The sequence below is a fragment of the Telopea speciosissima genome, chromosome 9, assembly GCF_018873765.1.
Source record: "Telopea speciosissima isolate NSW1024214 ecotype Mountain lineage chromosome 9, Tspe_v1, whole genome shotgun sequence".
NCBI lineage: Eukaryota > Viridiplantae > Streptophyta > Magnoliopsida > Proteales > Proteaceae > Telopea > Telopea speciosissima.
In genome coordinates, this window is record NC_057924.1 from 30,604,200 (window position 1) to 30,676,288 (window position 72,089).

The 72,089-nt window shown below is 40.8% G+C and overlaps 2 protein-coding genes across 5 annotated transcripts; both read right to left on the bottom strand.

The window, feature by feature from the left end:
• Positions 1 to 7,590: 7,590 nt before the first annotated feature.
• Positions 7,591 to 42,060, bottom strand: LOC122640358 (CTD small phosphatase-like protein 2-A). 4 transcript variants are annotated; one of them, XM_043833521.1, is made up of 7 exons: positions 41,918 to 42,060; positions 21,937 to 22,110; positions 21,120 to 21,259; positions 15,984 to 16,113; positions 8,891 to 9,439; positions 8,347 to 8,684; positions 7,591 to 7,884 (listed from the first exon to the last, which is right to left on the bottom strand). In XM_043833521.1, exons 2-7 carry the CDS (start codon positions 22,103 to 22,105, stop codon positions 7,726 to 7,728), a joined length of 1,485 nt encoding a protein of 494 aa, XP_043689456.1. In that variant the 5' UTR covers positions 22,106 to 22,110; positions 41,918 to 42,060; the 3' UTR covers positions 7,591 to 7,725. The 4 variants fall into 4 exon arrangements, with proteins under 4 accessions (XP_043689456.1, XP_043689457.1, XP_043689454.1 ...); XM_043833522.1 differs by having other exon boundaries at positions 8,891 to 9,286; positions 15,984 to 16,116; XM_043833519.1 differs by having other exon boundaries at positions 15,984 to 16,116.
• A 2,145-nt stretch (positions 42,061 to 44,205) lies between these two features.
• LOC122640408 (chlorophyll a-b binding protein, chloroplastic-like) lies at positions 44,206 to 44,677 on the bottom strand. The gene has a single exon (XM_043833583.1). It carries the CDS (start codon positions 44,602 to 44,604, stop codon positions 44,212 to 44,214), a length of 393 nt encoding a protein of 130 aa, XP_043689518.1. The 5' UTR covers positions 44,605 to 44,677; the 3' UTR covers positions 44,206 to 44,211.
• Positions 44,678 to 72,089: the final 27,412 nt, after the last annotated feature.

Genomic DNA, 72,089 nt, shown 5'->3' on the forward strand with positions numbered 1-72,089 from the left:
AACTGTGCTTCCAAGGCGTGTGCTGACGGAGCACAGTAGCGGGGAGACCTTATCTCTTTATATTTCGTTATGGGGAATAACAGTTGAGAATAAATGTAATTAGCTTTAGTCTTGAATTTTGGGTTTGATACACTTTACATGTTTATAAGTTTATAGTATTTGACAAACATGGAAATGATGAGATAAGACGACACTTACTTATATGGTATCATTTCCTTAGCTTCCCTTCATCTTAACTTAGGTATTTATATGCTTCCGTTGATACTCTATCGACGATTATATCACCGGGTTGGTGAGCATGGTACTGCAAAGTGTAGATCTTTGGGATTGGTGTAGAATACCGGCCCTTGTTTCGGGAGTGGGGTGTGATAGTTGAACTGTTATCAGTCAAGACTTGTGGGACACGATTACCATTGCAATCCATGGTTATGTAAAGTGCCTTAGTGTGATTGACTCCCTCGGGAGAAAGATCCTTGTCGATGAACGTGATTGCTTTGACGGTGTGCAAAGCTCCTACTATGCTTGATTCAGTTCAATTAGCACGTGTACACTAGCCAAAGCATTGAGGACAACTTCCTTGTGAACCTGAGATCCTATTAATAAACCTCATATTGAGATATTGGCTTGGGTTTTCTTCAATTGTTTGAGAACCTCATTTTTTGGCTCAGTCTTCATAATATTCTGGTTCTTTTGCCTCACCAATTCTGCGGAATTTTGCACATTGAATTCAACTTTATTTTTTGTGTATTGATTGAACTTTAAGTTACTAAAAATCACGCTAGAAAGAAGATCTCCCCCCCCCCCCCCTCTCTTCCCGCAACAACTCCTACTTCACCATTGGTAAGAGGTCAAGAATGAATAAGTTCTGCAATTGCTTGCAAGTAAAAAGGTTGGCTTTAAAATCAGCTAAGGCGAGGAAAAGTGGGATAGTGGTTAAAATGGGCAATGAGAATTTACAATTTTATTCCTTACAATGGGTTTTGGATGTTACATTGTTTTTTCAAATTCTAAAATATTAAATAACACATTTATCCCTGAATTTAAATCGATCACAACTATAACTAAGGATATTTAAAGACTTCTACAAACTCATTTAGACAGACCCAGTAGTGATAACTTATATAAATACCTAATTAATTCACAACTGCATAACTCAATGATACACCCTGGAAAGTCACCAAACTAAAATTCAAATTGGTGTTAATTTTGGAATTTATATCTATTCCTCATACCATATAATTAAAGTCACTTTCTCTTAATTATGTGCTTCTTTTCTTTAATGCAACATTGTAGAAAAACTAGAACCTAAAACGATGCTGGAAACGAATAGAAATCATAAATAACAATCACACACAACGTAAAGATTTATGTGGTTTAACAAGATTACCTACATCCACACACAGAGATAAGACCTACTTCACTATCAGCACGTCCTCGTGCCTCTCTCAAATTGATTGTAGACAAAGAATCCTCACTACAAATTTATATAGACACCCTATACCAGGTAATGTACCAAAACACCCTATCCTCAAGGCCTTGGGTCGTATGGCCTCTTAAAAACCCTTTAGAATCTGTCTACTAATGCAAGCGATGGAGTACAAGACATTGTACTCCCAACAAACATGAGATATGGCCGAGAGTTGGAACTTTACCAGCTTTTCCACTGTTGGAATTCAGATGAAACCAATTCTACTGTCTAAACCTTTTGCATGAGCCGTATGCTGAGCCAAGTACAACTTTGAGTTAACGGATCATCACAATTAGATTTCGAAATCGAGAAAGGAGGTCAACCCAGTCAGTGAGGCCTGTTGAATCGTTATCCTCTCCTGTTACAGCATGGTGCTGTACTGCATCGTGCACCACTGCAGAGGCCATGTGGCATAGCGGGCCCCACATGGTGCACATGACCTCTGCAGCTGCCACACGATGCATTACGGCACCCTGCTGTAACACGATTGGATAAAAATTCAGGCCTGTTGGGTCCAATTTCATCAGCTGCTGAATTAGGCATCTCAATCTGTTTTTATGTGGGTGGAATATAATGCTAAGAGTTGGTAATATTTTCTGCCCAACTCATCAACTCGCTTGGATTTTTTCAGGGTTTTGAGTTGATGACTAATCCCAACCCGATTTATATTTGAGTTGGGGTTAGGTGATCATTTTGGTAACCCACATCAATCCACCATGCATGTGATCGATTTTTTTCTCTTCCAAAAAATTCAAGATAACTAAGCCTAATTCTGACCAAATGAGGTCAGCTATTTGGATTATATTTTGCTATTCAACTATATTCAAGAGTCATACTTGATCTTGTGCAATCCATCGCTTTTGGTGGGTGCTTAAACATATATATGGTCGAAAATACAAAAATCTATGATCCTTGAAAGGACCACCAGTTTAGGGTTTTAGGTATCAGACTCGGATTGGTTGTATCAGTTGATTCATATCAATATCAATATAGGCTAACATCGATATCGATACTTAGCCGATATTGGATCAATGAATAGTATGGACACTACACACAAAATGTATAATTGACAAAATACAGTATGTTATCAAGATCTTTGAGGGCAAAACTGTCCAATACAATAGTGATGCTGATGTGTATCGATTCGATACCGATATCGATACCTAAAACCATGCAGTAGTTCCCTCTATTATTGAGAAACAGGGTTGGCTAATCTAAACCTATAAAGTTTTTTTTTTGGTAAAAAGCCAGTCTATTCAAAAGAGCGAGAGACACTCCCATCTTCAAAGAGACAAGGATTGGATAAAGGCCAATTTGTCCTCATCGCTAAGGACAAGGCCCTCCTAGTGAGAGCATCAGCAATAGCATTTCTAACTCTTGGAATACACAAAACTACAAAACACAAAGCAATCCTGAACAATTGGGTGAATGAATACTGGGACAGGAGTTGATGTTGATTGCAAGGCCAAGATTACTTCTTGATTATCACTCTCAACAATCAAATTATCAATCCCCTCAGAAATTGCTTCTAGCATTCCTTGCTTAACTGCCAATGCCTCATTAATAAGTACATCACATATATTGCAAGACTTAGAGACTGTAGTGATACAACGACCTTGGGAATCCTTGATAATAAAACCCAAGCCTCCTCGCTTTTTCTCCAATTGAAACGAAACATCATAGTTCAACTTAAAGAAAGATTGGGGAGGAGGCTCCCATGAAGGCGAAGTCATCGAACTTTGTGATCTTAGTGAAGGGATAGACAAAGATGATGCTCCCAAAAACTCTCTCCAAGACTATTGTGCTGTTTCAATAACCTCCACAGGACCCCACCAATGCCAATCAAAGAGCAAGTCATTTCGAGCTATCCATAAGTATCAACAAATGAAAGCACACAGGGAAGATGAGTCATTATAGAATCTCTTGCCATGATGGAGAAAAGATTGCCAATCTAGAATCCATTGATGCATAGGGTAGTCATCAAGATAATGAACAATGAAAGAAAGACTACTACCAAACCAAATTGATCAAGCGAAGGGACAATGGAGAAAAATATGGTCACTTGTCTCTGCCACAGCCCCATACCGTTGACAAAGATTAGGAACAATGAAAAAAAGACTACAACCAAACCAAATTGATCGAGCAAAGGGACAATAGAGAAAAATATGGTCACTTGTCTTTGCCACAGCTCCATATCGTTGACCAAGATTAAGAACAATGAAAAAAAGACTACAACCAAACCAAACCAAACTGATCGAGCGAAGGGACAATGGAGAAATATATGGTCCCATCCTGTATGTCTATGAATCATAGCCTCAGAGGTTGCAATACCCCCTACACAAATTCTCCATAATAAATTCCTCACATTTGGGGTAGTAAAGCAATTCCAAATTCTGTCTCCACACGATGCCAAGAATGTCCCCTAGCCGTTGTTGGGCAGTTCGCCACCTCATATAGCCATTTATCACCCTACCGTTGGCATGAATTATAAGCAAACGTTAGCCTGATTCCATATAATAATTGTAGGGAGAGGGTTGGACATGCCATGAGAGCATGTCGAAAGGACATCAACATGGATGAGATTTTGATTTTCCATGGGGCTGGGAAAGAACACACTCCTATAGTCGTATGCACGCGACCAAAGGAACGTTCTTTTTCCCTTGTATTAATTTAGCTTTTCCAATGCATAGGCATAGGAAAAGTGTTCATTGCAGCTAGAAGAGTTGATAAGTTGTGCTAGCAGGAACCTTCGGATGGCCTATCAATGTTGTACGATAGAGTCAAGTGGCTGCCCATGTATTCTAAAGGTACTACCTTACCAATTGCTTTAGTTGACACCCTTGGATGGCTCATCTATCTTATACCAAAGAGTGAAAAGGCTGCCCATGTACTCTGAAGGTGGTAGTTGATAACTAGTAAGGACCTTGGCTAGTTGCAGCCAAATCTATGTTTTTAATTTACTTGCACAATTTTTCTGTGCAATCATAAGAAAATTTTGTATAAACGTGACAATACTGTATATGGAAACCAAAAGCAAAGTTTAAGCAGAAACGTGAACTGCAAAATATGAAGTGACCATGAAGACAACTATGTTCATGTATGTGTATGTATTATTTATAACCCTCTCTCTCTCTCTCTCTCTCTCTCCAAAAAAAAAAAAAACAGAAAAAACAGGCTGCTTCGCTCTCTCTCTCTCTCTCAACCCACCCAAGACTGCTAATGATTTTTCTTAAATCCTCACCCCAAAAAGAAAAAGAAAAAAAGGCTGCCTCTCTCTCTCTCTCTCTCTCTCTCTCTCTCTCAACCCACCCAAGACTGCTTATGATTTTTCTTAAATCCTCAGGTCAACCTAGCCAAGAAGTCTGTTTTGGCATTACCAAAAAATTATAAAGAACCAGAGGCTTCAAGGCTTTAAGTTTTAGCAAAAAATTCAGTAGAAGTTCTCTAGGCAGATTAATTCACAGATAAATCCTTTTATTTGAAATACAACGAGAACTGATTTTAGCCATTCTAACCACTGAATGGGCAAGGCTATTCTGCCTAGGTGTTTCTTGACTCGTCCAACTATTTCATGTCTTCTAATTGTTTCTTCAAGGGACAACAAAATGGCAGGCTATTTCAGCGAAAATTTCCCAGACGAGCAAAGGGATGTCAACCCTATATCCAAAGAATTTTAACCGTGACAAAGTTGTCATGTGGGTAGAAACAACTGATGCCATCATTACATGTATGATATATTTGATCCAAAATTAGATCAAATGGTGATTTGCTTAACCACATATTCTGTTTATGGATGGATTAAGAATTTTTTTTTTTGACGGGGGGGGGGGGGGGTACCATATTATGAGACCAATTGGCACCTACGTCAGGGGCAGCTATGCACCTAAAATGGAAAAACCCAAGATTATCTTATACAATTACAAAATCAAAGAGAGAAGCAATAGCTCAAACCACAAATTTACGCAAACTGGTCTGTTGATCAATGACTTAACAGATCTACTTCACATCATTTATCAGGTAATAAAGGAAAGCATTCAACCTACTACCTCAAGAGTATAAAATTGAACAAGTCAGATTACAGTTTAGATCTTTAGGTACGAAAAATAAGGGAAAAATATACAAATCAGTTATCCTAGTTTTCTTGTGGCTACCCACTAATAGTAAGAATCATACAGAGAAGAAACTTCCAAATAATCTTTCATCAAAAATATTCTTAGTTTCCATCAATAACATGGAGCACAAACATTTCTGTCAATGAAATCATACAACTCTATTGCTTTTCTGTTAATAGTTAAATATAATATATAAATAAACAGGATAATCTAATAAAGCATGATTGTCAGCAATACAATTCTACATGTCCATCACCTATGCCATGTGAAGGCCAGTCCAATGATCCCTGCCAAATCCAAATCACCTGCAGATCAGTCAAAATGGAAAACAGGGCCAGTTATGTGACTGTCAGTTCCAATCCAATGTTAGTGACATGCAATAACAAGTACCAATTATCACATGTTACACTCCAGAAACGAGAATCACCTAAACTGCAATCTGATTTTTGTTTTCTGTTGCCATAATCCAGTGCTTGTATAGCTTTGGCAACTAATCCCCAGACAAACTCCAAGTCGGTGCTTCTTATCTAGCTTCTGCACCATTTCATGGTACCTTTAGCAGAGGTTTATAAATCATTAATACCACAAGCATATGCCTCAGGTAAGCCCAATGGGGCCTATAAAGACCTCAACAGAGGTTAGCTTCCATGGAAACCTGTCTTTAATCTACCCACCATCACAGATCTCATAATTAAACTAAGAAGCTTGAACCTTGAAATCCATTTCATTCAGCTTTCATACAAAACAGTGGCAATCCTGAACAGAGATAGGGCAGCACTAATGTTAAGGAGGAAACATCAGGTTGATTCACTGCAATCTTCTGATGTAATTCCAACCATGCCCTTACTTGCATAAATCCCTTCAACATCCTAAATTTGACAAATTCAGCATCTTCAGAAAGAGCTCCCTAGCATTCCCATTACTAATCTGATAATCGACCATCATTTATTATTCATCGAATTGTGACAATCCTTTGATTCAATTAAATAAAAATTCATTGCCTCCCAACCACCCATCCAACCTTCACTCTATCCCACTGTTTTTGCAGGCTCTTCTCCCAAGGAGGAGACACTATCACAGACAATCAAAGATTTTCCCCTCCCCTCCCCCCCTGCCCCCCTAAAAAATTAAAATGCAAATATGCATTAGTACAGTGAAGGAGGAAGAAATAGTTATATTTTAAAATTAAATGTTTTTCTTTGTTTATGGGAGAAGCAATTTTATCATTTCTGACCTGGAGAATTGACAATAAAAAATACACCACTATTTTAACTACTATTTCAATGAAAACTATACATCTTCAACTTATGCTTCAATCATGCCTCAAGTCAATGAATCTTTTCAAACCCTACCAAGAAATGAGTTGGTCAAATCTAAAATTTCCAGAGAACAAAATATTTGAAATCTTCATGTTCTTTTCACCAAATAAGAACCAAAAATATGTTAATAAGACTCTGATATCCATAACAATTTTACTACAAAGTAACTGTCGTGTTACCACCAGTTTTTCTCACAGAAATTGTTTAACCTCTTTGAATTAAGAAAATCTTATCATGTTTCTTATCTGCAATCAAATCATAAAATACTTGGATGATGGACGTATAGTACAAGAAAGTGACTGAGTGAAAGATGAGCAACGTTTTCAATTCAAGAGAGAATTCTTCATTCAATATCCATTGTTGATAATGAATATAGTGCAGAATTACGATGATTCTCTTGCACCCAAGGAGGAAGAAGATAATGCAATTCCACAAAGTATAGAACCAACAATATCCAAACCAGAAATTTCATCACATCCATATTCCATAACAAACAGAAGCAAACCAGTTCATGACAGCTTTATTACACTGAAAAGTCATTCATATACAGACCTGTATGGAAATAACTGCACCTTTATCTTCGCAGTAAAAATTTAAAAGAAATTCTAGGCAACTAGATCTAGACACAAGACATGGATACAGAGAAGAAATAATGCAAATACCAGAGGTCAACTTAATAAGCTATATTTGATGTATAATTAATGATCTCAGATCTCAAAGAGGAGTGAGGATTTAATATATCGATGTATCCAACTGTTGCTTGAGGAGAGAAGAGGGATGCAGGATTGTTAAATTTAAGCTAACGGAGGAAGAGAACAGAGGTCTGCTATTCCGTATTACCGAATCTCTTTGCAATGATAGGACGGACATCATCAGCATCAACCAGCGTCTCTAAGAAGGGAAGTAAAGAAATTAGTGCACGGTCAGATGGGTCATCAAACCAACTTTTAATAGGGATCCCATTATTCACTTGCAACCGGAAAACCTGAAATCATAGAAGAGAAAAAAAGCTCCAATAGTCAGGATCTAACCTCATCAAAAGCATGGTTTTGTTAGGGAAATATACTGTGAGTCAAACTACTGGGCCAATATTTCAGTAATCAATATTACGTAGATGCAACAAAAAATGATGTTCAAATCCTAGAAGAAACAGTAGGGGTATAAGACCGCTAGCACATCTGACCCACTTGATATAAGACCACTAGTGCATCTGACCCACTCAAGTTTCACTTAAATTTATGAAACATGCAGCATTGCATATTGTTCATATTAAAGACCAGTTAGGATACAACCATAACAATGATGATTTATTTTTTTATGTTTCTAATATAACTGTTGCAAAAAAAATTTAAAATCTTATTGTAAATATCATTTCTCAATCTAGCACATTGTAAAGAATCATGACTGATGTGGATTTGTTTGTGCATGCTAAGAAGAAACATATTACCTGTGGTGAATTGTCAATTATGGCAATTTTTGCCAGTTCAACTTCTAAAACTGTCAAGTCTTTAGTATAGCTACCATCTGAAAAAATGCATGATTCACGGTAAGCTCGTCGAGAGATGAGCTTTCCTTCTGGATCCAGCAAATTCAGAAGCTGTTCAGCATAGTTACTTTGACTGGCTGTGAAGACAACAACTTCAAACATCTCTGCAACTGTCTCCAAGAATGTCCGGAGATAAGGCCTTTGTCGCACATATACAGTGTGCTCTTCCATGTTGAAGAAAACCTGAAAGGTGAAGTCTGCATCATCACACTGTTCCAAGGTCGAGTGGACGAGTGTTTCTGTACAGATGCAAACCAGTTTTAACAAAATTTAGAAACAATTCATGTTGCACTCGCACAAAGGAGCATGAAAAAAATTATTATTAAAATTGAGAATTAAATGACATAACAAACTTAAAGGTATGGAATTAATAATGAACAAGCATCAGAGAGAAAGTGATACATAGGACCACAAGGAGAAAGGTATTGTAAGCTAGTTTCCTTACCATCCAGATCAAGTACAAGGGTGACTGACTTCCTTTTCCTTGTTTCCTTTGGCAACAACATAGGCCTAAATGATGGAACTACATCAGATATGTCAGGAAAGTTTTTGATAAACAAATGTGGATCAAAACAGTCCCCTTCATCAGAGTCAGCAGAGTGAGAGTTAACATCAGGCTCCTGGCCAGAGGATTTCATCTGATGGATCGCCAGATACAAACATGAATCATCTGAATTCATCACCACCTCTTCACACAACTCTCCATCAGGTGCATTGCTTGGTCCGGCAGTTTCCTCAAGAAAAGGTAGTATCAAGTATCTCTCAGCTATATCAGATGTCATATCAGAATCAGTACAGTTGTAGCCAAGAAAGGAATTGGCCTCTGCAACATCATCAAATCCTACGTCCCCATAGAAAGATAAACCAGCAAGACTCATGTCAGACATAAAGAAATCCGATATATTGCATGTTTGATATCCACATGAGCTACTGCTACCATCATCACTTTCGTCAGCAATCAAATGTGGCATATCAGGTTCCCCATCACTCCCAACTGAAAAATTTTAAAATGGTAAGCATACCGGACGGTCTTCACAACAAAGGGACCATAATGAAACATCCAGAAAGCGATTACTTCTTAATGATATTCACATCGCTAATTGGGTTCCAAGTAAGGAGAAACTTATGGAGATCATCAAAGGGAAAGCTTATGCAGACAACTTTGACATTGCATGTAAAAGTATTTGTGGAGACCAGACCTTAAAGAGTAAAAGATTATCAAAAACAGGGCCAATAGGTAGGCACCATTTGAACATTAACTTAAGTCAATTTATAGTAAGAAGCAAGAAATAAACAATAATGTATAAGCTTTTCTTAAGAAAATTTACTATAGATCAAAGGGTCATCTAATGGATAAGTAATGAATCAAGAATTAATGACCAAGGAAATGCACATCAAGTGGACATCATTAAGGTGAAAAGGAAGCAATTTCATAAGCTTTATACAATTACCACCTACATCAGTTACCATGTCCTGACATCATACAAACTATAATTTCACTCCTTCAATCTGGTTACACTAAAATTTATTTACTTAGTAACTTATCAAAGAAAACTTATCTGTTTGTTTAATTATTTATTTTTGGAATTTGCCAAACAAACTCTTTTTACCAGTTTGAACAACATAAGATTAGGATATAAAGGTCTCAGGAACCAATTAAATAAATACAACTCCACTAAAATGACATTAGCAACTATCAAGAAGATGTGTCTCATCATTGTTTTAGTATAAACAAGTAAATAGTTATCAAATGCACACGTTGATGACAAGCTTGTTTCAAGCACTTGGTAACAAGTAGTAATTTTAGCAAGTCTCATTAATCTTTTCTATAAAGGTTATCAATTGATCATGATACCCATTTTTACTTATTAACTTTTTTATGTCCAATAAAACCTGTGACAGAATGAAATCCTAAGTCTGATCAGCAGTGAAGAACAAAGAAGAAGAAGGTGGAGAAGAGAAGAGAAGAAGAGAGAGACCGATTGAGAGGGTAAAACTCCCTCATGATTTCTGTACAAGACAAACCGTGAGGGGGCAATCTTATTTATAATATCAGAGTTAATGAATTACAAGTAAACTCCCCAAAATACCCTTAAGACAATGGAATATACTAGAAACACAAATAAGACTAAAACATCCCCAGAAACCCTGTAAACTCTAATTGACAACTCTTAACACTCCCCCTCAAGCTGGAGCGTAGACATCACTAAGATCCAGCTTGGAACAACCACTCAAGAACTGAGGTCGAAATAAAGCCTTCGTAAATATATCTCCAAGCTGAAACTGGGAATGAACAAAAGGAGTAATAATTAGCTTCTTCTGAACAGCATCTCAAACAAAATGCCAGTTAACTTCAATTTGCTTGGTCCGTTCATGAAAAACAGGGTTGTTGGCAATATAGATGGCAGCTTGGTTATCACAGTACATCTCCATGGGCTGATCACTAGAACAACCAAGCTCACGAGCAAAAGAACGAACCCAAGTCAATTCTGCAGCTATATGAGCCATAGCTCTGTACTCAGCCTCAGCATTGGAACGAGCAACATTGGTCTGTTTCTTGCTCTTCCAAGTAACCAAATTACCTCCAAAGAAAGTACAATAACCTGTAGTCGATCTTCTATCGCCATCAGCACCAGCCCAATCAGCATCAGAGAGCCCAACAATGTTGGTATGACCATGGCGACAATAAACCAGTCCCTTACCTGGAGCACCCTTGAGGTGTAGCGTAAAATGCGACAAGCAGCATCCCAATGTACTTGCTTAGGTGTCTGCATGAACTGACTAACAACACCCACAACAAAGGAAATATCGGGACGAGTAACTGTAAGGTAGATAAGTTTACCGACCAGGCGTCGATACTGTTGTGGGTCACTAAATTCCTTGTCATCAGAAGTACCAAACTTGACATGGGGATCCATAGGAGTATCAATAGGTTTGCAACTCAACATTCGTGTCTCATCAAGTAAATCAAGAACATACTTCCTCTAGGATAGGCTAAGACCTCGAGAACTGCGAACAACCTCAATACCAAGAAAGTTCCTGAGGCTATCCAAATCCTTGATCTGGAAGTTATCATGCAAATACGTCTTCACCTGTGCAATCCCAGAAGCATCATTACCAGTAACAATAATGTCATCGACATAGACTGCTAAGATGACCACGTTAGACCCCTGACATCTAACAAAGATAGAGTGATCAAAATAGCACTGAGAAAACCCACAACCATCCACAACACTGTTGAATTTATCAAACCACGCACGGAGAGACTGTTTCAGTCCATAAATGGCCTTAAGAAGGTGACAAACCTGGACACTATCCTCCCCCTGAGCAACATAACCAGGAGGTTGCTCCATGTACACCTCCTCCTGTAGATCACCATATAAGAAGGCATTCTTCACATCCATTTGAAAGAGAGGCCAATCAAGATTAACCGCTAAGGGAAGCAAAATACAAACAGAATTCAGTCTCGGAACAAGAGAGAAGGTCTCGAAGTAGTCGACCCCATAGGTCTGTGTAAACCCCTTGGCAACCAAACGAGCCTTGAGCCGCTCCACAATGCCATCTAGATTGTACTTAACCGTGTACACCCAACGATACTTAACAAGATCTTTAACAGGCGGTAGATCAACCAATGACCAAGTCTTACGAGAGACCAACGCATCCATCTCCACATCCATAGCATGTTTCCACCCAGGGTGGGATAAGGCAATCGTATAAGAGGTGGGAATAAAGGTAGAATGTAAAGTAGTAACAAAGCATGATGATGGAGTGGGAAATGAGAAACAAAAACATAATTGGCCAATGGATAAAGGGGGTTCTGAGTGCGAGTACGAGTACCTTTTCTCTTTGCAATAGGGAGATCATCTGCTGGTTCTACAGTTCCAATAGTGCAGAATAGGAGTTTTAGGTCAAATTCTAGGGTTAGGTTTGGGAGAATGGGGTTAATTTTTATATGGTAATGCTAGGCAGGTGTAGGGAAGTCTAATGGTATAGGTTTTATGATGTTTGAGTGAATGGAAGTAGGTTAGGTGAGTTGGGCAGCAAGATAAGGTTATTTGAGACAATTCCTAATGGAGGTAGGAGAAGGGGATTCTAGGGTTTAGGGTGGTGGGGGTTTGATGAAACTTGGATCGAGTGTCACTAATGATGTAAGGGATGTATGCTGAAAGTTTAGTTTGAAACTGATGGACAGATTTGAAGTTATGGAGGAATCCTAGTTAGGGTAGGAGTGAGGGTATTATGGTAAATAGGGTACTAGAACTAGGGTTAAGAGATACGGTTAGGTTACTAATTTCAGAATTAATATGTCATGAAATCAACTACTTATTCTGGGCATGAAATCAAAATCGATTATGGTTGAAGATCTGAGACTGCTTTAATGGAGGTAGGAGCAGAATGGGAAATATGAGAATATATTCAAATCAAGCCACATTAATTAGGTCAAATTTGATTCACTTCCCAAATTAGGGTTAATAGAGGTATGGTGAAAATCAGAGTTCAATCGGATGGCTGGTTTGAAAGATCTCAAAAATCACCTTGTATGTGACCTTCTAGAAGGAAGAAGAATAATTGCAGAATTTCTTACTTTAGGAGGCCTTCAATGGAGGCAGTAGCTCTGTGATAGAAGGATAGAACCATCTTTCAGCTGTAGAGGATCCTCCCAGCCGTCACGGCGTAAGGAGTCGATCGGATTCTATCAATCCCTTTCCACCTTAATAGAACCACAAGGATGCACACTCACAAGGAGCAAAGGAGCAGCTATAGCAACAAACAAAAGCTTTTTCATTAATCGAATTCGTGTTCAATACTTGGCCCCCTTATAACCTTATATAAAAGACTCAAAATTAGACTCCTACACTAAAAAGGAAAAGCTTAACCCAATCCTTAACCTATTAGATAACCTAAACTGACTAAGAAAGTGAAATAACAAAGGAAATAGACTCAAAATACATGGCCACTTAAGTTGTCACATGCATGGTTCGAGAACTCATGAGATCTCGCCGAGTTTCTCGGTAATTTCAAAAACCAAGACGATAGGCCCTACGGTATAAAAAACTGCAATTTCTCGCCGAGATCTCGGATCTCGGGTCTCGGTATTGGTTTTGCCCATTTTTTTTACCCATCTAGACCCATCTACCACAAATAAATCCACCTAACCATGACAGAACTCGCATATCTCGGCGAGTTTTGTCCTAAAAGGCTAAAACACTAAAAAAACTGCTCCAAAATCGATATTTCTTCTTCTTGGCTTCAATTTTTTTATGGATTGCAAGCTTTGAAGTGCGATTCAACTACAAACTTGAAGATTCAAATCCAATATTGCAAGAATCATCACATATTTGAAGGTTTTTCAAAGGTATTCCCTCTTTTCCCCAAATCTATTTTTTTCAACAAAAATTGTGCAATCCTTGGTAGATTCATGTGATTTTGAGATATGTTAAACAACTTTGGCCGATCTATCACTTGGAGTCCGAATTATTTTTGTTATTATTTTTTTTATTATAATTTCTGCAAAAATAAATGATTTATTTGAAGAAAAAAAATGATGAATAGTGATTGTTTGGAAGTGATTTTCATATATGTTGAACAACTTTGGCCGATCTATCACTTGATGGAGTCCAAATTATTTTTTTGTTATTATTTTTTTTATTATAATTTCTGCAAAAATAAATGATTTATTTGAAGAAAAAAATGATGAATAGTGATTGTTTGGAAGTGATTTTCATATATGTTGAACAACTTTGGCCGATCTATCACTTGATGGAGTCCAAATTATTATTTTTTTATTTTTTTATTATAATTTCTGCAAAAATAAATGATTTATTTGAAGAAAAAAATTTGAAAAAAATAGAATGAATAGTGATTGTTTGGAAGTGATTTTCATATATGTTGAACAACTTTGGATGCTCTACAGCCTCATGGATCAGTTTTTTATTTTTATCCATTAAAAAAATTATTTTATTTTTCAGAATTAATAAAAATATTATTCAAATTATATATATATATATATATATAAGATAATATTAAGGAAAAATACTTGTTGTTTATGGAAAATTATGCACAACATATGTACATAATGTTCAACTTCAAACGGTGTCAAATACATCATTACATTATATTTTTCTTATACTTAAAGGTATAAATATTTTTAATAAAAATTCCAAATATTATTTTTAATTAAGAAATAAATACTAGGGTTAAGGGATAAATAAGAGATAGCTATTTGATTGTTCTAGTAGCTTGACATTATGTTTAACAGTTATGAATAGAATACTAAAGTCTTTAATACAATAATTTAACGCTTTAATACATTACTTTAAGTCTTTAATAGTTACTAATACATGCTTTTTTATGTAACAGTGTAAAATATAAGACATTTTGTACACAATATCTGATATAGCATGGCAACATGGAGTCTTGATGTTCGAAGAGAAGTCCAAATGCAATTATTGTGGAAAGTCGCTATCTAGAGGAACCACTAGGTTAAAGCAACATTTGTCTGATACAGGCAAGGATATTGCCTCATGCCCAAATGTTCCGATCTAAATGAAACTGGCTATCGCACAACACTTGAGAGGAGGAAAAATAAAGAAAGCTGAGAGGGAAAGAATACAACAACAGTTTGATAAGGCAGTACTAGAGAGGCCTGAATTTAGGCCTCAACCTGGTGAGTTTCAATCAGAGGTTGAATGGAGGGGGTGATAGTGGCTAGGGTACAAGGGTGATGGTGTCAAACACGGGTGGAGGTATAGTGGTGCTGGTTGTGATGGCGGGTGGGGGTATGTGGTGGTGTAGTGTCGATGGCGGGTGGAGGATTGTCATCGATGGTGTTGATGGAATGCAGGGATTGGGTTAAGGTTTTGATGTCAGCCATAGAAGCAAGAAGAGAGTGCCAATGGAGAACAGGAGAAGACCAACAACGTTGGAACCGAGGATCGTGCAAGCTTGTCGGGGCCGAAGAAGAGAACAAAAAGAAAAAAAATGCCTCAACAATGTCGGCTGGCTCTGATACCATGCCAAGGCACAACTTTGGTATTGAATGGATGATCATTTCAATGATTTGAGAGCAATATATATACAAGAACTGAATCTCAGACTTACCTTATAGTTGTACATGATTGTAGCTAAACCTACCATATTGTTGGACAGCTTACATGGAAGGAGATATAGGATTACATGGAATGAGATATATAGTTGATGAGATCTTGGATTACAGCCTAACACAATATAGGCTTTCCTATTTGGTTGATACAGGCAAAAATCAACCTGTCTCAACATGGGCAAGGTTGCACCTTTCCTGATTCAGCTTATATTCGCTTATTGGTTCCAATTTTGATATACACAAGATGATACCAAGAATATGTAATGATACAAAAATATCCTGCTGGCAAAGTAAGTGCACCAAATAACAAACTTTTATATGAAGTATTTTCACAATGTCAACTAGAAAGATTTCTAACGACAAGTACAGGGAGAGAATAAGAGATCTACAAAGCAAAATATAAAATTTATGTTCAACTGACAAAAGCTCTTAGTACCTGCATAGTTGTAAATTTCTGGTGTACAGTGAACTTCATTGGTCTCCAAAATAGGTGGGCATGTGGATGACTCCAAAACAGGTGAGAAGATTGTTTCCAAGTCTGGACTGCATGAGGCTGATGGGAAATCCTGCTAGTAAAAGAACAATTGTTACATTTGGCATCAATTTTGTCCGTTGGTCATAATCACAGACTTCATCGTATTACCTAAAGTCAACCAAAAGGACCACATCAAGAAAAAAATCATCCTTAAGAGAGAATATTGTCATCCACCAGTTTCACGAAAAGGTTAGTCGTAGATGTCAAGAGATGCTATCAAAAGTCACTAGTTCTAAATCTCCAGTCTGCTTCTTTTCCCCCTCTGATTGGATCTCTGTAATTATTTTTCGGTTTTTGTTTGATCAATGGATTCAGTCCGGTTTTCATGCTTTTGATTTGGTTTAATCCCTTCTATGTTTTCTATATCAATTTAGCAGCTTTGGTGGATGATGCTCTAAACATGGAAATCTTTGAGCAGGCACTAAGATCTGCCATGTATCATATCAGATGGAGCTGAAATTTTATAGATAGGTAGAAACCAGGTCACCTGCTCACATGTCAATTTTCAGACCGAACAAAATGTGGCAAAACAGACTGTAAGAAAATCCTGAATAACAAAAAGGTGTATGGACATACATGTGAGTGTATATGATTGAGTTTGGGTCTAAAATTTGGGATGTGTCCAATCCACACCATTCCCTAAATATTCAATTATCCAAAATGAAGTGTGTCCATCAAGATACCATGTTAAGACCACCATGGCACCATCCAAAAAATAAAAATTTTTGCCTTGCATTAAAGTGAATAATGAAGAAATCTAATCATATAGAAAAAGCAATGAAGAAGTGGTCTTAAGATACAACAACAACTCAGCCTTATCCCAACTGAATGAGGTCGGCTACATGAATCCTTTTGAAGACGAGATATAAAAATTAAAAGTAAAGAAAATGAACACAACAACATCAACTATAGATCAGTCTTATACAAACTAATTGGGGTCAGCTACACGGATCCTTTCCCTCCAGTCAGCTCTATTCGACATCATACTTGAAACAAGACCTAAACTATACTATGCATGTCTTTCTTCACCACTTCTCCAAGGGTAATTTTAGGCCTGCCCCTAGCTCTTTTAGAGGCTTCAATCTGAATCAAGTCATTCCTCCAAACTGAAGCATCCGAAGAAGTGGTCTTAAGATACAGTGCCAAAATATAAATGGAAAGACCTGTTACTGAGATATGATTTTTGAGGTCATGTTTTTCTTGCCATGCGTCAAAATTGGATAAAAGTGAGGGGGGGCTCCATGTAATAGACCCAACACCCATCTCATTGGTCAAATTTCAGCTTAACCAAGCACTAGGAATAGGTAAAAAGTGAGTTTGAACGTAGATAAGATTACATGATGCAGAGTTATAGCAGAAAAAGAAAACAGCTGTTGTGACATCACAGCTGTCACAGGCAGCGTGATAACCAATTTAGCAGTGGCACTGCCACTAAGCTGTGACATGCCACAGTTACGGTTCGCGTTTTACTTTTTATGTCTAGTTTCTATTTCCTTTATTTTGTTGCTTTGTTTCATGTCTGCTCTTTTTCTATTTTCAAGAATTCTATTGTAATAGGACTTCTTGTTATCCTGCACATGGAAAAATATCTAATTTTGTTATTTATTAGTTCTATAAATAAAGAGAAGGGGCTACACAACTCCCCCATGCTTTTGAGATTCAAACATAGCTTCTGCTTGTTTACTCTGAGATTCAGAGCTCCTTTGTTGTGAGATGCAATGAAGCCCTTGGTGGGATGCCAAGATAGCCTGGTGGGATTCAAATTGAGTACAAGATGGGAAGCTTGGGTAATATCCTCTTATCTTCTTCTATTTCTTTCTTCTATCTTCAGTAAATCAGGTCAGTTTTCTGCATTCTTTTGTTACTGCATATACTAGTTCTTACTCTATTCTGTTGAGTTTAGTTCATATACTATATTTTCTCGTTTACTCTAGTTTCCAGTCCTGATTTCAAAGCCAGAATTCTTGCATTAATTTTCAGAAAATCCTATTGCTATTTGCATCTTTAATGTCCAGTTTTCGGAACTTTCTTCCCTATCCTGCCAGTGGCTAGCAAGTTCTCACCTTCTTAGTTCAGTTTTGCTCGCATAGTCTAATACTCTGTTAATATCATTCTGAAGTTATGTTTCTAATCATGGTTTCCAGTTTCTTTTCTCAGTTCTTTGCTATTTTTTATTTCTGGAAGTTTCTAAATCTGAGCTATTTTTTTGTTTTCTAGTTTCTGAATTCTGCTCGCATGCCTTCTATTCCTTGTTTCCAGTTTCTGTTCTCAGTTCTTTTCTAGTTTCTATTTCTAGAAGTTTCTAAATCTGATCTACTATTTTTTGTTTACTAGTTTCTGTCTCCCTACCTTCTATTTCTGTTCTGTTTCTAATTTCTGTCTCAGTTCCTATTTGCTATTTTCTATATCTATTAATTACTATTTTTTCTGTCAGATATTAATTACGATTTTGATAGTTACTAGTTCCTACTTTACTTTCTATTTTCTGACTTAATTTCGCAAACCTGCTATTTTCATGACTACCTAATGTAGTCCTATATTGGTAGGAGACCAACTAGGAGCCAATCAACAAGGATCTATTATGAACAGGTAAATCGGCTAGGTCAAAAATAGGGTTTTGGTGAAATTAGAGTCAGGGTTTGGTGTTAAAGTTATGTCAAGTCAAGCTAGGCGAGTATATTAGTGAAGGTCCTGAGATGTATTGATGGATGGAAGTGTGTAAATTTGAATGGGCAGCAACTTAGGTTTAGGGTTTCGGGTTTTGGAAAAGAGGAAAAGAGGAAATGAGGGGGATCTAGAGTTTAGGATGGGAATTTGAGGCTAGGGTTTGGATCGATTATTCCTAGTGTAGGGAATGAGATTCGATTCAGGTATGGTGTGTTTCTGATGGTTGGATTGGTCTATGAAGAATTTGGGTAATGGAATGATCTCCAGAAATAGGTGGAATGTTGTGGTTTTAATGGGGTAATGGGAAAATAGCTTGGTTTGAGTATTCCAATTGGGCAGGAGAATACTCGATCCAATTATGTGAAGGTATTGTTAGCTGAATGGTTTGTTAAGAATTTTGGGTGATGGGATGGTTTCAAGAGATGGGTGGGAAAATTAGGGTTTTGGGGTGGTATAGAGGATTAGGAGAAGAATGGGTATTGATGGGATGGATCAAACTTACTGTCATTGCAGAGAAATCTTGGCAACAGCTTGTTTGGTCGATGTTCTTGAATAAAGATTGAATCTTGATCTTGAACTTGAAGGAGAACTTCAAAGAATTGAAAGAAAGCTTCAAAGAACCACCCGGGCTTCACACTGCAAGGTGTTGATTGGATCAAACACCAATCCCACCAATGAACCACCCGGGCAAGGTGTCAATCGGATCAAACACCGATCCCGCCAGCCTTGATCAAACACAAGAAAAAAATCTTCAATGGAGAAGAAGAGCAGAAAAAGCTTTTCATTAATATCAAAATTCGTGTCCAATACTTGCCCCCCTTACAACCTTATATAAAAGACTCAAAAATAGACTCCTACACTAAAAAGGAAAGGCCAAACCCAATCCTTAACCTATTAAGGTAACCTAAACTGACTAGGAAAGTGAAATAACAAAGGAAATAGACTCAAAACATGGTTGGACTTATAGAGTCCTAATCCAGCCCAACTTAAATAACAATTAAATATTCACATGACCACTTAACCAAGTCACATGATCACTTAAATGATCACATGACCACTAACCAAACAAAAAGAAATCTACAAACTAATCATGTATGAAACCTTATTACCCATAGTTTAGGCCCATAAAAGTGGCCTATTACATCGAAAACCCATGAGATCAAAGGCCCAACATGTATACAATCCAACCCTAGACTTATTCTCATCAAAATAAGCCTCTTTTGGTGATGTATCTACATCACTACCTGATATCTTGGGATCTGACTGTCACGGACTCTTACGATTTGTTCTCTATCCCTAACAGCCTACTCAACCAGATTCCTGGTGACATCAGGCTTGTTTTTGCTCCAATTTAAATTAAATATCTTTTTTTCTGTTTTCTATTCCTTTCTCTGCAATTCTGGTCTGTTGGTATCCTGGAACCTTATGCCTAGGTGACTTAGAACCCCATCATTACAAGAATGTCGTTTTCATTCTCATGGAATTTAGCAGTGGTGGGAGCCTCGTGCACTGGGTACACCCTTTTTTTATATAACTGTGAACTCACTTTTTCAGGCACTTCTTTACTTGTTCTGGGCTTCAACTTGACCAACTGAGATGGGCAAGGTTCCTCTTATCACATGTACCAACCCAAGTTTGATAATGTGGGCAAGTGTTGATAGATAATTGTCACTATCAAGTTGTTGGGAATATCTTGACCCAACATTTGTTACCACGTAACTCTTTCCTATTCAGATGATTAGTTCTCTTGAGCATAAAATTCAGCCACCACAACCAAGGTACACAATTTTGATTTTATTAGCGACTCTAGTACTATGAGGGTGGGCCTTGGTGCAACGTTAAAGGTTGCTCCATTGTGACCAAGTGGTCATGGGTTCGAGTCTGGAAACAGCCTCTTTGCGAAAGCAGATGTAAGGCTGCGTACATTACGACCCTCCCCAGACCCCGCATTGGCGGGAGCCTCGTGCACTGGGTACACCTTTTTTAATTAGCGACTCTGGTACTCCAAAATCAGAAAATTCAATTAATATTTCAGTACTTTGAAACTGTACTACATAAAAGGAAACTTATCATACTTCTTTATACTGATTTTACCTGGAAATTTCTTTACAAGGCTTTTACTTAGAAACAAATGGAACATAAAGAAAACATGGAATTCTCTAATGGGATTTCGGACAAACTTAAGGTTGACATGATGAACTCTAGGCTCAAAATGACAATAAAATATATGACAGGCTTTTTCTCTAATGGGATTCCGGACAAACTTAAACTTGACATGATGAAGAACTGTAGGCTCAAAATGACAATAAAATATATGATAGGCTTTTTTTATTGCAAAATACTGAACAACTGCTAAAATTGAGATCATACCGTTCTAGAAACAGTTGTAGAGTCAACTGATGACAATGATGACTCTTGCAATTGAAGGGTTCCCCCATTGACCAAGTTTGGGTCACCAACAACTTTATCACATCCCATCTCCTGTGGAGATACTTCAAAGTTGGAAGAAACTGCAGTGGTAATAAGAATTGATTATCAATTAATACTAATTTCACGGTATAATTTCTTGTTAGTTCCAAAAAAAATATTATTCCCTTCATAAGAAGCACAAAGGCTGCCAACAGGTTGGATTTGAGTATTGCTTATTCAGTGATCTGAATGCAGACCCCATCTGATTATATAGTACCTAATTACTAGGAATGATTTTTAAACAAACTTCTATAGAATACAATATGGACTTGTGACCTAGAAAAAGGTGACGATATGCAAGGGAGTTTTCAGCCAGTCTCAAAAGTTAACATAATAAAGCCTGAAATGTTATCTACGAAGTTGCTAAATGATTTTAATTACATTTGATAAGGGCATTATCAAATTTGATCCCAGTATCAATTGAATCACTCTTTACTGGACCAGATCAAAACCTTATAGAATCACTATAATAAAATCTGATTTGGACCATATCTGTCTCAAAATCCTATCTGTAATAGGAAGCCAGAACAAAGCATTATAAATTGAATCTTTGAAAAATAAGATGAGGAAAAAGAAAGAATCGAACTTTAAAAAGTAGAAAATGGCTCACCAGACAGAACAAAGAGGTAACAAATCATAATAACTTAGTTTCCTCCTTTAACCCTCCCTAATGCCAATATGGAAAGTTATGTAACCAGTTGAAATTATAGTAGCTTACCATCCAGAGATTTTTGAAGATCAGTGTCCAACTCTGCCGCTTGTTGAGATATTCTGACTTGCTGAGATGAATTTTTGGATATTTTACATGATTTGTTGCACAGCCGGAGACTATGTCCTTCTCTTAAGCAATCCAGGTTAGATTTGGCCTTCATTTTTAATGCTGGCATTTGTCCTGTGATGAAACAAGAATCAATTAATAGAAGCCAATATTGCAACAAAAAAGGATAAAAAAATCAATCCAATATGCAGAGGTATTTATTAAGACAAACTACACCTACTCGAAGAGGAGAGCAACATATTCCATGTTCAATCAAATAGAAATAATTCTGTCTTCACCCATTAAAAAACAAATAAAATTAAAAAAAGTACTGACTTGTTAAGCAATATATCATAAGTAAAATAAGTTAGACCATGAGAACAACTGTGCCTTCCTGAAAACAAATCCTAAACATGAAGGTATGCCTATCATAAGTACAAATTTAATCCAAAGTCATTGATGTAGAAGAATTTGTCCCACAAGAGTGAAAGCAAAGGTCGGGTCTGTGGAGAGAGAGCTGCTGGTAGCATGAGAAACTGAATTATGAAACCGAGAATTTGGTTTATAACATGGTTCGGTGGCATAGTAATTGGGTAAAGTTGTGATAACACAATAGTTTGAAACAGTCAGTTGGCTAGCAGCTTCTATGAGTTTGGGCAAAGTTGTAGGAAGGTAGAATGTAGGCCAATATACGAAGCTGAAGGATTAATAGTAGGTGGCTGAAGAAGAATGTGGATAAACATGTCAGATGTAAAAATGTAATTTCTGTTGTAACACAGAACCAAATAAGAAAAGCTTTGATGCAGTACCAAGTGCCCACACCCGAAGGAAGAACAAGAAGAAGAAATAGCCATGAAAGTAGGCTTAGATTGGAGCCATAGCTTAGGTTTACATTTAGTAGGTTCTATACTTAGTTTATTTTTCATGTTCTAGTGTTTTATTGAATTGAACCGGTTGAACCACTGGTTCAATTTAAGTGATTTTAGTTAAGTCTTTTATTTTAAGTTGTTAGGGACAATTAGGTCTTTTACTGTTTTAAGTTATTAGCTTTTAATTGTAGTCATTCCCTTCCACAATTTATGAAGGAAGGATTTAGTTTGTACTAGGATTTGGCCATTGGCCTTATTATAAATAAAGTTAAATCGTGGGAGGCTCCCCCACAATTGAATATTTGAAAAAAAACAGAATTGTGCTGCCACCATAGTTGCTGCTGCTGCTCCTTGTGAGATTGCATCCTTGTGGTTCTATCAAGGTGGAAAGGGATTGGTGGAATCCAATCGACTCCTTACGCCGGGAAGGCTTGGAGAATCCTCTACAGCTGGATGGTGGTTCTATCAATCTATCACAGAGTTGCTGCCTCCATTGAAGACTTGCTGCAACTTCAAGTTTCTTCTTCTATCACTCCAATCGCAACCCCCATCGATCCCCTTTGTTTTATTTTATTTTTATCACATCTGTCCTATATTAATTCTCAGTTATCCATCATTCAAAGCCATCTCAGACCCTCCCATTAAATCCCCCCATCTATTCCCATAACCCTAGCATTCTTAATTCCAGCCAGCCTTACTCCTTCATCAGTTTTCATCCAAAATTCAACCACAGTCCTTTCTCCTTACCCCTCACACTCGACTGTGAGTTCTGCCCCTAATTATCAATCAAACCCTAAGATTCCCTCATTCATATAAAATCGAAAAAGACCTTAAATTCTGTATAGCCCAATTCAGCCATCAGAATTACACCCTTCCCATTGCTCCTAGCACTCGACCAGAAGCCCTGCCCCAAATTCCCATCCCAAACCCTAATTTCAACCTAAATTCTAAAACCCGAAACCCTAACCCTAATTTCTGAAATTTCAAATCCTTATCTAAACCTAATCAAACCTAGCTTATTAAACTCCCTAAAACCTGCCTATCATTTCCATATAAGAGTTATCTCATTACTCTCACCATAACCCTAGAATTGCCCTAATTTACATCAATTCTGCCCATTCAAACCAGCCCTTTTGATCCTGTTGCCTGGCCTCTAGTAGGATACTTCTCCTATTTAGAGCTACATTAAGCTTCCTATACTACCATTAATACACACAAAAGTATTGGACTGCTGAAACTTAAAGACAATAGATAAAAAGCTTTCAGTATAGCCCGGCATATAGACTAGCTATATCAACTCCAGATTAAGCTAGGACTAACACCTTCTCTTTTATGAATATCCCTTAAAAATATAAACTGAACATTTCAAACAAAAAATACATAAACGAAGTGAAACCATTTTGAGGCTGCCATCTAGTGTATACACAATGGATAGTTCACTTTACCAATCCCCTCCTAAAAGAAATAAATAAATAAATAACCGCCCAACATCTACATATAAATCCTCATATGAATGATACTGCAATTTCACTCAAGATTCAACCCAGAAATTAAGTAATTTCTAATCTACCAACCCAAAAGAAGATTTGCTGGGCCCAATATGTACGTAACTAAACCTTATAACTGAACATGAAAGTACCCCCAATCAAAGCAGACCTCAGGACACATTTCGCTCCATAGCATGAGAGTACGATCTCAAAGTTGGCAAATAAACTCGGAGTCCAGGAATAAAAAAAAATATTAAAGGATCCGACCATTAAGAGACAAAATATAACAGCAGCAAGAGTATGAGAAGGCAAAAGAGATGAGGATTGGGAGATTAAGGATCTTTAAGAAATTGAAAATGCAACTTGAATAAAAGCATCAATCAAGTGAATCAACTGCTAAATATAATGTGGAAAGAGACCCACTACCTCTAAATGAAGAAAGAAAGAGCTTAAAATTGAAACAAAGCATAGCAAACTTATCCAAAAATTAACATTCATCATTCTTGCAATGGATTCAAACTTATTTCAAAATAATTATCATCACATCATCCTTTTTGTGTACAGATATGCTTTCATCCATGAATATCCATTTTTAGTTCTTGCATGGATAAAAAGAAAAAGATGTAATGGTTTAAATAATGCATAGAACACTCAAAAAGCTGCTTAACGCCTTCCACCCTACTCCCCACAGGACAAGTTAATTCTTGTCAATGTACAGTGATGTAGCTCGAAGGATGAAAGCAAGAATTGGGCCATTAATCCCAACAGACGATCAGTATCAGGCCAGCCCTTTGGGGGAAGTTTAGTCTAGTTATGGGCCTAATTTCCAGCCCATTATGCGTTCAATCAATAAGTCCTGCATGGGTGAGGACAGCTAGCTTTTATTTCATTTAGTCGTTCTATTTTGTAATATCTTATGCTAGATTCTTCTAGTTAGGAAAGTAACTTCTTTTAATTTCATTACTTGCTGTACAAGTCCCTTTTATTCTCTGTGGGCGACTTCCTTTTTTTATTTCTTTCCTTGTTTATGTTATGCTTGCAGCATATTATAAGTGTAAGGGGCCTTAGAACCCTCCCCGCGATTTTGAGATGAATGAAAAGCTTGGTTTCTATGCCATGTTGCAAATGATGCAGTGGATGAGGGGAGATACCTTAGGTTAGTGACAGACTGACCAAGACCAACCCCCTCCCCCATTCTTCTTCCTCTTCTTCTATTCTATCTTTCTCTTTAGTTTCTATTTTTATTACCACTGCAATGGAATTACAGAGTGATACTGAGACCTGCTGGAGAGTTTTATTTTATTGTTGCATGCTCCATCAGTTCTCTGTGGTGTACTGAAGACTTGGAGGCAGAATACCCCCCTGTGGCACTGTAAACTGTGTTCTTCTGGCAGCAACATTCGAAGGTTTATAACTCCACATCCAGCCATCAACTCCATCCCTTCTTGTAGTATGTTAATCCTTTAATGGTTTCCTTCAACTCTATCATAGCTATCCAATGTCTGCAAGTCCCTGAGGTAACAACCTTCTAAATCTGGTTCCCAAGTTTCTAATTTTGAACCACTGTCGTATCTCATGATCTAGCCATTAGATGAGGCTGTAAATTTGAAGTGTCAACACTCTCCAATAACCCTAGCTTCAACTGGATTGATAACCCCATCAGAGTTAATTAAAGTTAGTTATTACCGATACCTTGAGTTGCTATTTTGGATTACTGCGTTCATTGAGTTTTGGAAGCCATTCTGCGACAGCCGACTGATGTAGATCAATGGGTGTTTAAGAGAAATCAGCAAGAACTTGTCCAGGTTCATCCCCTCCCCCCCAAACAATCGAACCAACATCCTAGGGATATTTTCTTCCAATTTGGTGGACTCTATAGCCACCTTGCGTGAAGATATATTAGGAAGCCAGGCTGCTGTTTGTGTGGAGATAATTCAGGAGAGTTACAGCCTTGCGTGGAGATGATTTTTGGAAGATTTATTCCCAAATTTTGAGTGGGCCCCATGGCCAATATGGGAGGAGGATAAGGACGAGAATTGACACATTTATTAGTCCTAGAGTATAGAGAGTTTTTGAACTATTGCGTGGAGGACTTGTTAGGATAGATATTTGTTTCTATTTAGGTTTAATTTCAGTTGTTTGATGTAATTAGAGTTGAAGACAATTTAGGAATTAGATTCCAATTAATATTTGGAGTTCTATTTGTTTCTAGAAATTGCTTAGGACGTAATCGATTGGTTTATAAATAAGAGGAGGCTGAAACAAGCTAAGTCAAGTTTGAGAAAAAAGAATGAGTTTGATTAAAACCATTAATGGCAGTGAGATACAGTTGAGCGGGTGAGATGCCTATGCTATGATGGGGTGAGAGACCCAAAGGAGAAAGTAAGAGGCTCAACCCGATTTCTTCTATCCTTTTCTATTTTCTCTATTTTCTGTTTTATTTTCAATCGATCTCTGCGTGGAAATCTGTTGGTGATCTGAAGATTATTCAAAGGAGTGAATCTGCTGCTGAACAAAATGATTGATCTCCTATTCTATATTTCTATCCAGCAATTGAATATCAACTTTTGAGGATTAATTCTACACCTAAGGAAGGCTACTCAATTGGAAGATCTGAGCCATCGAAGCACCTTAAAGTCTATTCTGGAATTCTGAGATTCTACCCTATTTTCTGCTATACCAGATTTGGTTATGATTAGTTTCTATGATTTGTTACCTGTATTTGAGATTTATTGATCTTGTTTACAATCCTGCCTGGGGTTAGGTAGTTCGTGATCCAACTCTACAGTACCGACAGCTTACCTTGCTGTTTGCACACTGTTGCTTGCCATACAGTTCTTGCATCTGACTTATGGGTTAGTACAAGTGTCGACAGACCTTGTTAACTTGTTGTAAGGTCTGTTATTTGCCTTTCTTTTACTGTAAGTGTCTAACCTTCTGTTTATCAGTTCTAGCAATCCTAGTGTTGGGTTAGGTTGTTAGCTTGTTGTTAATAACCTTGTCCTACATTATACCGTATACACAACTAATATGTGTCAAAGGCTACAAATACAGGTGGACAAAAGCTAGGTTAATGTCTTCAATACACATATAAGTCAACAATCAAAATTAGAATCCATGGAACAGTACATGTAAAGTAGGTTAATGTCTTCTACTCTTTTCTCCACCAAAGAAGTAAATTTTTGTTAATGGACTGCAGCCATTCAAAATAACATGTGTCACAGAAAGCAGGTTGATCAACTCCGTCATCAATTCATTCCTCCCCTCCCCTCCCTCCCCCCCCCCCCCCCGCCCCTCAATGTAGTTCAGAACAAACACACAACCTTTCAAGGAAATTAAAAAAAGTGGGATTGTTAAGAAATGAATTAAGGGCACTTGTTTAATTTGGATTTCCTGTTTAAAGTCGTTGAGATTCTAGGGGTTTTTCGGTCTTGCTATTTATTTTAGTTTTGTCTTTGTAAGGCTGCGCAAGGTACAGGGGCATTTCCGTCCCCCTGCATATTTTTTAATTTAATATATATATATATATATAAAGGGGGAGGGACCTGCGGATATATACACAAGTTCTAGCCACAGCCAGCCTCCCACGATTTGGGCTGTCTCTCCTCTCTTCTTTCTCTTCTTCTTCTTCTCTCCTTTCCCTTTGCCTTGGTTTGGTTGCAAGATTCTGGTTTTATAACATGGTATCAGAGCTTCTGTAATCAAATCAGGGTTTTCTCATTCTCCCTTCCGCTGATTTTTTTTTCTTTTAAAACCCTGTGGTGTGGAGCCACCTATTGCTGCCTCTACTATGCCTTAAGCCTCCGTCTCTCATCAATGGAATGCTCCACTACTGTCTACAAGGTTTTTTCAAGTTGCTGATTTGCTGATTTGTGGAAGATCCAATCGATTTCACCCTCTTCTGCTGAAATCAACTTTTTCAGGGTTTTACCTGAAAGTAGATTTTTTTTTCTCTAGATTCTTACCTCCTACGATTTTTTGGAATGGCTGTTTACTTGGATGTGTTGGGTCTTTCATGCTTGGTTGCTACTCTTATTTATTAGATCTTACAGATCTATGCTTCTTCAAGAGCATACCCTACTGCTGGTCCTTTATTCCAGCCCTGTTCATATTGGTCTCTCCTTGCTACTGCTATTGGCTCTCCTCCATACAGAATGATTTTTTTCTTTGGGTTTTCCAAACCCTGACAAGGTGATCAATTTTTTTTTTGGGGGGGGGGGGGGTAGCTGGTTCTATTTGTTGCTGCTGTTTCAGTGATTGTTATTGATGCCTCTCCTTGTCTCTCTTCATTATGGCTGAGATGAAGACTACTGCTCTTGCTACGGATATTATGAATGTCACCATCACCTCTATCAAACTCAAAGGGAGCTCTAACTATTTACTGTGGGCTCAAGCTGTAAGGGTTTACATTATGGCCAAAGACAAGCTCAAGTGTATTACATCTGATCCTCCCGACTCTGATGATCAAGAATATGGCGAGTGGATGAAGGAAAATGTAATCGCCCTCATCTTGCTGTGGAACAGTATGCAGCCCGATATTGCTGCTAATCAGCTAATGTTATGTTCCACACTACTGCTATGGGTGTGTGGGATGACTTCAAGGACACCTATTTTCAGGAGAAAAATATGACTCGTATCTATGATCGCTATAAGAAATTGTTTCAACTTCAGTAGTCTGACAAGTCTCTCCAGGATTACTATAGTACCTTTAAAAGCATGGTTGAAGAGTTGAATGTTTTTCAGCCCCTTACCATTGATATTGAGAAGCTCAAGGCCCAGCGCAATGAATTCTTTGTTTCTAAATTCTTGGCTGGGTTGAATTCTGACCTAAAAGCTGTGTAAGGTCACTTACTTGCTGGCGAGACATTCTCAACTGTTGGAATATGTAAACCAGAATATCGTGGGGGTATTCTGGTCCTTTTGGGCTTGCTTAGTAATTAAGTTATTAGAATTAGACTGCTGCTGTTATAGAGTCAGTTAGTTAGGGGTATTTTAGTACTCTTTGTAATTTTCCCTCTATTATAAATAGAGGGTCCTATCAATGAAATACTAAGCTATTCTATTCTCTTATTCTCTCTTTCTAACTCACTGTTCTGCTAACATAGTATTAGAGCTAGGCAACCAGTAACTGATTCTCTCCCAGATTGCCGATTTGAGAGTCGTTTCAAGGTTCTCCGATTTATGGAGAAACCCTAGTGCATAAAAGAAGGAGAACTAGGGTTTCGTATGGTTTCGATGAAGATTTATCACACCTGCGTTTTGATGGTGCGCATTCTCTACTGCCGCTACTCTTATATCTGGTGAGAGTGCTCCCGTTTGATGGCGTGCATCCCAGTTTAGGTTTCCACTCTCTTGCTGGTTGCTGGCAACGATTCAAAACCCTCAGGAAAACCCAATCTGAATTTACGTTTTCTGTTTCTGATTTGCTGTTGTCGATTGCTAGTTGGGGCTATCGTTTGAAGTCGATTTTTCAGATCCTGATTTGTGATTTGTCGTTAATTTGACGCTATTGGCTTACTGGTTGGTTTGTTGTTATCGACATACTGGTTCGATTGGTTGCTGCTGGTTTGATTGAAGCTGTTCTTCCACCATCCTTCTACTGAATCATTATCTACCGCTGTTGTTCCCCTTTTGAAGTGTAATCCTCTTTAGTTGTGAGAAGCCAGTTGGAAATCAGATCTGGTTCTGAGCCCTACCACCAGATTGGAGTTGCAGGATTTTTGTTTAATCTTCGACCTTCTATTTGGAGTTGCGTGGATTTTGTTTCTTCTGCAAATATTGCTGGTTTCGATGGGTTTCTTTGTCTCTGTTTGGCAATCTCTTGTTTATCTCGTACGTGGCTGGAGTTCAATCTCTTTCCTGAAGGTATTCAAGTTTCCGACCTCCTCCCAAAGTTACAGCTCCCATCGAAACTCCTATTGCTGAGTTCTCATGGCTGAAAGCAGATTTGGCTCTACCGCCATCCTTGTTCCAGCAAATTATCGAAGGTTGAAGAAGACTATTATTCTTATTTGCTAAGAAGGATAGCTCCTGTTTATTTACTATATTAACCCTCCTTTCTAATGTAGCTCTAAATAGGAGAAGGATCCTTTTAGAGGCCAAGCAACAGGATCTCAAAGGGGCTGCTGGTTCGAATGGGCAGAATTAGGATTTTTAGGTCAATTTCTAGGGTTAGGCTTGGGGAAATGAGGTAATTCTTATATGATTTTAATAGGCAAGTTTTAGGAAGACTAATAAAGTAGGTTTGGATGATGTTTAACTAAAAAATTGAATTTCAGAAAATTAGGGTTAGGGTTTCGGGTTTTGGGTTTTAGACTTTAGGTTGAAATTAGGGTTTGGAATGGAAATTTGGGGCAGGGCTTCTGGCCGAGTGCTAGGGACAATGGAAAGGGTGCTCGGTTGTAATATGATGTAATTCTGATGGCTGAACTGGGCTATACAGAATTTAGGGTTTTTTTTGGGTTTTACAGAGACAAGGTAAATTAGGCTTGGAGTGGGAGAATGGGACTGCAAGTTGGATAGAGTGGAGGGGACGTAGTATGGAGGCTGTGGTTTGAATTTGAAATAATTCTGATGGTCAAATATGGCCGGACAGCAAGATCTAGGGTTTAATGGAATTCAAACAAAAATAAAGGGGGATCAATTGGGGGAGGAAGTAGAGGATTAGAAGAAGAAATTAATGAACAAGTTGCAGAAAAATCCACTGGCAGCAGCTTGGACAGAAGTGAAGGATAGAACCACCTTCGAATTGGGATCCTCCCGGCCGTCACAGCGCAAGGAGTCGCAGGAGATCCACCTGCCCTTCCTTCCTTGATGGAACCACAAGGCAAACACTCTCAAAAGAGTAAAACAGCAGCAACAACTGCAGCAAGCATAAAGCTAATTTTTATTAATCAAATTCGTGTTCAAGGCTTTGCCCCCGTACTACCTTATATCAAAGACTCAAAATAGACTTCTACTCTAAAAAGGAAAGGCCTAACCCAATCCTTAACCTATTAGGTAACTTAAACTAACTAGGAAACTGAAATACTAAAGGAAATAGACTCAAAACATGGCTGGACTTATAGAGTCCTAGTCCAGCCCAACTTAAATAACAATTAAATAGTCACATGACCACTTAACCAAGTCACATGATCACTTAAGTGATCACATGACCACTTAAGTGATCACATGACCACTAACCAAGGAAATCTACTTACTAATCCCGTATTTAACCTTACTACCCATATTTTAGGCCCATAAAAGTGGCCTATTACATAGAAAAACCATGGGATCAAAGACCTAACATATATATAACCCGACCTTAGACTTATTCCTAATAAAATAAGCCCATTTCGGTGATGAATCTGCATCAACTCTCCTCATCTTGAAAAAAATTTTCCTCGAATTTTGTAATGAGGGGGAAACAACATGTGAGTAGCAACTTTGACCATTCCCAAGCAGAATTTTGGTGATGCAGGAGCATTAAGGAAAAGGTCTTCAAGGCGTGGAGCTTTCTCTTCGAAGAACCATGGTGACATAACAAACTCTATGTGTTCGATCTCTAAATCACCCGTGAATGCCCTACCCATAGAGTCTTCAGTGTTAATAACTTTCTTAGACACCAGCTCCACCTCTCATCTTCTACTGTATTAGCCTTTTCTACATTGGTTTCTTCGACATAGACCACTTTAGTAGAATCTTCTATTGGCGGATCAACCGTTGGTGAAACTTCAAACACAGTCGATGGCACTTGCGTTTGAGTTGACATGTTAGGCATTCCCTATGGCTGTACAGTCGATGTGGTCACCTTTGGTTGTAATGCTTTTAGAGTAAAACAATGGTATAGACAGTGTCGATCAGGTAGGACACACGAGTTGTTTTCAGGTTCAATCCAACCTTGTCGCTCGTCCAACCATTCACAACCTACTGCAATAAAGCTCTTTGGAGATGGTACCGACTGACACCAAGCACCGTCAGAGTATGAGGAACGCTCAAATTCAACAAAGACTTGACCTGTAGGCATGATGCAAACCTCTCCTGACTGGGACAACATATCCACCACGGATTGTGAAATAATGTTGTCATGTCGCCTCTCGTCAACAAATAATATGGTTGTGCTCCCATTGGGTAGACAAACTCGGGTCTTAAAAAAGAAGGGAGGTGGGTCTTTCGAGGCTTGGTTGGAGCTTCCCTCCACCATAGCTCTGATACCACTTAATATAGCTCTAAATAGGAGAAGGATCCTATTAGAGGCCAAGCAACAGGATCTCCAAGGGGTTGCTAATTCAAATGGGCAGAATTAGGATTTTTAGGTCAATTTCTAGGGTTAGGCTTGGGGAAATGGGGTAATTCTTATATGGTTTTAATAGGCAGGTTTTAGGAAGTTTAATAAAGTAGGTTTCGATGATGTTTAACTAAAAAATTTGAATTTCAGAAAATTAGGATTAGGGTTTCGGGTTTTGGGTTTTAAACTTTAGGTTGAAATTAGGGTTTGGGATGGGAATTTGGGGCAAGGCTTCTGGCCGAGTGCTAGGGGCAATGGGAAGGGTGCTTGGTTGTAATATGATGTAATTCTGATGGCTAAATTGGGCTATACAGAATTTAGGGTTTTTTTGGGTTTTACAGAGACACGGTAAATTAGGGTTGGAGTGGGAGAATGGGGCTGCAAGTTGGATCGAGTGGAGAGTATGTAGTACGGAGGTTGTGATTTGAATTTGAAATAATTCTGATGGTCAAATATGACTGGACAGCAAGATCTAGAGTTTAATGGAATTAGGTTTAATGGAATTCAAACAAAAATAAAGGGGGATCAATTAGGGGAGGGGGTAGAGTATTATAAGAAGAAATTAATAAACAAGTTGCAGCAGAAATCCACTGGCAGCAGCTTGGACAGAGGTGAAAAATAGAACTTAGCCTATATTTTACAGCCCTTCCTAGTTTGTCCCCTTACAATAATTTTAATTCCCATCATGTCTCATTGCCTCTTTATCTACCAAATGACCCCTTGCAAATTCTGGTTTATTACCAGATTGCCACTCCTCCCTTAAATTCGGCCTTACTTATGCATATATATATGGATTTCACTTAAATTAAAGTTCTACTTCTGCAATGTCTACAAGTGTACTATACATAATCTCATCCTTGTATGGGGGCAGCACTAATGAGGAAAAACCTACTCCAATGATTTAGTTGCTGCCCTCCTCCCAATCTACCCTTTTTCATTACTTTTTCTATTCGAATTCTGCTGGAACCGTACCTGCAACTTGGAGATTTCCAGAATTTTTGAAGATCAGATTCCTCTCACTTAAGAAGGCTGATCCTCCATTGTTGGAGACTCCTATGCAACCTTTTCCAGCACCTTTCTACCTTCTTCCATCTACTCCTCTTTCTTTTCTTTTCTAGCATTGAATCATCCAATCGATCTCACCTTTTCAGGGTTTTTTAAAACCCCGACTCCAATCGAATTTAGGGTTACTATTCTTTGTTCATGCTGATTTTTTGTGGGTTTCTTTCCTCCATTACAAGGACCACTCGACCTCAATATTGCACCTTTCCAAGTTTTTTTGAAGATCCTACCCCAATCGATCTCTACTTTTCAGGTTTTTCCAAAAGCCTGACACAGGTCGATTATTAGGTTAGGGAGGTTTCCTGCTGCTGTGGTTTTTTGGAGGTGTTTCTACCATCAACAGAAGCAATCTACTTCAACTATTCATGGCTTGAAGAAGTACTTTTACCTAAGATAGCTGCTGCCCTATTTTTTCTGCACTTTTTGGTGTTTCTCCCTCTTGAAGATCATGTCTCAAACACTACAAGAGATTGCTTGTTTGTATTAGAGATCCATTCAAGCAGCTGAGGACAACATCTATTACCAAAAATCATCACACTTTGACAAGTCATCATCAGTTTTTTGAAGTCCGCTACCCTACAATCGATCTCAAGTTTCAGGGTTTTTACAAAACCCTAACTATAATCGATCTAAGGGTTAGGGCAGTCCTCTCTTACTGATTTTTTTAGGAGAGTTTTATCACCATCAAAGGAGTACTCGACCCCAGTTTCAGCATCAGTCATGGAGTTTTTTGACAAAATTCAGGTTTCTTCCTTATGGTCAATTTCTACAACTATCAACTTCTATTTTTCTAGTTCCTGTGTGGCTGGCTGCATCGATTACTATTGGATCTGTTGAGTTATTTATCTTCTACTTGCTGGTTCCATTGAGCTTTACTACATATCTTACTGGATCTATTGATTAGCTTCTGTAAGCATGACTAGTTAACATGTTACTGCTGCCTTTATAAGGACTATTGCTGCCTTGGTCTTGAGACCGTATCCTACTATTGGAGATTGAAGTTCTTTCACATTGTTGAAGAGTTGAATCTACTACCCTGGAGATTAGTTTATTTGGGATTACAACAGTTGTTCTATGGTTATTGGTTGCGACTACGAATCTATTCAGTTGTGTGAAGCTTTTCTACTGGTTCATATCCAGCTTACTTTGAGAACTTGATCCTAGCATTGTACTCTAACTCAGATCTGATCCAAGTTTTTTTTAAGCTTATTACATCAATTCTACCCAGATATCTTCATTAGTTCTATTCAACATATGGGAGTTTATTGGAATTTTGCACACTGGTTCTTCCTTGTTTGAAGCTTGATCAAGCCTTGAAGATTGGAGTCTTTTCTTGCTTTAAATCAGATCTGTTTTCTTATTTAGATCAGATCTGCAAATTGGAGTTTGGTGTTTCTCCCCTGCAGGAGTTTCCATCTAAGAAGTTCGTTTGATCGATTGAAGAAGGTTGAAAATTGATATGGTGCATTGTTTTTTCTCTCCGACTCTTTATCCCACTACTCCTTCAATTACCCATATCCCATACCATACCTTTGGCATTTACCCATAACCACTTTGGAAGTTTATGGTATACTCTACTTTGTCATTCCTTCCTTTTCCATTCCCATAGCACCTTTGAAAAATTCTGGAACATTATACTTTTGTCATTATTTCTTACATCATCTCTGTTATGTCCATGTGTGCTACTACACGTGAGGGGGAGATTATGTACAGTATACTTGTAGACATTGCAGAAGCAGAACTTGCAGGAACATTTGTGGCAAAACATAGAAGATCAGTGTTTTCCACCATTGCTATTGGGTATCCTTTGTTATTGGGTTGAGTTTTCCGTAAGGAGGAGATTGAAGTATGGAAGAGTATTGAAGATATTTGGTTGTTGCCTGCCTATTTGAAGATTTACAGTTGGGTTGATTCAGTTGTTTCCGCTACCTGATTCAGTTTATTCCGCTGCTTGCTGCCTTAATTTTTCACTTCAAGATTTTGTGTCATTATGACAATTTGAGATACGTCACTGGACGGCTATTAAAGATTGGTGATAGCTGCCTTTTTTGGAAGAGATTCCAATCACGGTTTGCTGATCAAGTCTACCTAGGTTTTGAAGATGTATTTTTCAAGTTCTTGAAGGTTTATTGGGAGCTTCATTCATCTGTCAAGCTGGACTCTATTACACCTCTGTTTCTTCCAATTTTATTCAAGTTGGGCATTAGTGCCTTATATACGCCAACTTGAGGGGGAGTGTTGGAATATGTAAACCAAAATATTGTGGGGGTATTCTGGTCCTTTTGGGCTTGCTTAGTTATTAAGTTTTAGAATTAGACTGCTGCTCTTATACAGTCAGCTACTTAGGGGTATTTTAGCCCTCTTTGTAATTTTCCCTCTATTATAAATAGAGGGCCCTATCAATGAAATACTAAGCTATTCTATTCTCTTATTCTCTCTTTCTAACTCCCGGTTCTGCTAACACCTACACTTACTGATACATATTCTCGCCTTCAGCATATTGTCTCTCCTGCAAAATCTGATTCCTCCTTAAAGGACAGCTCTGCGTTTACTGTTGGTTGTGGTCGTGGTTCTGGTAGACAGCATACCAATCGTTCTTCTCGGCAGTGTTGTTATTATGGCAAGCCTAATCACACTGTTGGGACTTATTGGGCCAAGCATGGCAAGCCAAAGTGGGCACACCAGTTAGCCAATCCTACAGCATCTGACGGTGGTAATGATACAATGTCTTCTAGTGATACCATACCAGAGACCTCCTCAGGTGGTTCATCTACCAATCGTAAAGATATTTCTCAGATATTACGGCATTTACAGAGTCTTGAAACATCCACTATACATCTACTGGGACTTCTACTCCGGTTGCTACCTTAGCTCATGCAGGTACACCTGATCTCTTTACCACTACCTCTACTCCTTGGATCATTGATTCCGGGGCTTCTGGTCATATGAATGGTAAGTCCTCCCTGTTTTCTCCCTTTACTACTAATAATAAATCCATGTCTGTAATTCTTGCAAGTGGCTCTTCTACCCCTGTTTCTGGTCATGGTACAGTGTCCCCTACCTCCTTAATCAACCTTTCCTCTGTTTTGCATGTTCCTCAATTTCCTTTAAGTTTACTTTCAATTAGTCAATTAACTAAGGCTTTAAATTTCTCCATAACTTTTTTTCCATCTCACTATGTCTTTCAAGATCTATACAAAAAGAAGACGATTGGTGGAAGGGGTGAAAAAGATGGATTGTACTACCTCAAACATGCTGCCCCTACTTCTGCTGCTGCTGCCCATACCGTTGGTGGTGTGACTCCCTTTTAATGGCATTTTCGGTTAGGTCATTTTTCTTTGTCTAGGTTGAAACTCTTGTTTCCTAATTTCAAGTCTTTGTCTAGCTTAGAATGTGAAGCCTACGAGTTGGGAAAGCATCATCGTGCTTCCTTTCATTCTCGTTTTATGGCTCATAGACATAGATTTATGTATTTTGTGACTTTTGTGGACAATCATTCTCGTCTCACTTGGTTGTACCACTTGCAAGATTAATCTGAGTTTTTATCTATGTTTCAAAATTAGTATGATGAAATAAAGACTCAATTTGGTACCCCCATTGAAGTTTTTTGATCTGATAATGATTTGGAGTATATTTAAAAAAGATATTTCTGTTGTTTGTGCTGCCAGTGGTATGATTCACCAAACCTCCTGCTCTATCTTCTTCCTCTGATGACTTACCAATCACCCTGCATAAAGGTACACGTTCTTGTACTCAGAAGTCCATGGTTGTGTATCCTATAGATCAGTTTGTTTCCTTATCTCATGATTCTCATCGTCCTCCTTCCATTTATGGTTTTGCATTACCCTCTCTACTAATACTATACCTAAGAATCATACTGAAGCTCTCCATCTTCCTGGCTGGAAAGCCTCTATGGATGTTGAAATGGATGCTCGTTTGACCCGTAACACCTAGAGTTTGGTAGATTTGCCTCCTGGTAAGGTGTCGCTAGGTTTATACTCTTAAGTACCACCCTGATGACTCTGTTGAACGGCTAAAAGCCCATCTGGTTGCCAAAGGGTAGGGGTTGATTACTTCGAAACCTTCACTCCTGTTGCCCGATTGAATTCAGTTCGCCTGCTTACTTCCCTTGTTATTAACTTTGATTGGCCATTATTTCATCTGGACATTAAAAATGTCTTTCTCTACGGTGACTTACAAGAGGAAGTATATATGAAGCAACCTCCAAGGTATGTTGCTTAGCAGGAGAGTAGTGGTCGTGTTTGCAGATTACATAAGGTTATTTATGGCCTTATACACTCTCTTAGGGCATGGTTTGAGAAGTTCAATGCGACGTCATCTCTTGTGGTTTTCATAGTGTTACTATGACCACTCTACCTTTGTTCATCGCCAAGGGGATAAAATAATTGTTTTGATTTTTATGTGGATGATTTCATCATCTCTGATAATGATGTGGTTGGTATTATAGAGGTAAAAGAGTATCTACAACAGCATTTTCAGACCAAAGAAGGTCAGCTTCACTATTTCCATGGTATTGAGGCTGTGAGGAGTAAGAAAGTTATCAGCTTGTCCCAAAGAGAGTATGTCTTAGATCTCCTAACTGACACTAGTATGCTTGTGTCAAAACTGGTGGATGTTCCTACGGACCCTCATCAGAAGTTTGGAGTTGATGATGGTGAGCCTCTCAAAGATGTGCATCAGTACAGGAGTTTGATTGGAAAGTTGATACATCTCACAGTCACCAGGCCAAACATATATTTTTGCAGTTGGTTCCTTAGGCAATTCATGCAGTCTCCTCAAAAAGCTCATTAGGATGCCACTGTTCAGATCTTTTGGTATTTGAAAAGGTGCCCCTGTTAAAGGGCTTATTTATCGACCCAATAAACATATGGAGTTGGTTGCTTTCTGTGATGTTGATTGGGCTAGCTCAGCTAGTAATCGTCGTTCTACTACAGGATACTGTAAAAGGTAACCTAGTTACATGGCGTAGTAAGAAACAGACCACCATTGCCAGGTCTAGTGCTAAGGCAAAAGACAAAGCTATGGCTCATACTACTGTCGATTTGATGTAGCTCCGTACTCTTCTCCTTGACATGGGTTTTCCTGTGCATACTCCTTTGAAGATGTATTGAGACAACCAAGCTGCTATCTATATTGCCAGTAATCTGGTCTATTACGAGCGTACCAAGCATATTGAAGTGGATTGTCACTTTGTTCGGGATGCAATTTTAAAGAAGCTTGTTGAGACTCCTTTTGTTTCTTCCGAAACCAATTGGCTGGCATGTTTACTAAGTCTTTGTTTGCTCCTAGTTTTCATACTTGTTGTAACAAGCCGAGCATGGGAAATGCTTATGCTCCAGCTTGAGGGGAGTGTTGAGATTCTAGGGGTATTTCGGTCTTGCTATTTATTTTAGTTTTCTCTTTGTAAGGCTGCGCAAGGTACAGGGGTATTTCTGGCCCCTGTATATTTTTGTTAAATATATATATATATATATATAAAGGGGTAAGGACCTGCGGATACATAAACAAGTTCTAGCTGCAGGCAGCCTCCCACAATTTGGGCTCTCTCTCCTCGCTTCTTTCTCTTCTTTCTCTTATTCTTCTTCTCTCCTTTCCCTTTGCCTTGGTTTGGTTGCAGGATTCTGGCTTTATAACAAAAGTCTTTTTGGTCTACTTGTTGGGCTGATGGGGTGAGTCATGTTGATGATGGTGGTTGGGTTTTTGGTTGGTCGTTAGTTGTTGTAGTGGTTGCGTCTGTCATTTTCGGCTTTACGCATCACCTTCTTGGGCCTCTGTCCCTTTGTTTCCTTTTTCTTCTCTTTATATATTTCTAGTTTGTGCTGCTGATAAAAAAGGAGGACTTGTAAACTGGGATAACATGTCTTTAATGTACCAAAAACTGAAAACTCCATCCAACTGTATTTACAAGCCTTCCCTTGCAGATACTTTTTACCTGTCCATGTACTGGAGGTTGTTACTGCAACCATTACCCCTCCATATGACACAGAAATTCAAGACTCTACCTATTTATCATACTCCCTCCTTCCCGCTAAGACAGTCCATTGGCTGTCCAAAATTTTTTTGTTCATCACCCAAATTAAGCAATAGTTTCTTAGTAAATTTACCACATTAACCCGGACCTTGGGGAAATGGAGCAGATAAAAATACCATTAACCCTTGCATTTATTACTACTTTGCATTTATTATCAAATTTGAAAATTTTCTTTTCTCGAGTAATAGAAGGACAATAAGGAAAACAGAGGCGCTTTTAATGCCTTAACCACCTTTCCTTAAACCATGAGTTTTTTCAAGGGAACAGTCATAGTGGGACAAGGAGAGTATTACCTAAAGTAATCCCAAGTATTTGTCACCAAAAAGTAGTTTAAAGCATTTACAATGCGGTCATCTCTAAGATATCATAAGGGTGTATCCTTTGTAGGTTTTTCTGTCAAGAAAAAGTTCATATTGACAAAAATATTCTGGCATACTTGTGATAAGTACATCAAAAAAACAAAAATCAACAAGGTGGCCGTGAGATGGACTAGATAGCTTTTGCAATTAGGAATAGAATTCTTCTAACAAAATGTAGATGATAAGGTTCAAATTATGGAGGAGGCGGCACATTAAAAGATGCATCAGCTTCACTTAGTTCTCATTCTAATCAACAGCGCTGAACAACTTTTTCACAGGACGTTTTGAGGACTTAAAATCATAGAGAAGCCGATCCCCTCTTTTTTGCTTCCCTTCCTTTGAAGAGTGGTGTGCTTAGAAAATTATTGATAAATGCCACTGCTAGACGTGGATTCCAGGTAGAGATTGCAACTCTCCAATCTAGTCTCATTATTGCAAATGCCTACGCTATGAAATCTTCAGGTGGAGGGAACTTCCTATTATCATTAGGTGGTTTCAAAAAGAGGTCACAGCTTTAAGGTTTTCTCCTCAATCAATTGAATATTCCCTTGAAGGCTTTATAATCTGTTTCCATAATTGTCCAGTCCTCAAAAGGGGAAGCTCCTTGATGCTCTTCCACTTCCCATTCTAAGAAAGGTGTAGCATCAGTTCCCAAGATTACATAGATTCCTCTACAAGATCATAAATCCGTTTTGAGATTTGTCAAATTCCAGCACTTGATAGAATCTTATCAACAACTCAATACCCCTCCAAAAAAAAAGGCCCTAGTATGTCTGGAATAATGAGAACAGAATATTCTCTAATTAAGACTCCATCTTCTCCCATGGAAAGTTTCAAGGCCATAGATATAAATTGTTATATACTCATTTATGCCCATTTCTATAAAACAATTACAATCCCAGTGTTCAACAGTAATTACAACTCTTGGATAAGTCCCAGAAAACCCATTTCTCAAGCTTTATTTGAGTTGGAGACTCTGACCATATACATGCAGATGTGATAGTTTTAGCGTTTTGTAATATAATTAATCTATTACAAAGTTATTGTCTAATAGGCTATGCTTGGTAGATTTCCTTCACTTATCTGAAATGTATTTCCAATCTTTGTGCTGAAAGCATAAAAACTACAACAGAAATTGTCTTAAAAGAACCTTTTTTTTCTTAGAGAAAAGCTGCAAAACATAACCGTAATTATTCATCAAGCAACCTTACTAACATGCTACATCCTTCCCTTCAACATTGTATGATGCAAGGAACTATAAATACCTAACTTCCCTGCAACTATGTTTAGTTTTGTACAAAAGTGCACAAAAGCAGAGCGAAGAAAGAAAGGGAGTCTCTGCAGTAGAGAAACCCAACTTTTACAGAACCGTGAAACCATCGTTCTGTTTCAAATTCATTGTCAGAAACCAATCATTTCATAAGCACTCATAACTTCAAAATCTTCAAAGTAACACAAACAAAATCATCAACTCATACCAAGCAACCGAATTTTTAAAGTAACACCAACAAAATCATCAATTCGAAGGTAAACAACTCAAAATTCAAGCCAACCGACCAAAGTCGTCCAAATAAGGAAAGTCCATGATCTCCGATCCAGACCACAGAACCCAAAATTCACTAAATTAAACAAAACCCAATATTGAAAAACCCTAGTAGAGACCAACCAGAAACATAAAATCCACAAACAGCTACCAGACACCATATTACACTCAAAAAGAGTAACCGATCATATGAACTGAAACCAAAAAAAGAAAAAACCACGGCACACAAAGAAGAGATCAGACAAGTTTCCAACAGCTGAGAAACATAACAAAAGCCCGAACTTTCAGAAAAATCTTCACATACCTGTACAGAGTAAACAAACCCCTCTCCCTCTCTCTCTCTCTCCCTCACTCGTTCTCTCTCTCTCTCTTTCTCCGTTTCCCCAGCCGATGAGAGAGGGAAGAGAGGGAGAAAGGGGGGCGAAAAGGGAGTTCTAATCACGACCATTCAACCTCCACTTTAGAGCTTTAGAACCGTCAAAGAGAGTCATGTCGACGTCGCAAGATCTCCACACGAACGGCTAGGATACGATTCGCACTTGCTTTGGTTTCTGCGATCCATTAGAATCTGGACGCGTTGATTTTCCCTGTCTAGTCACCACGACACGTCGACACGTACCGCTATCACGGAAAGAGAGGAAGCTTCACCCACTTCCAATCTTGAGAGTCCCACACAAGTAAAACTCGAGATAGACTTTAGTGTTTTTTTTTTTTTTTTGGGGTTCAGATAGATGACTTTAGTTTAGATAGAGAGCGAGCTGCAGAAAAGCTGAGTTGTCATGGACTTGTCGGCGCTTCTTCCTCCCTCCGTGTTGGTCTTTGTATGGGTCCCACTTCGCTTAGCAAGAAAATATTTTCTGTCACCGATTTCTTGCGACACTATGGACTAACTGAGATGCACGGATTCCACTTCCATCGTTGATCACGATCATTCAATCAGTTGACTTCATTGAATTATGTTCGCCTGATTGATCTTGTGGGTACCACACCACTAACTTTTTTTTCCAATGCCGAAAGGGCGAGCAGTCGAACACCATACAGGCATACATCGAGCGAGTGACCCAAACATTCTCATTCCGTCTACATAATTGTCAGAGAGAAAAAAAAAAAAACAAAAAACAAAAAAAGAGAGGGGGGCGCGTTGGTAAAGGGCAAACAAATCATATGTGGTTTGGGATTTGGGAACTCATCCAATCATTGGACCCTTTTTGTATTATTGTTTTTTTTTTTTTTAAGGAGAAAAAAAAAGGAATATGGATCGGGTAAAGAACACACCCTCGACTTCACTTCCTGAGTATTAGAAAGTGTTGAGTAGAGCTCATCGTAGTTCTAAAACCTGTATCAGATATTTTTCGGTATAGTCCGGGGACTCTGGACTTGCAACCGTTAGGACTAAAATTAAAATCATTATTTTTCTTAGGTTGTTGCCATGCTGCGTGGCCTACACCAGCACAGGGGGCCAATGAGATCATATAGGGAGTCATCTAATAGGGATGTGAGATTCCACTGTTCTCGGTAGTGTCCTAGGGAAGCCATCCAGTCCAGCCTATCTCACATTGACGACTGTTGCCATAAAAAATTGGATCTGCCTTGACATGGCACTGCACTTTCCTGTAAAGATAATATATGACAAGAGAAGACCAGAGATGACTCCGCGGGGACTCTTTGATGCCTAAATCAGTTTCTTCAGCAACAATTATATGAACGGGTAGAACAAGAGTACACAAAACTAGCTAGTAGTAAGCTCGATCCATAGCTATGTGACTTGTCGCATATTTATACTTTGAGGATGGCGGTGATAGTCTAGTTTAGGTAGGTGTCTCCCAAAAGAAGGTTGAATCTTGTGGGAGAATGGAAAGTGAATCTCCAAGGAGAGTCCCAATGGGGAGAGTTTCCTCAATTTGCCCGAATACAAGATTGGTCCCTTGGTTAGAAAGTGCTCCGAATATGAGGGTGTTGCAGATAGAAAGTTCCCAAATATGGTGAGTCTGGATTTGGTATAGATCTTTTGTGGGATAGGAGTGAAGTTCTGATCTTGTAGGGAAACTTGGCGTCACGAGTCATTTGTGCCATGTGTCAATCATGTATTGGTGGGTAGTATTTATGTATATCAAAGGTCCCCTACTCCCTTAGGTCTGTATAGGACCGAGGGAGTAGATCAATTCAATTATTGGGATTGTCCTAGCCATCCTCAACCGAGGCCAAATATGGGTAGGACCGTATAGGCAACCCAAGAGGGGGTAAAGTGGGTTAATGTAGAATCTTAGCCCAATTAAAATCCTCTGCACTATCTTTATAATAGCTTTCTCAAAACTTCAATCAAATCTTAATAACCAAAACACAATAAAATAAATTAAAGGTAATAGAGAGAGTAAGAGAGTGCACATACAGATTTATAGTGGTTCGGTACCACCTCAATACCATCCTACATCCACTCCTAAAGCCCTCACCGGTTTGGAATTCCATTAATCTAATCTCCTTGGAGGATAGGAGAAACACCCAACCACACTCTCCGGGCAAGGTAGGTAAAACACCTCACAATAGTTTCTAGGGGCTATCAATCCTCTCATTGATCACCTCATGATCAGAACACAGTCACTATGCCTCGCCGAACTTGACACCATTGCGAGCAAGGAGCTCAGGGAAGACATAACCAAGAGCTCCAAGCATGGCCCATCTACAGTGGATGACTTCAAGCTCACAGTTCTTTGCAAAGGTCTCAGGATCGGCGGAGAGCCCAACGGTGTCCCACCCATAGTTGCTAGGGAATTCACCAGTGAGATAGGATGGGGGCTCACTGGAGAACGGGCCCAAGTACTTGACTCGATTAGGACCGTACCATGGGCTTCTGGATGAGATGAGCTTGGGCTTGGCCAGGGTCTTTCGCATGGTAAACCTCCCTTCGCCAAGAAGCTCGGAGGTGGAAGGAGCAAGCTTTACTACCTGGCCGGCCAGTGAGGGGGAGGAGAGAGCCATTGAAGAAGCAGCCATGGAGATGAGATAGAGAGTAGGGAGAGATTGAGAAGATCTTAGTGTTGATGTGAAGTGGGCATGGGCTGTAGAGATGGAAAGTAAAGAGTATAATTAGGAAGAAGTAGGGAGGTGATCGGCGGGAAAAGACAAAGGGTATTTATCCATGAAAATCTACATCTCTGACGGCATTGGTCTTAGAATTTTATGATATGTTTGCACCTGCCCTGCTGCCACTTTTGCTACGTAACACATATTTCTTTCTAATTGCATTATCCTCTCCATTTCTCTCTCCCCTGTTGGTCTAAAAAGAGATTGCAGCCAATAGTTATTTTTTCTTTTTAATAAAAAAGTTGTAGCCACTAGTTATTCAGGTACATAGGACATATTTCTTATAGCATTATCCTTGATGAACCCAAATTCATACCCACCAATCGGTAGTCGCCACGTGCCCCCGGTCCAAGGAGGTGGACCAAAACCGAGCCAACGGCGGACCAACAGTGGGTTCGCCCCACATGGCCCGCTATGAGCCCGGACCAAACAACAACCCTCCAGGGACCTGTACTAGGATACAACCATCGTCCCCAATAAGAGGTACACCGCCACCTGGACTCTGTACCACCGTCATAAACAAGACTTCTACCACCACCAGGACTCTACACCATCCTCTATCAATCACACAATCCAAGACGGATACAAACACTTTACATTTATTTATTGGAAACACCATTCCTATCAGGACACTACCTCCCCGTAGAGAAGCAACCAACCATGGAAGACCCCTGACACTCCTGGACTCTATCTGCTATGGGGATTATTCGCCATCAACTAGGACTCTCCGCACCGCCATACTCCATTATAAAAAGGAAGGTATGTTACTCCATTAGGCATCTTGAATTCTATTCACTCATCTATTTGCTCAGAGAGATCTAACTTAGGCATCGGAGAGTCCTAGGTCGGAATCACACCGGTTCTCCTTTGTCATTCTGGTTCCTTTGTAGGTTACGACACTCGAGGGACCACTGAGCAATTTCCTGACGTAACAGATTGGCGCCGTCTGTGGGAACGACGCTAGCCATCGTATCTACTAGCTTGTTTCCATAACTGTTCAACAATGGCACCACAAGGCAAGAAAGCCGCTCCCTCCACCAACAATGCCCCGAGAGAGTGGAACGGATCATCTCCTCCAGAGAGCTCGCACTGTAGAGCCAATGACCGTGTCACTCCAAAGGAAGAGGTCCCAAAGAACTAACATGCTGAGGCAATCAACCTCAACCCTGAAGCAGCCATTGAAGCTGTCGGGGAGCCAAGACCTGATCCCAACGCTCCAGCAACTGTAGGTCAGATCAACTACTTGCAGCGCCAGGTCCTCCATAACCAACAACTCTTCCGTGAGTACCTGAGGCAGCGTGCAATGTCCCACCATCGTAGGTGGGAGCAGAGCCCTAGGAGATCACCTCCCAGGGGTGATAGGTCCGAGAGGCACACCAAGCAGCAGGGAGATCCCTCCCAGCATCCTAGGAGAACAGCAGATCTCCAAGTTCGATCATATCGTGGAAGAACGTCGTCGCATCGATCCGTGGCGCCCAGTCTGGAAGGCTCAGTTAGAAGATCGATGTTCTAAGGTCGACTAGGGGGGAGTTACACACCAGGACGAAGCCAGTCCTACAGAGAAGAAAGTCCATCACGCTCAGACCAAGGCTCGTCGCGACGTGATCATTCACCATCCCGCCAACACACAAGGTGGAAGGAAGCTTCACGACAAGGACGAGAACGAGGTCGCGATGAATGGCCGGCCAGGAGTAAAGGACCGTCACGGGATGAGGAGCTAGACAAGAGACTCTGAGATTTGGATGAGAAGTTGGAAGGACTAAAGAAGCAGACCAAGGGCGAGACACACTTGATCCCCGGGGAGCACCCATTCTCAGAGGAGATCATGTCAGCCTCACTCCCATTCAGGTTCAGGTTACCCACCTTTGAACTATATAATGGTACCACGGACCCCAATGACCATATCAACTACTTTAATGGGATGATGACACTGTATGGTGGATAGGACGTGGTCTCCTGCCGAGCATTCCCTGCGTCCCTCAAGGGTGCAGCTACTTCCTGGTTCTCCAGGCTACGATCGAGGTCGATTGGTTCGTTTGTAGAATTGTGCGAGCAGTTCGTCACTCATTTCCAAAGCAGTGTCAAACAGAAGAAGACCATGGTCAATCTATTGAACGTGGTACAGAACCCTGGGGAGTCCCTCAGGGAATATGTCAGTAGGTTCACCAAGGAAGCCCTGGAGGTCCGAGACTTAGATGATCAGACCCAGCATGCAGCCTTGGCTGGGGGTATCTGGGACCTTGACTTGATCAAGGACCTGGCACATCATGAAATCAAGACCATGAAGGAGCTCTTGGAGCGGTGTAACGACTTCGCCAACATAGCCGAGGTACTCCAAGCTTGGGAGATGGTGATCGAGGCCAAGCCCCAGGATAACAAGAGGTCGGCAATGGATGACCACAAAGAAAGTAAGAGGCTGAGGACCAAGCGTCGTCAGGAGAAGGGTGATCCTCCCTCAGGTAGGGGTGACCGTCGCCCAGAAAGAAGTGAACGAGTAAGCAGTCCCGAGTTCACACCTCTGAACACCACCAGGTCCCAGATCCTTATGCAGATCCAAGATCGTGACCTACTCTGGTAGCCCCGACCCATGCTAGCAGGGCCTGAGAAGTGTAACCCCAACAAGTTCTGCCTCTTCCACAAGGATAACGGGCATGACACAGAAGACTGCTACCAACTGAAGAAAGAGATAGAGCAACTTGTGAGGGCAGGGAGCCTGAACAAGTACATCAAGGGAAGGCATGACGGCCAATCTAGCTAGGGAGACCGGGGTCGTGAGTGAGAAAGAGAAGAACTAAGAAGAGATGAAAGGAGGGCGGATCGAGATAGGGAGAGAGATCGCACAGAAGAGAGGAGAGATGTACCTGAACCAAGCGGCACCAAGGGAGCCCCCATCCTCACCATATTTGGAGGACCGGGGCAAGAGTCTACTAGAAAGGCCAAGGCCCATGCCAGGTTCGTGGGAGTAACAGAGAAGCCAAGCAAGGTAGCAAAGACCGAGACGGTGATCTCCTTCTCAGATGCGGACCTGGAAGGTGTGAGCTTTCCTCATGAGGACGCCTTAGTAGTGCAGGTGGAGATAGCCAATCGACTAGTGCATCGGGTATTGATAGATACCAGGGCATTAGTGGATGTCTCTCATTAGAAGCCTATCGACAATTTGGGTTTGGGAACGACCAACTCAAGCCGGAGCCTACCTACCTCCATGGGTTCTCAGGCGCCATAGCCTCCATCAGAGGCACTATAGAGCTACCCGTCACCTTTGGAGAACCCCCTCGACAGGTGACCATCATGGTCAACTTTATGGTTGTCAGGTCCGTGGTCTCATCCAACGCCCTCCTAGGGCGACCCTCCTTGATAGCCCTTAGAGGGGTCGTGCCACCGCTCCACCTGAAGATGAAGTTCCCCACTGACAATGGAGTCGATGAAGTCTGAGGTGATCAGAAGAAGGCCAGAGAATGCTATGCCACCTTCGTCAAGAAGAACAATGGTAACACCAGGGGAATGGCACTGTGCATGGAGAACCTGGTTAGCGACCAGAGAGATGAACAGACAGAGAAGAGAGGTAGGCCAGTGGAAGACCTAGTCCCATGGCAACTCAGCGAGGATGACCCTTCCAAGGTGGTACAGGTTGGTTTGTTGTTGAAGGATGAACAGAAAGAAGAACTGGGGCACCTCCTCCAAACTAACATGGATGTCTTCGCATGGTCGACTAAGGACATGCCTGGCATACCCAGATCCATAGCAGAGCACAAGTTACACGTAAACCTGACTAGGAAGCCCGTTTAACAAAAGCGGTGGAATTTTGCCCTCGATCGGCAAGCAGCTATCAAAGAAGAGGTCGAGAAGTTGAGCCGATCGGGGTTCATCCGAGAAGAGAAGTTCCCTACCTGGCTCGCGAATGTAGTCATGGTACCAAAGCCCAATAGGAAGTAGAGAATGTGCTCAACTACATCGACTTGAACAAGGCATGCCCAAAGGACGAGTACCCATTACCCAGGATCGACCTATTGATCGATGCAACTGCAGGCCATGAGATGCTCAGCTTCATGGACGCCTACTCTGGGTATAACCAGATCATCATGCATGAGGATGATGAGTCTTACACCGCATTCCGAACGGACAAGGAGAACTATTGCTATCATGTCATGCCGTTCGGACTGAAGAATGCAGGGGCCACCTACCAAAGGATGGTCAATAAGATGTCCGAGGAACAGATCGGGCGCAACATGTAGGTGTACGTGGATGACCTGCTCGTGAAAAGCATACAAACCCACCAACACCTGACCAACCTAGAGGAAGCATTCACAGTACTAGGAAGGAACCGGATGAAATTAAACCTTGCAAAGTGTGCTTTCGGAGTAACGTCAGGGAAGTTCCTAGGGTTCATGGTCTCAGTACGTGGAATAGAAGCTAATCCATCTAAGATCAAGGCCATCCAAGAGATGGCACCACCACGGACGGTCAGGAAAGTGCAGAGGTTGAATGGAAGGGTTGCCGCCCTTTCAAGGTTTGTGTCACGGTCGGGTGATAAGTGACTGCCGTTCTTCAAGACGTTGAAGAACCTCCGAAGTCCTAAAGACTTTTCCTGGACAGAGGAGTGCCAGAAGGCGTTCGATGAACTAAAGGAGCATCTCGAGAATGCACCACTGCTTGGGAGACTAGAACCCAATGAAGAGCTATAGATCTACTTGGCTATAACCCCAGTCGCGATAACCAGGGTGCTGTTGAAGGAAGAAGCAAAGGTACAAAGACCCATCTACTATGTTAGTCATGTCTTGATTGACACAGAGACCAGGTACACCAGGATCGAGAAGGTAGCCTATGCACTGGTGATTGCGGCCAGGAAGCTCCGACCATACTTCCAAGCCCATACAATCACGGTATTCACCGATCTACCATTAAAGAAGGTACTGCATAAACCAGACGTCTCCGGACGGTTGATTGCCTGGGTAGCCAAGTTGAGTGAACATGATGTCAGGTTCCAACCCCGAACGGCCATCAAAGGCCAGGCGCTGGCAGACTTCGTCGCCAAGTGCACCTTACTTGAAGGCGAACCAGAAGCGGCAGAACCAAAGGAGCAGGATTAAGGATCGAGGGAGATGTACGTAGATGGTTCAAGTAATGCAGTGGGAAGTGGGGCTGGCTTCATACGGGCAGAGAAGCAACTGATTGTTTACCTGGCACTTGCAGACACTAGTGGAGCAGTGGATCGTGCCGTATACCTTGCCTTAGCAGAGGAGGTTAGGAGTGATATAGGATACCTACACATACAGGCTTTTATGACCGGGAAGAGGTTGGAGAGACTTGCATGTTAGGTACAGGTATAAGACAAAATAGCCACTGATTATCATAAATCTTTAATTCGTCATCCTGCATAACATACCATGGCATAAAACACATTACATACATAAAACTCTTAGCAACGGTAATGTAGCTGGAAATATCCTTGGTAGATATCACTTCTTACTGGAATGCTAGCATTATTACACTGGAACTGTGGAAATGACAACATACATGTGATGGTTGGAAATTGTAAATTTTTCCCGTTAAGGGTGTGGGAATATTGAACATAAATCTTCTTTTAGAGATCAATCATGGTCAATACTAGATCCAACCGAGGTGGTCGTCGTGGAAGATGCCCTCGATTTGTTCCAAAAGTTGAGCTACCGGACAAAGCCAAAGCTCAGAACTTTGAAGTATCGGTTACTTCGCCGAGGGTACCACGAGTCGTCCCAAATGCGGTACCAATGGCTGCCCAAGCTATTGCTGTTGCACCTCAGCCAGGAATGGCAGCTGGAGAGGTAAATGCCATCATGACCACCATGATGTGGACCATGCAGCAACAATAGGAGTTGTTGTGCCAAATGTCTACATAGTTCGCAGCCATGATGCAACAACGAGTAGTGCCACCACCACCACCCAACTGGCCCATACAGTTTCCACCACCTGTGCCCCAACATATAGCGAAAGGCTCTATAACTAAGGTAATAGAGATATTCAAGAAGATCTAGCTGCCCGCATTTTCTAAATTAAATTCTGAGGCAATGCAGCTGGAGAGGTGTATTAGTGCCTTGGAAAAGGCATTCGACGTACTTGAGTGTACGGATGCGCAAAAGATGATATGTGCTGGATATTAGCTACAAAATGAGGCGGAAGCATGGTGGAAGGCAACCAAGCCTAATTTAGCAGCAGTTCATCCTAATCCCACCTGGGAGCAATTCAAAGAAGTCTTCTTTAAGAATTATTTCCCTGAGAGCTTTAGAGACAAGAAGGAAGTCGAGTTCTTTGCTCTCGTGTAAGGATCCAAGACCGTGCTGGATTACCAGCAACAGTTTGAAGATTTATTCCATTTCGCCCTGGAGCATATGAAGGGGGAAGCTAATAAAACAAAGAAGTTTGAAAAAGGACTCAAACCAGAGATCGGGTCTATTCTATCGGTCCTAGACATCCAGGACTATGCTCAAATGGTCGACAAGGCGAAGACCATGGAGGATAGATTGAAAGAGAAAGAGAAGGCTAGGCATCGCCCGGCTTGGGCAAGAGGCCAAGCAACAATCAAAATTCTGGATGGCCAAACAAGGTTTTTCAAGAAACTAGTTTGAGCCCCAGCCCGACTTAGTATCGACGGCAAGATGTGGGCCAAACCTCTTTTTGCCCCACTTACAGCCGGCCTACCCAACCTGCTACAAGCCAAGCGACAACTGCAGCTCTGCCAGTCCGACCTGCAATGAGCCAAGTAAGCCAGGCCTCTTCATCGACCGTGTTATCCAACAGATGCTACGTGTGCCACAAAGCAAGACACATGGTCAGGGAGTGCATGCACCGTGGATACAACACATACCCGCCAATCCAATCCCACACTCGACCCTTTCAGCCACGGGACAATCGGACTCGAGGAAAAGTGTTCTCGTTAACCAATGAAGAAGTGGAGGTGAATCCCGAGGTGATGACAAGTAAGTCTGCCTAACACTACTAAATTGTAGGAAATAACCTATGGATGCAAGAAAACTTAATTGCATCCTTATTTTATACAAACCCTAGGTACCTTGATTGTCTCGTCCTCCCTTGCGCGAGTGTTAGTCGACTCATGTGCATCCCACTCTTTCGTTTCCAACACTTTCGTGAGTAGGATGACTGTCCAACTGAAGGACATTGGGCATGATTTAGTAGTTAGCACGCCAATCGATAGTGTCATGAGCCTGAAGGAAGTTTATGACCCCTGTTTGGTGAAAATTTACGGGAAGAACTTAACCGCCCGTTTGATCAAGTTCGACATGAAGGACTTTGACGTGATACTAGGCATGGATTGCCTATCCACCTATGGAGCAAACATCATGTGTGCAGAGAAGAAGATCACATTCACATTGGATGATGGTTCAGTTTTCACCTACCAAAGTGAACCGATGAAAAAGTCTAAAAGAATAACCTTGTCCGCCCTTCAGGCGCGAAAGTTGTTGAACGAAGGATGTCAGGGCTATTTGGCCACGATAATGGATACCAAGGCAAAGATAAAACCTTTAGAAGAACTTAACGTCGTTAGAGAATTTCCCAACGTCTTTCAAGAAGATCTGACCCAACTACCGCCAGATCGTGAAACAGAATTCACAATTGATTTGATTTTGGGTGTGGCATCGGTATCCAAGGCATCATATCGAATGGCACCTATAGAATTAAAACAATTGCAGGCCCAATTACAAGATTTATTGAAGAAAGGGTTCATATGACCAAGTGTGTCTCCTTGGGGAGCACTCGTGTTATTCATGAAGAAGAAGGATGGTAGCATGCGATTGTGCATCGATTATCGAGAGTTGAATAAACTTACGATCAAGAATCAATACCCGTTGCCACGCATCGATGACCTATTTTATCAACTGCAGGGAGCAAGAGTCTTCTCTAAGATTGATCTTAGGTCTGGGTACCATCAATTGAAAATCAAGAGCAGTGACATTCACAAAACAACGTTTAGAACTCGATACAGACATTATGAATTTTTAGTACTGTCGTTCGGGTTAACCAATGCCCCGCAACATTCATGGACATGATGAATAGGGTGTTCCACGATGTGCTGAACAAGTTTGTCATTGTATTCATCGATGACATTCTGGTTTATTCTAAAAGTGAAGAGGAGCATGCTCAACACCTTAAGTTTGTGTTGCAGCGGTTGCGGGAACACCAGCTATTTGCCAAATTCAGCAAGTGCAAATTTGGGCTCCACCAAATAGGATTCTTGGGACATATCATCACTAAAGATGGCATCAAGGTAGACCCAGACAAGGTGAAGGCGGTTCTCAAGTGGGAGACTCCGAAGAATGCCACGGAAATCTGTAGCTTCTTGGGTTTAGCCGGGTATTACCGCCGGTTTATCAAGAATTTCTCGCATATCTCGGCACCCATGACAAAGATGACAAAGAAGGGTGCAAAGTCTGAGTGGACTGACGCTTACGAGAAAAGTTTCCAAGATTTAAGGAATCAATTGGTAACGGCGCCAGTGCTAACCATTCCAGATGGCACCAAAGGCATGGTGGTATACACCGACACATCCCGAACGGGATTGGGCGGTGTGTTGATGCAGAAAGGTAAGGTGGTAGCCTATGCCTTAAGGCAGTTGAATGAACACAAAAAGAACTACCCCATGCATGACCTAGACTTGGCTGCGGTGGTTTTCGTGTTGAAAATTTGGCGACATTATATCTATGGTGAAAAGAGTGAGATCTTCAGCGACCATAAGAGTCTGAAGTATTTCTTCACCAAGAAAGAGTTAAATATGAGACAGAGGTAGTGGTTAGAATTGGTAAAGGATTACAACTATGAGATTCAATACCACCCTGGCAAGGCCAACGTAGTGGCAGATGCATTAAGCAGGATGTCCCAAACCGCATTCCTCGCTTCCTTAGTTGTTAGCGAACAACTGATAGAAGAAGCTTGGAAGTTTGATCTGGAAATCATGATCGCAGGAACGGCTATGTAACTAGCAGCTATGAATATATAGCCGTCGCTCCGGGAAGAGATAATTGAGAAGCAACCTAAAGATCCCGATCTAGCTAAGATAATCTGGGAAGTGAAGCATGGAGTTCACAGGGACCCAGACTTCTCGTTGGCCCACGACGGAGCATCGAAATTTAGAGATAGATTGTGCGTGTCTGGTGACTATGATGTGCAGGACCGAATCCTTAGAGAAGCACATAGCTCACCCTATTCAATCTACCCTGAGAGCACAAAAATGTATAAGGATTTGAAGAAATACTATTGGTGGATTGGAATGAAGCAGACTGTAGCACTGTACGTGTCCGAGTGCCTCACCTATCAACAAATAAAGGCGGAAAGACACCGATCGTATGGGTTATTACAACCACTCCCTATTCCGGAGTAGAAATGGGAAAGAATTAACATGGATTTCGTGACCAATCTACCCAACACCAGGACAGGGATGAATACAATCTGGGTGATTGTCGACAGACTGACGAAAGCAGCTCACTTTATCCCCATCAAGATAAACTACTCGATGGAAAAGCTCACCCAACTATACATTGAAAATGTAATCTGACTGCATGGCGTGCCCGTTAGCATAGTGTCCGACAGGGACCCTAGATTCACTTTAAGATTCTGGAAGAGTCTGCAACAAGCACTGGGATCCCAACTAAATCTCAACATAGCTTTTCATCCTCGGACTGACAGACAGTCCGAAAGAACCATTCAAACTCTGGAGGACATGCTCAGAACCTATATACTAGAAATGAAAGACAGTTGGGATGCCCACATACCCCTGGTGGAATTTATTTACAACAACAGCTACCACTCCACCATTGGCATGGCACCATATGAAGCCTTATATGGTCGAAAGTGCCGCACAACGTTGTATTGGGATGAAGTAGGAGAATGGAAATATCTTGGCCCTGAAATGATACAGTAACATGTGAGAAGGTGGATGAGATCAGAGAATAGATTAAAGCGGCCCAATCCAGATAAAAAAGTTATGTCGATAATCGGAGGAAGAATATTGAATTTGGAGTCGGAGAGAAGGTATTTCTCCGACTTTCTCCAAGGAAGGGGTTGCTACGCTTCAACAAGAAGGGTAAACTAAGCCCAAGATATATGAAGTCCATATGAAGTCCTCAACAGAGTGGGACCCGTAGCATATCGACTGGCACTACCACTGTTAGACCCGTACCCTAGATATACCCCTATACTCCAGGGCAGTTTAGACCTTTACCTAAGGGGCAATGCCACAGTAGTACTGGCCAACACCTATAACCTCAGACTTAAAATATTACTAAAAGTATCCCCTCGAAGCCCTGAAAATGTGGGCCAAAGCCCCGTAACTTTTCTTGAAGTTTGGGCCCTAGCAGCAGCACCGGAGTCACTAACGGACTCACTCGTACTGAATCCGCTCGAGGGTCCGCCCATGCTGTCATCTACCTTTTTGGATTATTTTCCTGTGGGATCCACATGCCTGTGTCTCGGACGCCCTAATTGAACCTTTGGACCATATGGACCCCTACCCTTGCCATTAGATGATTAGTTGAACCATGAAGATGGGCCCATAAGGCTTAACTTAGGTGAATAATGGGTTTTATACATCCTAGCCTAAACCAAACAGACCTTAGTGGACAATTAAGTCCTATGGACTTAGGGTGCACCCCAAACATGACCTAATGGACCTAATGCTTATGACTAAGGCCAAACAAGCCCTAACACCCAACTAAAACCCATTTAAAGACCTAAGGGCCACTAAGTGATTGGAGGTGCCTAAACCAAACATGGCCTAAGGCCCATTTGACCCTTAAAAGGATAAGAGAATCCTTATTCTCTTATCTATCCCCCTCCCAAGTAAATCGTGGAGGAGAAGAGACAAGAGAAGAAGGAGAAGAAGGAAAGAAGAAGGAGATGTAGAAGTAGGAGAGGAATAGGAGGGGAAGGGTAGAAGATGAAAGCCATGCCAAGATGGTTGGCTGCCCCACATCTCCTCCCAAGCTGGCCGGACCCAAGGGAGAAGAGAAAGAGGAGGAGAAGAGATGGAGAGAGTAGCTGGAAGAAGGAAGCTCACCAAGATAAGCTCCCCAAACCTAGCTCTCCCCCATTTTTCTTTGATTTTAATGAATTTCCTTGAGCTAGGGCTGACCTAGGGTTCCATTTGGGACTCAAGGTGAAGCTCGGCCCTAGTTGGGAGCTCTAATGATGCTGACCTAAGCCTTTAAGTGCTGCATTTGCAGCCATGGTTGTGGAATCCCTGGTTTAAGCTTTCAAACCCAATCCTTGGACCAATTGGAGACCAAACCTTGTAGGATCTTGGATCCTTGAGGTGAGCCTAGGACCTAGAGACCCTAGGAAGGCTTAGACACCTCTCCCTTGTCCTTGAGAGCTTGGGGCACTCCAAGCTTCAAGCTGGAGTAAAACCCCTCTGAAATCTCTGAAGAGACTATCGGCGGACGAACGACTGGATCCACCAATCGTGGTACCTTCCATCAGTCTGCCTAGTATAACCCATGTGTACTGGACTGCCCGAATGAAGGCACAGATTCACTCTATTTGCCTCCGCCCGGGGCCTGTTACTCTAGGGTGTGTCTCAGGGATTGAACGGATGCAGGGGCGGACCCAAGAAGCACATCCGCCCGTAGATCCGCTCCCTTTTAGGAGTGTCTCAGGTGTCGAACGGATTCAAGTGAGATGTTCAACTCGTGGGTCCGCTCGCTCTGTCTTTACCTTTTGGCCTGAACGGAGTCAGGGGCGGATTCACCTCAGCTGAAATCGTTCGTCAGTCTGCTCGTGCTGTCTTGGTTGAAATCTGATTTTAACCTTGAGGGCCTAGCATGGGACCCTTCTATGCATGCTTTAATGATTGTTTTTGGGTTCCTAGGCTACCCAACTCGATGGATAGCGAGGAGCCCAGGTGAGATTCATGTCAACCACACACGGTGACGCCCGTGTTAGGTGAGTGGGTTCTGGGTGATTTGTTGGGCTTGAATATATATTTAATATAAATCTTAAGCATGCTATTATACATCTATAAGCATTGTGCGCATTGCATTATTATCCAAATGTGATCTGTTGTGAATGTGATATTATGCTCACCATTATATTGGGCTACGGTGTTGGGTGTGCCGGTACCAGAACCCCAATTTATTTAAATTATGAAAACTGTTGTATGCCATTTTGAACTGTATGTGTTGTGCCATGATGGTATGTGGGTACTAGATGGAATGGGATGTTGATGCACCCGGAATACCTCTCGGGACAATAGGACTTGCATATAGTATATCTGCGGCTGGGATACTTGTTCCCTTATGCTACGACCCTTGCCAACAGGGGTTTATGTGTTGGATAGTCTGAGCACCTGTGGTCTGTGGAGGCGGGAGAGGCCAGGACAGGGGTAGTGATGGCTATCGGGGTTTGCCACTGGGTGGTCATGATGGCTTCTACCAGCGTAGGTCCCCTAGTGATAATTGAGGTTTCACTAGGGCGATAGGATAAGTGACCCTCAGTGTCTCCCGAGTTGTCACAGTAGTATATACTTGACCAATAGAATTATGTGCTAGGTGAAAAATGAATCTAACATTAACATGTATCATTCTGATTGATATTGATTGTATGCTGTATGTGCATTCCCCTTTGCTCCCTCACTAGCTAGTGTAGCTAAGCCCATTGCGCAACCCCCTTTTAGTTATTATGCAGGAGGTACTACTTAGATGAGCACTGTTGGATGCGAAACAAGTGGAGCCGATGATTGTGACTTTGATGTAGATGTATACCCAAGATTGGTTGCCCTCATGGCAATTATCTATTATTTAAACTCTATCTTCATTCCACATTCATGTATAAACTATGTGTTTAATTATAGGAGAGATTGAATGGTTACATTTATGAACAGTGTACTATGTGTTATCATTAGAGAACCGATGCTCTATAATTTCACATGATTTAATTAAATTTCGCTTCCACTAACTCTGTATCTGGGATGACTTATTCCATACTGTTATGTCCCTTTCTGTTATCAAGATGTGATGACAGGGTGGACTGTGGCTTGGGACACTGTATCTGTGATCCTGGTAGGTAGTAGGATGACACGGGTTGTCCGAGTCACCCCCTATTTGGTAGTATATATATTACATCTAGATGGGGGCATGACAATCACCGTCCTTGCAAGGCGTCCATGATGTTTTTCATGTGTCAATGCTATGGAAGTACATCAACAACCTGGCAAATGTACTCTCAGTTGAACCCAAACAACTAGATGTGGATATGACCTATGAGGAGCAGCCAATGGAAACATTAGACAGAAAGGAGCATAATCTCTGTAACCACGCAGTCGCATTCATTAAGGTTCGGTGGGGAAATTGTCCCATAGAGGAAGCATCGTGGGAACGCTAAGAAGAAATGCGAGAGAAATATCCCCAACTCTTCGAACTACAAGGTAAGCCAATTTCGAGGATGAAATTTTTGTAAGGTGGGGAGGAATGTCAAACCTGCCCCTGACTGACTGGGATTTTGGGTGAAGGACAGGAACGAGTGACCAGTCACCCAAGCACCCTGTGAAGCATCACTCCACTGGTTGAATTCAGTGGAGAACCCCCGAGGATGTCATCCTACATGCCTATTAGGAGATGGGTTGTAGTTTCTTGTAGCTACACTACTCACAGCCTGATGTATAGCTTAAACTCTAGGTACTCTCTCTCCTACCCAAATATATGGGGCCTAAACCTGTTCAAATGTGTATCAGACCTTGGAAGAGGTATTGGTGCAATGCCCAAGCCATAGGCCAAGCACCTGTGCAAGCCCGGGGGCAAAACAAAAATGCACTGGGCGATTGCCCAAAGGCCCAGAAAATCACCCAGAGTGGCTAAAACAATTCATTTGGACTCCAGACACCAGGGGGCCACCCATACAGACCATGAACACCCTCTAGGGGTAGATGAGAATTTTAGGAACCATTACCCACCCTTGGAACCATGTGGACCCCACCGGTACAGCCAGAATGGCCCAGAATGCACTTAAAAATGCATTCTTAAGAAATGGAACCTAAGGCTAAACAGGCCTTAGTCACCTAGCACTATAAATAGAGGGGACCAGCTCCTATTTTCGTCCTAGTTGTTGTAGCTGAAATAGGAAGAGAAAAAGAGAAGGAGAAGGAAGAAGAAGAGAAGGAAAGGGAAGAGAGAAGAAGGAAGGAGAGTTGTGTGTTGCATTTGGGCACTAATTCAGTTTGCATACAAGCTTCAAGTAATAAGCTTAACTACTGTATGTTGCTGTTCCCTATGTTTGATCCCTGATCTCTGCTCTGATTGATGTGTCTCTGGCCTGTAATGCCCAGAACATCACTGGGATGTCTTGGGAAGCATTAGATCTAACATGCATAACCATTGCATGCAAGATCCTGGTCATAAAATATCAAGAGATGCTGTTGTTTCTGCAGATGAGACTGAAGTCAGTCTCTATGCTTGACTTCACTACATAGTTGCACCCAGAACAGGCAGTCTGGGCTTGGATCTCTGCATGCAATGTGATCTTTGCATACCTTAGCATAGGATCAGTGTTATATCATGTAAATACATGTAAAACAATCCCTGCATGCAGCCAAAGCTAGATCCATGAGCCTGAACTCAGCCTAGACAACTGTTCTCTGTGTTGTCAGAGCACCCCCTGCTTCCAAATGGGAAAACCAAACCCAAATCCAATTAGACCAATGAAATCTACCTTAACTATGGTCTATGATCATCCCCTTAGCATCCCTGCTCGAGATCATGGCAGCCTTTGCAGCAAAATCCATGAAAATGAGTTCAAACCCATGTTAAACAGGATCTGGGAGATGCATTGGGTGATTGCCCAATCGCCCAGTGAAACACCCAAAGATATCATTTGGGCCCAGATTGTGTTCTGCCTTTTTGGACCTTCACCAATGAATCTAGGATAGTATACTGGGGTGGTAAATGACCAAAATACCCCTCTCCACTCGGCTTTGCGGTCATCAATACCCTGGATGCTCAAGTGGGCCCCACAAGGCCAGGTAACCATACCCAGGATTGGTTTCAACTGGGCTGCTGACCTTGGTATTGGTTTAAGTGGTATTTTGGGCCATGCATAGGAAGGCTATGCTATAAAATACCAAGTCAGGTAAATCCCACATCTCTAGTTGATGCAATGGGAGATAGACCCGAAAGCCCAGTGTAAGACCTAGAGAATTCCAAGTAACACCAGTGTAAATACAAAGTCAGTCCAGTTAGGCCTAGACCAACTCTAGGACATTAATGTAACTTTAAACATTAATTGACACACTTTTATGATCCGATAAATTAGGTTTTGATTCAGTGCTCAAGGTGCACAGTCAGATACCAACCGAGACCGAACCGACAGTTGAACCAGTAGGACCAGAACAAGGTGAGTGAAATTACACTGTGTGTGTAAATGCAACATGGCTAACAAGTCAAGGAAATTATAATGATACTACTTGATTTGTTTATTTATTTCAAATGCTATAAATTTTGTTAAGAAATGAATGCTTGATTGGTGAATACTGTGAATGGACAATGAATGTTGTATGTGAATTGCTAAACTAGATGCTGTAGCCGGCTTGGAAATGAGGTCTATGGTAGCCCGTAGAATGGGATGTGGTTGACATCACCTGACTCATACTATGTCATATAGATGCATTGGGCTAGAGTATCATCACTTGTGCTACGCACCCTTGCCAATAGGGGTTAAGGTGTTGGATGCCTGTGAGAGTGACCATGTGAAAGAGAAAAAGAAAAAGAAAAGGAATTTTGATGTACCGAAAAGGTGGTTATGGGACTATAAGCCAGAAAAAGAAATATGATATGTGAATAGACGATGGATGCTTCACAGGTTAATCCCAGAGGGCTGGTCGGGCTGACCTTGGTGACTGATGCGGGAGCTGATCGGTCCTCTTCGACAACTCAATGGGTGTATCGCAGGAAGGGGTTAAAAGCCCGCACCAGGGATACATGTATTGGGGATTGTAGTAGCACTTACCCACCTTAGTTGTGATGTTAGGTGGCTAATAACAAAAATGAATTTCATCTCATGTAGGACTCATATGGTTGTGCTTGCATGGTGATATTTTATTCACGGGCTCGGTGGAGGTCACACTCTATTGTATATGTTTTCGTTAGATGATCCTGCAGGAGGATGTCACTGTGGCAGGGAGGCTTATCTCCCAAAGATAGGCTATGGTTGTTATGACGATATTGGTATGGACCCGGATGGAGGTCATACTGCTAGTACGAGTATTTTTTGTGGTAGCTAAGGAAAACCCGTGAGGGGTGCAACTGACTTTGTTTGATTGTGGGCCTCCTTTTTGTTTTTGTTGGAGTTTCCCTCTTTTGTACAGCTTTGTTTTGGGGCTTAGGATGCCTTGCCGTGTTTTATATTCTTTTGTAGAGCTGTGTCTAATAGAGTTGGGACTGCAAAAGTTCAGAGAGAGAGAGAGAGAGAGAGAGGGAGAGTGAACTGGAACAATGTTGATGTATATACTTGTTTTTTTTGTTTCCTTTCAAGTTTAATGTAAATATAGCTTTCCGCAGTACTATGTGTTGTACATCTTGTAATATTGTGGGTGTGTGTGTCTGTGAATGGACTAACAGCTTCTAGATCCTTCGGGTTTGGCGAATTGTTGCAGTGCAATTCGGGTCACCTACCTAATCCTCCTAGGGGGTGGTTTGGGGTGTGACAAAGTATATGTCTTCGACACAAGGGAAGCTGAGGCGAATCTGGATATGATAACAGGTGCTCTATCCGTATAATCCTCACCTGATCGAGTATTAATTGATTCTAGTATATCACACTCTTTCGTTTCTGCTGTTTTGCAATAAGATGAATGTGGCTCGAAGAACTTAGACCACAAATTAGTGATTAGCACTCTTACTTGAAACGTTGTGCATTTAAATGAAGCATATGGACCCTGTCTTTTTGGAAATTCCATATTCGTATCTGGATTTTCGAAAGGACGGTAAAAGACTGTAGGCACATAGTTAGGTCTTCATAAAGCGTTATACCGTAAACCAAATGAATAAAACATTCCAGGCAGTATTCAGGAAAGTGTGAAGTATATTAGGTGGTTGGAAGTGAATAACAGATCTGAAGAGTTTAAGTTGGTGAAAAGCACGGAAATGGTGGTTAGTTTAACCAATAACAGCCGAGAATAGAAAGAAATTAGAACTGAAGGATTTAACAAAACCTTGCTCAATAATAGGTATGAATGGGGTAATGGGTCAGCGAATGTCTCCTCCATTACTAGGAGCCAACAATAGGAATTCCATCGATATCCCAATTCATCCTAAAGTTGAGTAAGTATTGGAAAACCAGAAGTGAAAGTATTCATAGGAAAAGTTGTGTGAACACAAGTAATTTAGACTTATGCCTTACGATCCAAGACTATAGGAGTGTAGATACTGGATGAAATATGCAGACATAGTTCGATCTTGCGATTTCTTAAGGTATATGTTTGGGTTTGATTTTCCTAAGGCCCTTATAATTAAGCTGAACATTAGATGAACCAAGCCCGAGAGCGATTTAGATCACTTATTGGGAGGTGGATATGTTTGAGAACCAAATCTTTGCAGCTCAATTAAATTAATGAGTTATGCTGATACAAGATGGAAGGACCTAAAGTACATCGTAGGCAATCAGGTATTTCCTTGGGTATCATCAACCAAAGGGGTGATGTGGTTCAATAAGAAAGGAAAGTTGAAACCAAGAATCATGACCAGTGGCATACTAATTGGCAGAAGTCCATGACGTATTCCATGCATCGGTTTTGAAGAAGTACCTCCCAGACTCAACTCATGTCTTGACTCAGGAACCACCTGAGCTTGCTGTCACCATGACCTATGAAAAGAAGCCCAATGAGAATGTGGGAGGTAAGGAGCACAATCTCTATAACCAGATTATCTTGTTGTAAAGGTAATGTGGAGTAGTCACCCCGATCAAGGGACGTCCGGTTGACTAGAAGATGAAAGGCGGTCGAAGTATCCTCATCTATTTGAATCCCAAGATTCGTCTTTTGAATTTTTGGTAGAAGGTCCGGAACTCAAGGTCAAAGTTACCAGTACACTGTGGTGCATTGATCCCAAGATTGAATTTAATGAGGTAGCCCCGTTGGTGAGAACCAACATACCGTTAAGAAGGCAAACACCAACACCTTACAACTATACAGTTCACCACCAAATGTATAGCCTAAGGTAGGTAACATCCCTTGATTTTTAGGGCCCTACCTGAGTACATGATACATTAGGCCTATGAAACATTTAGGGAAGGTTAATACGTGAAGACATTAACAACGAGTGATTCGGCACTGTTTTAGTAAGGAAGAAAAAAGAATAAAAGAGAGGCCTAGGCTCCTAAACTTAGTTTGAGTGTGAGAAACCAAGCTTGGAATCCTATCAAATTGCTCCCAATTTCTAAGGTAAAGACCCCAACCTAGTTAAATTCTTTCTCCCAACCTATTCTTAAACATAGGGTTGGCTGGTATTCTAGAATCAAAGATAAGTAGTTAACACCCATCATGCTTACATATGTTCTATCGTGTTTTGGGTTAGTTATAAGCCCAATTCCTTTGCATGCATGCTTAAACCCAACTATAAAACCTAATCCTAGTTCTAGGTTAAACTAATGTTGACCCTCATCACCTTGAATGTTTGAGTTAAAGTACTTTCAAACCAAACATCAACTTGCATGTTTGATTTGATGATGAGAACTCAATTCCATACATGCATGTTAAATCCCAACACAAATATCAAATTCTGCTACTCTTGCAGATTGACCCCCGCTTAGTTAAAATGATATAACTCCATCATCCGACCTCCTTTTATTTTATTCCAATTTTGTTAGAAACTAGACTCATAGAACTTTATTTTGTTAGAGGAAACAACAGTCCAATTATGCCTTTAAGTGAACTGAAATTTCGTTTCAATCCAAGTAAAAACTGTAAGAGCAGCAAAAACAGGATTCTCTGGGCGATGCACTGGGCGACACACCCAAACGCCCAGTGCAAGTCCCAGAGTTGCTGATTCATGTAATCTTCACTCCAAACTTATGGGAACCTTGTACATTGCAATAGGATCCCCTCAATACCTCCCTAATAACATGTTGGAACTATCCCCAGCCATGAATCCATGTGGGCCCCACCTACCTAGCCTTACACATAGAGAAGCTAGAAGAAACTAGGAAAAGAATGTGTTTTTAGTAGAATAATCCTTAGCCAAACAGGCCTTAGTTACCCAAGGCCTATAAATAGGTGGCTCATTCTTAGAATTCATTTCCTACTGATCAAAACGTTGGAGAGAAAAGAGAAAGAAAGAAAGAGAGAAAAAGGGAAGGAGAAGAAGAAGGAAAGGAGGATAGGGAGCTTGGATCCTTAGCCAAATTTTCTAAGGCTTGAAGGTAACACTCTTTAAGCCTATTCCACTCCTCCAAATTTATGTCCATTTCTGTATCTTGTATAGAGATCACCAAGTCTAGCCTTGTAGCCATGTCCTACCATGTGCAACCATGTTCTTTTAAGTAATATCTTGTAGGATGCTTAGTTGAGCCATGTATCTTTACATGCAAGCCCCTTTTTGTATGTTTTACCTTCCATTTGTACTGTTACAAGCTGTAGACACATAGATTTCTTATCCCAGCCATGTTACATAGTTATTTTCATACTTAGCCATGTATGTAATACATGAAAGTTGAGATAGGACCATGGATCCTTGCATGCATGAAGTGCTACCTACTTACTAGCTTAGCAATACTACAATACATAAATAAGTCTAATACTAGTGCTATTATAGGAATTGATGCCGTTGTATAGCTGACCATAGCCATATTTGCTTGAACCTTATATGCTTGAACCCAATCCATCACCCAAAATGGCAACCCATGATTAGAACCATGTAAGCCGATCATAATGACCTAATTACATGTATTACAAACCTCTGGGAAGCATCCCAAGTTGTTTTGGGAAGAAATCTACAAAGAAGTTCCAACAAATGTTCAAAAATCCCGTGTTGGGTGATTCTCTGGATGATGCACTGGGAGTTGCACCCAAACGCTCAGTGCAACTCCCAGAGATGTTGTTTTGTGTGTAAACTAATGCAAACCTTTGGGGACTTCACCTACAGCCCCAAAAGAGTATTTATAACATAAAAAAAAACCATCATGAACTCCTACCCCATGCAACCTTGCTATCCTCACTTTGGGTGCACCAATGAGTCCCAATGGCCATGAGCCCAAAACATGAGCCAACCATGGGGAGGACCTTTGCCATTACTCCCCAAGGTTGATGAGACTTAGAATAGGTGAAACCCAGAAGGAAACCCCCACTATTACTGTGTTTTATTCTTTGGGTGATGCACTAAGGCCCAGTGCAAGTCCCAAAGAATGCTGCCATAACTGCTTGGTGTCCAGATCTGAAACCGACCTACCCTAAGACCCTAAATTTGCTGTAATAGTATTTAATATGTTCTAATGGTCTCGTTAACATAGGTTATAGTCTCGAGTGTAAAGAGCAGTGTCAAAGTCCAATCGGGACCCGACAAACCGAAAAATAATTAGGAACTTGTTAAGGTGAGTGGAATTACACCATACGTGTAGATGCGACATGACTGATGAATCATGACAACAACAATAATTTACTTTACTATCTTACTTATTTAATTTACTTCAATATCATTACTTATTTTTATTCTTATTTGATGGATATTGGAAATTGATGCTATTGCCTGTATATAAAATTGCTAGTTTAGATGTCATAGCCGGCTTGGAAATGAGGCTGGTGGTGGCCCGTAGAATGGGATTCTATGTCATATAGAATGCATATGGTTAGGGTACCATCACCCGTGCTACGAACCCTTGCCAATAGGGGTTAAGGTGTTGGATGTCTGTCAGAGAACTAATACTAAAGGTATTTTTCGGTTGGGTACCCATCTTTAAGAAAGATGGTATCACAGGCTAATCATAGAGGGCTGGTCGGGCTGACCTTGGGAAGGGATGCTGGAGCTGACTGGTTTTCTCTGACAACTCAATGGGTGTATCGTGGGAAGGGGTTAAAAGCCTGCACCAGGGATACATGTATTGGGGATTGTAGTAGCACTTCTACCTGCCTTAGTTTTGTTGCTAGATGGCTTAATAAATATCAATGAATTTCATGCATATAGACTCATGGTTGTGCTTTCATGTGCATGCATGGTTTATATTTCATTCATGGGCTTGGTGGACCTCACACTCGTACATATTTTCTTTTAGATAATATTACAGGTGGACATCTCGATGGCTTGGAGACTCTTTTTGCAACGGAGGATGATTGTGATTATGACTATCTGTATTTAAATGTTGCAACACTCTGTATTCAGTTATTACCCATTGTTATGGGTGTGTGTGTGTGTGTTTGTGAGTTATATTAACTGCTTCTGGATCCTTGGGATTTGGCGGATAATGTAGGATATCTGGGTCACTTGCCCAAATCCTCCTAGGGGGTGGTACGAGGTGTGACATCTCAACTTTCTCCCTCATATACTTCTTCCTCTCTGTTTCTGGTGGGTCTTGGGGAGCATTGATGGCTATATTCTCTTCTTCTATTATGATCCTGGGTTGTGCCCTAGACATCGTTGGGGTCACCCTTGGCTCTCAGGGGGTTGGTGCATTGTCTGCTCGAGATTGACCTTGCATTGACTGGACCAACTACGTAACTAGTTGTTTCATTGCTGTTATTTCCCTCCGCATGTTAATCATTTTTTGACTCAGTGCTTCCTCTGAAGAATTGGCCTCTGACGGATTCATGGTGCTCGTGACAGGGGATGACCTTGTTGGACTTTGTGTTGGGGGACTAGAAGTCAAGGGAGGTGAACAAGAATTTTCAACAAGCTTAGAAGGTGGAATCTGGTGGAGATTGGCCCGGTTCAATCGACCGCCATGGCGGTTCCACACGGGTAACGGGGATTTTCTTTGTCATGGAATTGTGCCTTGCAAAGGTAAAAAGGGACAAATTTAGGACTCAAGTGGGGAGATTCATTTTTTTATCTTGTTTTAATATTTTATATTTTTTTTTTTACAAGCAAATATATACGCGCATATATATGTATACAAAAAAGTGACAATTCACTTTTACTCTCTTGATTCTATTTTACTCAGGTAGTCGATGGTAAGGTTTGCATCTACGTTCAAGACTGCTTGGGAATAACCCTTGCGATCTTGTGATATGATGCAAGCTTGCCATAGATCCTTCGTCATTTAATAGTTCTTAGAGATCAAATTGGAATCATCATAAGGAGATCTAATTGAGGACTTCTCAATGATCTAGCTTTTCCTAATACAGAGCACCTCTCATCAGAATTCTATCATTGTCATATTATTTAGATAGTGTATCTTTCTCCGAGGGACAATCGAGGCTACATTTTTCAATACACTAATCTAAATGGATATGCAACGTGCATCGAGGGACATTTGGGGGACAAATAAAATTCTTCCCCTAATTGGTATTCTGTATTAAAAGGAAGTATGTTGCTGAGATTTCCACTTTCGGCCTCGAAAAGCTATGAGGTTAGTTTGTGGTGTATCCTAGTCGTACATGGTCTAATTTCTTACGTAATGCGTGCAATAGGTAGGCTGATATGACAGAACAAAGTCACCCTTGACAGGACCGATATACCTATCGCTCATGATAGCAAATTGTGGGTACGTGGTTCTTTTGATATACCTAGAGAATAGATCATGCGATCTCAGAGTAATCGAACTAGTGCCCTTTTTGAGTAGTGGAGTACCCCATGACACACTAATGAATACACTCATTGGTAATTCTAGACCCGTACAATAAATATCAAGGGTTGTGGCTTCGACCATGAATTATCCATGACACATTGGATTCAACGACTAACCACGCCACTGGGCTGTGTGTTCCCATGAAGTGTTGTGTGTGCATGATAGTGGTGCAGGAAGCGGGTATCATCCGATCTCAGAGTACTTAGTATGATGTGCTCCACCTGCCCGGGAGTAGAGGCACAACAGGGAGTACCATCGTTGTTTAATTTCACTTCGAACATGATGCATGATGCAATTAGTACAACAAAAAGGGGTTAGCCAAACATGTTTGAATCAATCAATGCAGAAGGGAGAAAATTCTTGCATTCAATGGTAGCATTTAGTATTGAAAGCTTGACCATCATTTCCCAGCAGAGTCGCCACTGTGAGGATCCAATTTTTCGGCGCTCGAGACGCGCGGAGGGTTTTATGCTCCTCGGTTAGAGGGAGAAGGAATGCATCTTCTCAAGGGTATATGTCAATTTAACAAGGGATGGGGGTCATACAATGACATGAAATGGAGTTGCCACCTAGGGTTAGAGCCTAGGACCCATTGGTGTAGCCCTAGAAGGCCTACGAGACTTCGATTGGTCTGGTCAAAGATTCGGGGTAAGTGGTTAAGTTACGAGAGTGGGAAGGTGTTAGGCATCCACCTCGCCCAGATAAACTGGTCTTTCTAATAGATGCTTGTTTTTTAATATTCTCCCTTTATGAATGTCCTATTCCTAAATGTACGGCTAAATAATGATGCACAAACTATTTAATTAGATTAAACTATGTTACACTAACTACTGTATACTACACAAGAATACTTGAAAGGACTACATCGTACTGGAATTAAAAAGTTAACGGAAGAAATGTATACCTGTACGCTTTTAATAAATGCAATTATGCAAGACGGACAATGTCCCCTAGCTCAGGTGGAGGCAAAAGACTAGTTTTTTCCCTTCGTCAGACAGAGTAACGGCATGCGAGTGTTGGATCTTAAGATCTCAGATAGAATAACGGCGTTCCAAAGTTTTGGAAACTAAGGGCTCAAAGGCCGGACATAGTGGCTATGCCACGGGAGCTTTCCCAGATTTGGGAAAAAATGGTCGAGGAAGCAAGACTCAGATAGCCTGGACTTTGGATAGAATGATGAGGCTCGAAGGCTCGGAATCAGGCTGGGAAAGAGCCCCGAAACAAGGAAACAAGGAAAAAAATTGGAAAATTGGAGCTCTGGGGGTGCCCCCTCTCCCACAAACTTCGATTATGCAAATGATGGGGGGGGGGGGGGGAACCCCCTTTTTATAGGCAATTTTTGGGTTTGGCGGTGTTGCAAAAAATGTACAAGGCCACAGCAGAGCAAAAAAGGAGAAAATTTGGGTCTAGGCGCACGCGAGGCCACACAGTAGGGCCATAGCGCGCACATGCTTACAAGGCCACGCTGGTGTGTGCGGTGCTGCCTTGCTGGCCCACGTAGTGCGTAGCACTTCCTTGCGGGGTTGTGGCCGTGGCGCTATCTTACGGGGTCGTGCAAGCTGTGTAGGGCTATCTAGTGGGGTTGTCATACGTACGATGTACGCCCTACGGGGCGAGTGGGGATGTTTTCCAGGCTATACAATGTTGATTTTTGGGGATATTGTTAGTCATTTGCGTCCGATTGTCATCATCGCTGGGGGGGACAAAATTCAATGTCTACGCAACCAAACTTATGAAACATAAAACATAACTGTGGGTGTGTGAGATTGGGCATGAGTAAATGCAAACAAACAACCCAAATAACAAATTTCAATATGATACTTAGTGACCCACTCAACCTTGTAAGGAAAAGGGGGGAAGAAAACAAAACCATGTGCTCACATACATAAACCAAACACAATAATACAAGCATAACAGTGTGAATGTGTGTGTGAACCTAAATAATTTCCAAACAAATGAATTAAATGACATCTAATAGCCATAAACATTGCTCATTCACATATGGCAAAGGGAAAAGAGGAATTTCGACCTAATTTGAATCTTCCTCTCCAATTCCCAAGCTAAATACATGGTTGAGAAATCAAATGCATGAATGGGAAGCCTATACATAAATACTACATAAACCACAAACGGACTTGAGTCTCTTCTCCCCTTCTCTGAGAATAATAGGCCAAAAAATTGAGAATCCATTCGACACTATTTTGTTTCTCTGCGAACAGATTTACCAATGGACCCACATAAGTGAATCCGTTCAAGGATCCGTTCAAGTTGAAGGTGACTTTTGGACTGTTTTCTTTCGGCCTATTCTCTCCGACACATGTTACCTTCCCCATGGCGTCTTCCTTATAATTTGTGATCTGTCATACGTATGTATTGTGTGAGAACTCAAATTGATGGGGCTTCTTGCTGGTGCTTAAAGTTTGAGTTATGCATGACAATTGTTAATTGTGAGCAGGTACCAATCATGGTTCGTACCGATTCCGGCAATAACGCATCCCCTCCCTGTGATGAGCCCACTGATGCCTTAAATATGGCCCTATTAGAAGTCCCTCCGGTCCAAAACTATGTAGATGTAGTTGCGGTGTTAAGGAGCATGTTGCAAGCCATGCAACAAGAACGACGGGCCTTCATGCAAACTATGAATACTCAATTCCAAGCTGTAATACGATAAAGAGATTGGCAGCCAGTGCCTCTTGCACAAGTATCACCTCCTGCACCTACTGCTCAACCTCTCCTCACTACTCAAGATGTCACCGCCATGGTGAATGATATGATGAGAGGCTTCCTGCAACACCATGATAAATTTATGAAGGATGTGTTCTTGGACATGTTAAAAGACTTCTAGAAACGTTAGCAGCTATTCATGAATGATGTAATTATTACAGTACAACATCAGTAGCATCAGTTCATGACTAGTATGAACGCACAGCTTCATGCTACGTAGCAAGCATAGGCTGTACCAGGGACTCCCCCAGTGTCCGATACGCCACCTGTACCTGATAAGTCTGGGAAGGACGGACAAGAAGATGAATGCATCACACAGCCAAGGTCTAGAAAGAGATCTACAAGTCCACAGGAACCCGTGGGACCCAACAAGAATTATAAAAGGGCCTATCCTAATTTCATTCAAGTGCAGTCGGGGAGACGGAATACAACTCCACATAACTGGCCGTCACAATCCATAGATACCCCTCAGGCTTGTGATCCGAATATTACTTGCTACGACTGCAGCGAGTGGGGGCACATGATTAGGACTTGCTTGTATCTTAAGGCTAATTATGTGTTGTATCTGAATGTTTTGCATACCAAGAAGCCACGACAGGGCAGTGGATCCCAAGGCAACGTCTCACCATGATGCTAGAGTGGACAGAGTCACTCGGGCGCAACGACAGCTACCTTTTATAACTCATTAATGCCTAACATGTATTATTTTTTTATGTTGCTAGCATGGCATTAGTGTAAATCTTACTGTGTTAGATATCCTAAGCACCGACCTTTGACTAACACTTGTATTATCGATCTTAGGGTTTAGCACCCAATTTAGTTGTTCATCGATGTTAGTAGTAATCTCTTTGTACTTAGTCTAACTATCAGTGAGAGACTCATTAAAGGACTTTCTCATAGCCTAACGTCTTAGAGTGGAATCTTATTTTCCTCTTTTCTTTTGGCCTCAGTGTGTGGCCCGGATTCCTTGGGAACCACCTGAAGGTTTTCGGGTTTTGGTCCCAAGTAGTTTTGAGTGGGTCTATGGTCCCACACATCCTTGCAAAGTGAGTGTTGTTTTTGGGAGGTCTAATGGTTGTGAGGCGTTGTATTGAGTGTTAGTGTAACCTGGTGCAGCCAATAGAATGTGAGACTTAAACTGAAGGATTTGACAAAACTTTACTCAACAATAGGTATGAGTTGAGTAATGGGTCACTGATCTCCGTATTAGGAGTGAACAATAGGAGATTCCATCAATATTCTAACTCATTCTAATTAGGTATTGGAGAATTAGAAGTGAAAGTCTTCAGATCAAAAGCCTTGTAAGAAATGCAGCACAAACCTAAAACCTTGCAACCCAAATAATGGAAATATAATACTGGGTGTGGTACAAAGAGTTACTTTGACCTTTTGTTTCCTTGAGGTTTGTGTTCGAAGATCGAACTTCACTGGGCTCTTATATACGTTGATCTTTAACCCAATTGAGCCTGGGATCGTCTTCAACTACCTCATTAGAGGTGAATGTTGCTAGAAAATCGAGTCCAGGCAACTCAATTCAGACAAAAGAGTTATATCGTTATGGAAAGGGAGGACCTGGAGTTCGCTATAGAAAACGATGTATTACTTCGGGTATCACCAACCAAAGGGGTGATGCGGTTCAATAAGAAAGAGAGTTGAGCCCTAGAATCACTTACCACTGGCATACAGAGTTGGCACTACCCCACCTTTTGGCAGGAGTCTCTGATATAGTCCAGGTGTTGATGTTGAGGAGAACATCCTGGACTCAACTCACGTCTCGACTCAGGGATCACCTCAGTTTGCTGCTGCCACAGCCTATAAAGAGGGACCTGAATAGGTTCTGGGGTGTAATGAGCACAATCCCCACAATCATACTATCTCCGATCAGAGAGCGTCGGGGTTAAGACTTGATGAGAAGATGATAGGGC

What these genes read in the sequence shown, in the direction of transcription:
- LOC122640358 (XM_043833519.1), bottom strand. Translation starts at nt 22,105, where the DNA reads ATGCCAGCATTAAAAATGAAGGCCAAATCTAACCTGGATTGCTTAAGA. An exon ending in CCTTGTACTTGATCTGGATG is followed by an intron (nt 8,685 to 8,890) that starts GTAAGGAAACTA and finishes GCATCTGTACAG; the next exon opens with AAACACTCGTCCACTCGACC. An exon ending in TAATTGACAATTCACCACAG is followed by an intron (nt 7,885 to 8,346) that starts GTAATATGTTTC and finishes CTATGATTTCAG; the next exon opens with GTTTTCCGGTTGCAAGTGAA.
- LOC122640408 (XM_043833583.1), bottom strand. Translation starts at nt 44,604, where the DNA reads ATGGCTGCTTCTTCAATGGCTCTCTCCTCCCCCTCACTGGCCGGCCAG.